The sequence below is a fragment of the Enhydra lutris genome, unplaced genomic scaffold (genome assembly GCF_002288905.1).
Source record: "Enhydra lutris kenyoni isolate GAN:26980312 unplaced genomic scaffold, ASM228890v2 scaffoldscaffold3, whole genome shotgun sequence".
In the NCBI taxonomy this organism is placed as follows: domain Eukaryota; kingdom Metazoa; phylum Chordata; class Mammalia; order Carnivora; family Mustelidae; genus Enhydra; species Enhydra lutris.
The window spans coordinates 46326057-46397499 of record NW_019154087.1 but is presented as its reverse complement, the minus strand read 5'-3'; the positions used below and the strand labels follow the sequence as shown (position 1 = coordinate 46397499).

Below are 71443 nucleotides of genomic sequence, written 5' to 3'. Positions count from 1 at the left end.
GAAATCAAAGGGGAGGCATAGAGAATGTGTAATGCAATGCCATCCCCATATGAACAACTTGATTTCTCTGAGTCTTTGAAGTTCATTTCTTTCTCCCTTTGGAGGCAAGGCCTATCTTGCCTAATATGGTAAGCTGGAGGGATCTGGGGTGGGTGGTGGAAGAAGAGGAGACCATGAGGTGGGAGTGAGACACAGCAAGCTTTATTCAGGCAACACATTGACTGGTTTGCATTCGAGAAGCAGGGAAGGGCGTCCAACACAGTATAGGACCATTTGGTTGCTATGACAGCCCAGAGGCTTCTGCCCTTCTTCCCAGAACAATAGGAAGGTTAGGGAGCTCTTGAGGGAGAGGATGAGGGAAGAGGGGACTTACAGGTCTAGGTGAGGCTACTCAGCAGCCTATCTGGGAGTTTCTGATCAGGGAACTCCAAAGGGCAGCCGCAAAGTAGACATCTTGAATAGCTAGGTTTATCTTAACTGTGATCAGCAGATGTTGGATGCAGTTTCTTGGCATAGGCAAAGCAGGCCAGTTCTAAATATGTTTTAAAATATGTTTATTTGGGCTGTATTTAAAACAACTGAATATTTTTTTGGAGAGAGAGAGAAAAAACACACAAGTGGGGCTTGGGGGAGGGGCAGAGCAAGAGGAAGAGAGAGACTCTTAAGCAGGCTCCACACCAGTGTGGAGCCCAATGCGGGGCACAAACTCACGACCCTGAGATCCTGACCTGAGCAGAAATCAAGAGTCAGATACTTGGGGCGCCTGGGTGGCTCAGTGGGTTAAGCCTCTGCCTTCAGCTCAGGTCATGATCCCAGGTTCCTAGGATCAAGCCCCGCATCAAGCCCCACATCGAGCCCCACATCGAGCCCCACATCGGGCTCTCTGTTCAGCAGGGAGCTTGCTTCCCCCTCTCTCTCTCTCTGCCTGCCGCTCTGCCTACTTGTGATCTCTCTCTCTCTCTCTCTGTCAAATAAATAAATAAAATAAGTCATTAAAAAAAAAAGATGCTTAACCGACTGAGCCACCTAGACGTCCCACAACTGAGTATGTTTTAAATATGAAAATTCAGCTTTGGAGCCCACAGGCTTTTGAGTTCATGGGTCCCACAGTCTGTTCGAAAGAAATCAGCAGCCTGGGGAGTGAGTATACCAGGTCCATCTTTGGCTTATTTATGGAACATGGTGAAACAAGGATGGTAGGAAGTAGAGCCAAGCACACATCTAGAATCCACAGCTCTGCCAGGCCCGGACTGACACCAAACAGTCTTCCAGGCACATTGCCTACCCAAATTCTGAGTTCAGTGTTCTGACCTGAGATCCCACTTTGAATGCTGGTGAGGGACATGGGCTGATGCCCAATTCCTACCTTACCATCCCTTCATCATCAGAAAAGCAGAAAAATCTAACATTCAGACCACAAATTACACACATACAAAAGGAACGGGTTGGGAGGATATCTTTACCTACAAGAATGTATGAGACAGTTTGAGTGAATAGATACACCCATACAAGCGTGTCTATTGCCGCCTGGTGGGGGACATAGTTCCACCGGCAGGTGGCTCTGTTGCCTTGCATATCGGAGAGGATCGCTCTTCCAACTTAAAGTGTTATTTCCAAGTTCCTTATATTCTGGCCACTAGCTCTAGTAAACAGTATGTAATCTGGGATATTTATAATGATGTATGCTGTATTAAGCCTATTCACTACTCAATCCAACAGATTTGCCCAAGGCCCTCAGGAAATTCAACACAATGAGGAAACTAATTTCACCAAATATGCTAATAAACAAAAGCAATTTACTAGACACTCCACCTGCTTCTGGCTCCATAGAACATGAAATCAGTGAAACGGCTGCTTCACTACTCATTTTGTATTACTGGACATGTTCTCCAACAGCCAAGATTCTCTTTCTTATATTGTTGATTATTCTTTACCTCAAAAGCATTCTGAGGCCCAGATAAACAGGTGAACTGAAGTGCGCGGGATTTCATTCTAGAGATGGGAAAGTCTGGCACGTCTGTAGGATTAGGGCGTGAGGCAGGGATAGCGAATTTCTTCCATTCTCTGTTCTGTTAGCCTGAAGTTCAGGCTCAACTTCTATCCTCAAGCCCTTTATTTTCACACCATATTTTCTTCTTGGAAACTCTTCATCGTCTCTCATTGACGCAGCATCGACTCTCATTCCCAAAGCTCTGTCTCCAGCATTCTGACGCCACCACCTAATAGAGGCCTCACTACTCTCAAACTTAAAATGCGGGAGATTGGACTCATGTCTCTCCCCTAAAGCAGGTCCTCCGTCTCATTTTCCTCCGTTTATGTCAGTAGTCACCATCTGTCCGTTCCTCAGAGTGACGATCTTTAGCCCTTTTCTTCCCATCTCTCCCTCCCACCTCAATCCTTCCCTGAGTCTTTTCTATTGTATTTTTGGAAAGTGCTTGAATCTCTCCAAGTTGTTTCTTGAACATCATCTCTGTGCAAGGACTCCCGAGATGTGTAAAGGCATTGGACTCGGTGCCAGCCTACCGTTCATTCTTCTGGCAGCACTGAAGCAATATTCATGAAGCAATACCTATCAATCAATCAAATTACCGAAGTCTAATTTTGAACTTAAATAGAAGAAACTCATACTTTTTTTTAATGATTCTTTTTGCATCAAGAAATTATTCCACTGGGGCTTTGGTAGAAAACACAACAAAGAGGAATTATATGAGCTTTGAGATTGCTGAGCAGACCTCAGACCGCCTTATGGAAAGCAAGTGTGATTACTCCTCAGTACAGGGGGTGACACTGTTCTCCTATGTTCCTGCACAGAGCAATGAGCTAGGGAAGCTTGTTAATAAAATGTACATTCACTGGGGTCCACATCTGGATACTCTGTTCAGTAGATCTGGAAAAGGGCTAGGAATCTGCACTTTTTAAAGAAAATACAACAAAAATTTGAGGAGCATTTTAAAGAAATCATCATGTAGAAGAAACTCTAGAGTACTTGATACAGAAATAAAATACTGTCCTGATATCATTAAATTGCTTTATACAAGTACTCTTCAATTAGTCACTTAATTCATGTTATTTGATTCCATCGTTCTCTTTCAATAGCTGACCATTTGCTAAAATTCTACCTTTAGAAGTTTGTATCTTCGGTTTCTAGTTTTATCTCAGGTTTAAATTTCCATCTTGGTAGAAGTAACACTTCAGTCTGGTTCAGTCATTGACACCTTACCACATATGTGTTTATCAGAGCCTGTTCTTGGGTGAACAGGAAATAGGTTGGGATACCTGAAAGGAGAAAGAAGGTACCACAACACACCCAACGAGGGTAAGGTGCAGAGCCGATACGACTCTTCACAGTGTGCAGAGATGGGGCGCTCTGAGGTAAACTGTGCTTGAGGCGTGGGGTGGGGTGGGAAACCAGACCCTGCAAGGGTTTCTGAACCATTGGCTATGACCCCTCTTATTGGTGCTAGCTTGGGGCATAGTTGGGCAAGCTGGGCTAAAGTGTGGGACCAGAACAAACAAGCCTAAAAGAAGGGGCAGGTAAAGGTCCTTTGGCTTTCTTTACCATGCACACTCTTGTATGCAGTAGACATTTTTCTTAAGTGAGTGTAAATGCTTGACAGAACTCCCACACACCATGCTTCATAAATTCCTGTCTTCCCACATCCTAGTATTTTATTTAACTTTGTTAAGGTTGTACTGCTGCTCAGAGCCCCCAAGCAGGTTCTAGGCCAGTGGGAGTAGCTCAGAGGTCTGTGTGTAGCCTTCTCTCCTTTTACTTCATAGATTGGATAAGGAGAAACGGTGACCAGTGGCCCCTGGAAATTCTTCCCTGTGTTTTGGCACTGGCATTTGTCCAACCTGTTTTAAGGCAGATCATTCTAACTTGGACTGGTTTTCAAGTGTTATATAGTTTTGCTTTTGTTTTCCAAAAATAAAACACATGTGAAGTCTCCTTTGGTCAAAAAGTCACAGAGAATGTCTTCTGCCTTATGCCACCTTAGATGGGGTCATAGAAGGACCACTGCGGTTTGTCCAGAGGACACCATTGCTATTTCTGAATGAGCCTGTGGTATCTGATTGCTTGGCTACACCTGCGAACACATTGCGCTCTGGGACAGATGCTTTTGAGGCTGGGGTTGTTTGTCTTTTCTTTTCCTGACTAATTTTCTAAACCCCTTAATATGCATATGCTATCCCTCATACTGCACTTTAATATTATGTATTAAACATGTATTTATTTGTATTTATTGAGGAAGTGCATTGTTTTAAGTGCTGCAGATAACAACAGATAAAAATCTGTACCTTCGTGGGACTTACATAAAATTTATTATAATTAATTTATTATTACATGACTTAATATTGTTTTAAAATTTTAAGGGATTGCGATACCTTAATCCAATTTAGAAGATCCGGCTGATAAGCTACATTGGGCATATTTTTGTGGATAAGCTTAAATACAAGGCTGAGAAGTTTGTATTTTCTTGGATGGGTGTAGGGAGACCTAGAAGGTCCTCGATGAAGACAATGACATGATCGGAGTTCCATCGCAGGATACAAGACGTGGCAGTAGGATGTCGATGGATTTTATCATGCTTCACAGGGTTCCTCTACTTTATTCTCACTCTGTCACATTCCTGGGCTGGGCAAATCTGTCACAACCCCAAATCAAAAAATTATGGATGTTAGCTATGAACCACTCACCCTGCAAATACCTAGGACCTGCCGGGGGAAATGGTGAGCCAGCCAGGAGCTTTGCAACCAGCTCCACCCTAATCCCAGCAAACCAGGCCCTATCTTAGAGGGCTTCCCTGGCCACCCTATCCCAGCTAGCCCTGGATCAGCCTCTCTTATTCCCTTGCTCTTCTTTGTTTTCCTTCACAGCCTTTGTCATCAATTGATATTATATAATATATTGTTTATTGCCTCTTTCTCTCCACTAGATTGTAAACTTCTTGAGAGCAGAGACTGTATTTTGTTCATTGTATTGAACAAGGAAGGCCTGGCAAATAGTCCATGCTCGATAAACATTTAGGATGAGCAGCCTGTGGAGGAACATGGCGGGACAGTGGCCATTAACTCTTTAACCAAATTTGGGGTGCATATTTGATTAAGCATTACTTTGAGAATTTTCCTAGGATGATTCTATCCAGTATCTGTGTCAGAGCCGGAGGCAGCTTACCATATCGGGAAGATAGGAAGAGTGCGAGGACAGGGCCTTCCATACCCATAATGAGATGGCGCAATCTTCAATATTCATGAAGTGCTGGTGGGGAAATTAACCTAAAAAAGCATACTGGGTGAGATTCAGAAGTATTGATATGAGAATATCAAGTAGCTTTCCAACCCAGAGGGAGGCATGATTAAGCAATTGGTCTCCTGGATCTTGGTAAATGGAATTTCCTCTGTGTTGTTTATAAAAGATGAAAACACAATGTTCTGAATTTTGACTGATTTTGTTTCGTTGTGGATGAGCTTGTCCTAGTTAGTCCTGAAGGCAGGTAATTTTTCAGTAACCTACTGGCACAGTAATTATCAACCAAGAATGAGGTCTTCCTTGCAAAACATTCAGTAAATATTTGGGCTTTTGCAAATGGTATCTTTGTTTATCAAGCAGAGGTCACTGTTCCACCACTCAAGGTAAAGCATACACAATAATCTAGGTTTAAAGAAGGGGAATGTATGTCATCTTCAGTGGAAGAAGCCAGGTCCTTCAAAATGTCAATACAAAGTTGCCCTTTATAGACAATGTATTCTCTATGGGTTTAACTTTGAATTGAAAGGACTATAGTGCAATCCAATTCAGGTAGTAAAATAACCCAAGTAGTTAGAATTTAAAACAAAGACACAAGTCTAATCAGTATTTTATTTGCTCTCGTTCGAGATTGAGGGTCAGAGCAAATGCAGGCATTAAACAAGGTCAAGATGAATCATTCTATTTCTCTGAGAGCATCTTCTATTCTTCCTACATCCCTTCCTTCTTTAGGAATCTATAATTTTTTTTCTACAAAGATAATTTATTTGACAAAATGACCAGAGTTCTCCTCAAACATAATGCTGTCCCTTTCACGATAGGCTGGTATCTCTATTCAGAGGCTTAAAAGTTCCTGTCTCTCTAGAGTGTATTTTTGTGAATGTTACTTGGCCCCTTTGTCATTTTTTTTTAAACCATACTCATTTGCTCTTGCTATATTCTGCTGATCATTTAGTAGGAAGAATTGTTTCATAGGGTGAGGGATCTCAAATGGTAGATTACATTAGGATAGAAAGGAACAAACCAGTAATAGAGACCAATTTGACACTTCAATTTAACATTGATTTGTCTCAATTCAGGGCAGTCTCAGAACATTTCTTAAAGTCTAGCAGTATTAAAAACAGCTTCTTCTTGGCCATATTAGGCTTTGACCACAATTCTGATTGGGATAATCCTTCTTTTTCTAAATTGCTTAATTTTCTAAAATCTCATCTATAGCACTTTTGAACACCCCTGCCCCTAGGTCAGATGTCCTAATTGATGCTTGTGATGTAGCTTGATGGAGTTATGAAGCTCAAAACCCAACCTGTGGCTGCCACCCAGCTCCCAGTGAGAACTCCATATTGCGTGTTCCATGTTGTTTTTCTGACTTTGATTTACATAGTGAAACTAAAAGCACATTGTTCAGAACCTATCAAGAAAACATTTTCATTTTCACTTTCCCTGGGCTATTTTTATGAACAAAGCAAATGTACTAACTGATAAGGTTCTTTCCCTTAATGGGATATTTTTACTGTTTGGCTGGATTGATTTTCAACATGTCAACAGGTCATTTTCTTTCTGCCTACTTTAAGGAAATCCAGTTCTGAGGAGTGAGGCTATAAATTTAGCTTGTACCTAAAAATAGTTTATTTATTATAAAAATAGAAATATCATTGTTAGCACTGATTTGAGTTTTCTTGGACCGCCTAATGGATGTATCTTCCTTTAATCTACAGAGAGAATTCAATTCATCAAGTTTTATTGAGCTTGAATCTTGTAGCCACCATTGAAAAAAAGGCTTCCATCTAAAATTGGGCTGAAAATTCAAGCATCATAAAACAATAAAAATCCAGGTTTAAGAAAGACTATAGAAGACCATCTAGCCAACTTTGTCTCTCAGAGAAGAGAGGCAGATTAGATAGATAAGATAGAGGTAAATACATGTTCATACCATATGGTGTATCCTTAGATATATGTGCACACACATTATTTTTTTTAATCCATAAACTTCACTAGGAACCCATTCCATCAGTGCATAACTTTGATTCTCATAATAATATCTTGTACCCTAATATCACCTTCAGTTCTTCTTAAGAAGAAGGGATTCTTCTTAGAAGAATCATGATTCTACTTAGAGTCATGGTTAAGAGCTCAAGTGTTGGGCTCATAGGTTTGAATTTCTGTTCTGGCACAGTGACCTTGTGTAGGCCATCACAACTTCTCAAAGACTCTCTTTGCTCATTTAGAAGGTGCAGATAATATCTACATCCTCAGCTTGTTATGAGGATCAAATGAGAGACTATCCAAAATGGCAAAACCACAGCATGACATCAAGCGTAAAGAAGATGGTTAATATCTGTGGCTCTCTTTTTTTATTTATTTTTATTCCTGAAGGTCTATATCATTTGTCACCAGGTCAAAAAGTCTTAAATTAACTCTACGTAATCAAATTCAAATTCAGCAAACTATTTTGGAGCAGAAATGAACAAAACAGACAAGGGTTTCATAGAGAAAATTATCAGTATATGAAGATCATTAGCAGTAGATGTTGTACTTTCAAATCAGAACACAAACAGTTGGGGGATAGGCAGTTTGGGAGATTATTATTTCAACAAACAGACCCATTGACCTCCAAACTAAATGAAATGATAGTTTTGGCTTAAACACTACATAAGCTATTTTCTCAGAAAACGGACGTAGATGAAATCTGACCTAACAAATACTCTTCTTTCCTGGAATTCATTAATCATTTATAATTTATCAGAGAAAAAAATGGCCCAAATTTGGAAGAGAACAACTAGTTAAAATTTTACAAACTTAAGAGATACCAGATGGAATGCAGGGCCAATGTAGGCCACTAAATCGCTGTTGCTCATTTTCTCCCAAAGAGCATCTTATCTAATAAAATTTTGATTGAGAATGTGGCAAAAAGCAAGTCTTTCCTTTAAAAGTATGATTATGCATTTCAGATCCAAGGCAAGTCAGTAAAAGCCAGACATACAAATACTATACTTCTAAAGTTGGATGTGATACAAGGCACCTGGGTCACTCAGTTGGTTAAGCGTCTGACTCTTGATTTCAGCTCAGGTCTTGATCTCAGGGTCATGAGTTCAAGCCCCACATTAGGCTCCACACCCAGTGTGGAGCCCTACTTAAGAAAAAATGGATATGATAGAATGTCTAATTTCCTCAATTTAAGTGTCTATCAACCTTGTGCATGTGAGATTTTATGTGTGTGTGTGTGTGTATAGATATAACATTTAACACAAAGTTATGAATTGTTACCTTGAATTCAACAAAGCCACATTTTATGGTCTTTAGCGAAGAGAACCATGGTGACTACATGCTCTGTTGGACTCTCTGTATGAACTGTCTTACTGATAGGAAGTACACCTTCTCATAAGGCATGCAGTCCAGTCCATTAGCATTTCATCTTTGAATGGTGGAATTAATTTTGGTGAAATTTCCATCTAAATTAGACAACCAGATGCATTGTTCCTCAGGGAGCATTACAGAATCAAAATGCAGTTAGTTATAATAGATCATTTATTAAAGAAAACTTTCTATAGCCTAAACAACAAAGCTTGTTCCCCATGAGCCAAATCTACCAATAATGGTCAATCTTAGAATTTTATGAAATGAAGTACTTATTTTTACAAGTTCCAATTTCACTTGAAAACATTTGGTAATTCATAAACTCGGAGATGTTAAGTGACTTGCACAGAGTAACATACCTCTTGAGTTGTAGAAATGGGATTTAAACCCCAGCAGATGGACTCCGGAGTTCTTAACAACTACCTATGTTTATTCTCCTCAATCAGGCTACCCTCTCCTTAGAAGGCAATTCTTTTATCATCTTTTATATTTAAATTTTTAAGACTCAAGAAATAGTTATTAATACAACGAATAAATCATTGTGAATGATTGTTAATTACATGTTTTAATTGTATGTACTTTGGGGAAGTAATATGTGCACAGATTCAAAATTCTAAAGATACCGAATATACAGAAAAAAAGAAGACATTTTCCCCAACTTTGTCTTTCCTGCTTCTACCCCACACCTCTGTAGACTCTAGTGTGTAATCTTGAAACGATATTTAGTGTATATGCTAACATGTATGTGTATAGATTGTGTTGTTTTCTGTATTCTGCCTTTTGTGTATAGCTTTTTGTTTTGTTTGGCTAGGAAGTTTTTTTATGTAGTCAAAATTCAACAATCTTTTCTGGGGTTTTGTGTCATATTTAAATAGACCTTCCATACTCAATTATTATGAATGACTTCTCTCATTTTTCTAGTATTTTTATATTTAAATAATTATTTAATCTGGGATAAAAAAAGATTTTATTATTTACTTGAGAGAGAGAGAGAGCACAAGTGGGGTGAGGGGCAGAGGGAGAAGTGGACTCCCTGCTGAGCAGGGAGCCCAATGTGGGGCTCAGTCCCCAGACCCCAGGATCATGACCTGAGCCAAAGAAGGCAGACACTTAACCAACTGAGCCACCCAGGCACCCACTAATCTGAAATTTGTTTTTGGCTTAAGAAGCTAGGTACGCATGACACTTGATTTTTTTCCCAGATAGATTCCCAATTGTACTAACAGTAGGCTAATGCCATAATTGAAAAATTATAAAGGCTCACTCTCACTTAGCCCAGTTCAATTCAATGTCATCAAATCATTACTGAGTGTTAAACATTGCTATGATCAGTGCAGTACACATGAAATTAAGATAACAATCTAATACGGGGCGCCTGGGTGGCTCAGTGTAATAAGTCGGCCACAGCATGTATATACACAACAGAAAATTGCTCTAAGTGCTATGAAAGAGGGGGCCTCCAGAATTGGGTTATGTAGGATTTTGACAGCCTGGGATGCAGGAGTCTGTATGAAGTCAATCTAGGCAGACAGTGACATATAATAGGAAGAACACTATGTAAGAGGTAGGACTGGATGGTGCATCCTACCGGGAGGTTATACAATTCAGTCTGGCTGGACTAGAGGGTATAGGAAATAGAATCAGGAGAGAAAATGCAGCAAAAGTAGGAAGGACATTTCTTATGTTTACATGCCCTATGATGGGAGATAAGGTTGTCATTAAAGGTATTTGAGCAGGTGAATGTCAGGATCTGAGCTACATTTATAGGAAGAGGCATCTGTCAACAGTGTGATGAATGGTTTGGAACCGGAAGTAACTGGAATGTTGGAAGGGAGTCAGTTAACAAGCATTCTACACAAGCAGTGTAGACAAGAATTAAGGGGGCCTCCTCTAGGGTGTTGACCATGAAAATAGAAAGTGGGAAGAAAGTAGCAGTGACAGTGGGAAAGAATTTTAGTAGCAAGTTTTGACAACTAATTAGATGAGTAGATAAGGAGGGTGAAGAAGATGGGCTGGGGGTACGGTGATGTAATTGGCAATTATCAGTAAGCCAGAGAGGACAGCCATTAAGAGGGAAAGAAAAGGCAACACACTTGATTTTGTTATATTCACTTTGTTATGATGATTATGGATTATTTACCAAGTAGGAACACTGGCCTCTATTTTAAGTCAAAATGAAAACTCCTTTGTAAGGATTAAACAGCGAAGTGTTAGTATTTCTTCTAATCTAGATGTATTTCTCCCATTAATATATTTAATTAAAATTTGCAGTAAGCTTGGTTTCAGAGGGCCAAATGAGGGATGATAAAAAACAGGGTATTAATAATAGCGGTAATGCACAATTATAAATTATCAATAGGAGAGGAAGATAAACATGTTTTCCCAATATACAAGGAAACTCTAGGGGCAGCGCAAAAAGGGACAGCCCCTCCTTAATACCTCATTTTGCCCTTTTCCTCCAGCTATGCTTCTAGTCACACATACGGGATGTGGCATTTCCTAACCCCTATATCCAGATTTTCCTCTGAGGGAACAAGATGGATCCTTGGGGGAAACAGAGTAAGTTCCGGTTCCCCTCTGTAGCGGATGTGACGCCGCACCAGCTAGTTCTTCCAGCAAAGGGAAGAGCGGAGCTTCATCGCCCCCCCGCAAATGGAGAGCCTGGGTTGGTGGTCAGCGTACGGGGGGAAGCTGGTCAAAAGGTACAAACTTCCAGTTATAAAACACGTCCTGGGGCTATAATGCACTGCATGGTGATATACCATGGTGAAATAACCCTGCACTGCATATTTGAAAGTGGTTGAGAGAGTAGATTTTGAAAACTCTCCATACAAGGAGGGGAAAAAGTATTTTGTAACTAGTGCGAATATTAACTAAACTTATGATGGTGATCGTTTTGCAATATATACAAATGTCAAATCAGCAAGTTTCCCCTGAAATGAATGTAATGTTATCTATCAATTACATCGCAACTGAAACAACAACAACAACAACAACAACAAAAACCAAGAACAAAGTAAATGGTCGACACAGAGGGGCAGAAATATATTACAGTCACTCATTCATTACTGGGAATATTGCCCAATTGGGACCTGCTGCTTCCACCAGGCAGGCAAAGTCTCCTTCTGCCACAGCCACAGGTTAAAAATAGGTTTAACACCTCCTCCCTTGGCCAAGAAAAGACTTGCGCTGAGTTAGATCATGGTACCAGGCTTCGTCTTCAGGTTGGGGCGGGTTTGTTCTCCTCGAGGTCAGTCCTCCGTGTTTGCTCTCAGCCCCTACTGGAAGTGGTTGCAACACTCAGCCCTCTCGCCCCTCCCCTCGCCCAGCAAGAGCTAAGGCTTCACCAATCTTTGCAGGTGAATGTGTGTTTCGGGGGAGAAAGTTTGAGCTGAGCCAAAAAGGAGGAGTTTACACCCTGTGTGCCAAAGCTGCGAACCTGACTGAGCGTGGGGTGGGAGCCAGGATGAGGAAAAAGACGGGAAAGACCTCCCCGCCTTGCTGGAAAGACAGCCCCTTGATTAGCCCCAGCCACTGGCTGTGCTGGCCATCCTTGGAGCTTACATAAAGGGACAAGGGGAACTCCAGAGGCCACAGCGCTGACAGGACAGGGCTCGGAGCACCGGGCACCCAGACACCATGACTTGGTCCTTGAACCCCCAGGGTTTAATTCTCTACTTCTATTCTCTTGTACTGCTCCCTACTACTTGCCTGGCAGTAAGTGCGCTGTTTGAGAACATGGTTGTGTTATGCAGACAGCTGAAAAAAAGTTAAGAAAAGCTGTGCTACACTAGTGACATCTCTTTGTTTTTCTCCTCCAGTACATTGCTACCAGAGACAACTGCTGCATCTTAGATGAAAGATTTGTAAGTAGTTTTCATGTTTCTCACTGTGTGTGAAGTGGGGAGGGTCAGAGGGAGAGAAGGGATTCTCTCATAAATATCATTTGGCATTTTAAACTTTTTTTTTAAACATCATCTAGGTTTTACCTGTTTTTATTAGTAGACTTTATGCAAACTTTTTTTAAAATCAAGATTTCTAGTCACTCTCTTGTTGTATTCTCAGGGTAGTTATTGCCCAACTACCTGTGGAATTGCAGATTTCCTGTCCACTTACCAAACCGGTGTAGACAATGATCTACGGAGTTTGGAAGACCACTTCACAGGAATTGAAAACAAAACAACAGAAGCCAAAGAACTGATCAAGTCAATCCAAGTCACCTATAATCCCAATGAGCCACCAAAGCCAAGTGAGAAACGAAATACAGCTGAGACAATGCTTTGTGCTGTTCTTTCGCTGCGTATCAGTGCTTCCATTTGCTTACATCTTCTTCTGTCTCTGATCCCATGTTACAGACAGGATTGTGAGTGCTACTAAGGATTCCAAGAAAATGATGGAAGAAATTATAAAATACGAGGCATTGGTTGGATCACATGAATCAAATATTCGGTAAGCATTTTTGTTTTCATGTAATCTCCATAGTGGGCTTAGTTGTTATTCAGTATTCCAAGCTTCAGTGGAAGTAACCTTTTTATTTTTCCCCGCTTATGAAATCCAACTGGCATTATGCCTGACCATCCTGAACACAGTAGAAGTGGGAGTTTTTAGTGTGCTATGAACTGCACCGAGTTATAACTGATTTTTAATGATCATATGGGAGAAAGGTGTTCTATATGTCTCCAAATGCTGTTCTGACCAGAATTATCAAAACAGTCAACCATCACCCATTTTGGACTTACAACATAAATTTAAACTGATGGGAATTTGGTTGTTGAAAATGAAATTCTTTTACTAAAAATGCCAACAAATAAGTGGCAGGGAAATTAGTAAGCAGAGGTAGAGGGAGGATCTTGGCTACAATCCTATATTACACTGGAGGCAGAGCAGCAAAAAAAGTGTTTTAAGAAACCAAGCGTAACAAACATTGTAAGGCAAGTGTCAGTCATAGCACATTGAACCTGCAGTCGTGTATTCTCTTCTCTTCACTTAAAAGTAAAATGTCTCTGTTAATACCTTCCTAGGACTCACAGACTTTCTGAGCATAGGGTCTCAGATACAGTTTAGTTTCTTACTCAATTTTACCCCCTCGGTTGTTCTCAAAGTAGCATAGGAAATTGAGTTAAATGGTGGCTGAAGTGACCCAGAAGGGATCTAGCTTCTTTTTGGTATCAGAGGCCATTAGTTTTGTGGTTATTATTAGCACTATAATTTGCATTATTATTGTCCATCATTGAAGTTCAAGGACACTATTGTGCAGAAACTTTTTAAGGCTTGGGAGAGAAAAAAGTGGTCAAGTAGTTTGTCTGTCCTTCTTTACTTCAAAGAAAGATACAACAGTCCATGCGTTTTAAGTAGTTTTCTGTCATTTCTGAGTATGTACAGGCAACCCTGTGAGAAATCATAAAAACAGATTTGTACTTCCCTCAGACTCTTTCCAAAGCTATGTAAATGGAAACATTAAAAAGAAAGAGAAAGTGTCTTTTCTATTTTATGTAAAATAATGCCCCAGATATGTGTCCCATGTAAGTCACAGACTAAAGTCCATAAATCGACCCTCAGTAGATCCTCAGTGAGAAGGAACAGCTTCGGCCCCTGTGAGTTAATGAGCAGAACCTTTCCTTCCCTATGAATGTTCTGTCCTAAGAAATACCAGGTGGTCTTCCTATTAACCAGGTTCTTCACTCAGTAAGTTGTTCTCTGCTGCCCTTTTTGCAGGAGAGTTTAAAACCTGGATGACCATGGCACCTGAGTTAGTTAAGCAGCCCACTCTTGATCTCTGTTCAGGCCTTGATCTCATGGTCGTGAGTTCAAACTCCATGTTGGGCTCCATGCTGGGCATGGAGTCTACTTTAAAAAAAAAAAAATCAGGATGATTTCTTAAGATGACATCGTTCACTGACAAGGACTCTCTTATTTTCTTTCCCCCAAAGCTTAGAACTTCAATTCAGTAACATAATTTTATAATTTTTCCAAGAATGAATTTATCAGGAGGTACTTCTTGAGAACATAAAGTATTTTGTAAAGAAAATACAGAATTACTGCTCTGAAAGGAATAACTCCATTATCTTATTCTTCTGTTTGTAGATTTTTACAGGAAATATATAATTCAAATAACCAAAAGATCAATAACCTGAAACAGAAGGTAGCCCAGCTTGAAGCAAAGTGTCAGGAACCTTGTAGAGACACAGTACAAATACATGATACAACTGGGAAAGGTAAGTGAAATGTTTATATTGGGATGATTCTTATCACAGCAAATATACAAAGCAAAGGAGAATGTATAAGAATGTATAGGACTAATCTGGAAAGTGTTTATAGGAATATATAGGAATAATTTGGAAAATGGTTAGCCAGTAAGTCTAAAGTGTTCACTTGCTTAGAATTTTCTTGAGCAGCTAAAACTAGTTGGAAAGGAATGATGATGTGAGAAGTAAGAAAATGTTTTGGGGGGACGTGAATAGTTTGCAACACTGTGAAAAGCTCATCGTGAAGACTGGAACAGTCTAACAGGGATTTCAAAGCACAGTAAAACATTCTTCTCCTTCTCCTTCTTCTCCTCCTTCTCTGCCTTCTTCAGATTGTCAAGACATTGCCAATAAGGGAGCCAAGGAGAGTGGGCTTTACTTTATCAAACCTCTGAAAGCTAACCAGCAGTTCTTAGTCTACTGTGAAATTGATGGATCTGGAAATGGATGGACAGTGCTGCAGAAGGTACCCCCCTCCCCGTGCATATATAATAACACTCAGATCAACATCTGCCATATGCCAGATACTTTTGCAAGCACTTTGTGAACATGAACTCAGTTAGTTCTCACAATGTCTCCACTTTCCAATGAGGTACAATCATTACCTCTAGAGAGGAGGAAACTTAGTCACAAGAGGGTCAACAACTTGCCCAAGTTCACATAATAAGTAACACAGTTAGGACTGGACTCCAGGCAGTCTGGTTCCAGTCTGTGCTTTTGACTCAATAGTGTATTGGCACTGATGTTGTAGATTCACGAGAGCATATCATCACAGTAGCAGAATGACAAAGAACCGAAAGAGACCTCTTGCATCAGGTAGCTCAAGATCTAAGGTTGCCCATCACAAGAAGATAAAGTCCCTGAGAGGATACAGTTGGGCTATTCCAAGACAAGCATCCTCTTTTGCCTCTGCCAGAGCCAGACACCCATTGCAGATTCTCTAACCATGTTGATCTTTGATCACTGTTACAACTAATCCTGCAGGGGGCGCTCAGAGAGAGTGAGTGACAGAAGTGCTGTTTCACATACACAGATTGAATAATGGGCTGACCTTTCCACCGTCAGTAAAAAAATCAGCAATATCAAGTTGGGGTTCTGAAGTCCTCTAAGTGCCTTTTTAAAACTACCACTGATTTAGAATTTTCTATGTACCAGACACTCCTTTCAGTATTTCTCTTAATTCTCTGGTGTAATCCTGCAACAATAAGAAATAGGCACCATTATTCTAATTTTACTGATGAGGAAACTAAGGTAGCTTGCCCAAGTTCACTTTGTAAATAGTGGAATCATACTGTCCAGATTTTCAACAAGGTATTTATAGCATCTTCTTTATGTGCACTGATAATCCACTCTTTCCTTTTGTCCATGCGATTGTGTACTTAGAGGCTTGATGGCAGTCTGGATTTCAAGAAAAATTGGATTCAATACAAAGAAGGATTTGGACATCTGTCTCCAACTGGAAACACAGAATTTTGGCTGGGAAATGAGAAGATTCATTTGATAAGCACACAGTCGGTCATACCATACGCATTAAGAATCCAGTTGGAGGACTGGGATGGCAGAACCAGGTACTATTTAGAAAGGACTTCATTTTTTTGTTGTAGATGCTGTCTGGAATGTGCACTTTCCAGTTTTCAATAGTCCAAGAAAAAGACAGTCTGACAAATGCAAGAGCACATCCGACTGTTTTCCCCAGGAGTCCGTTTGGATCTTGGGCAATTCAAAGAGATAGTCCCCATCCAGGATGGAGAATGTTTTGGTGTAATCTACTTACCCTGGAAACATACAGAATAATAGCTAATATTTACTGAGAACTTAATAAGTACCAGGCATTGAGCATGAAATTATAACTTAATCTAATCCAGATAACTATTTCATGAGGAAGGTACTATTATTAATGTCATTTTAGAGATTAACCTTCCCAAGGTCACGTTGCTGGTAAATGGTAAAACTTGGTAAAACTTGGTAAAACTTGGATTTAAACTCACATAGTTGACCCTACAGCCTATCCTTTTAATGGTATTCTGGTTGAAAAGTGAATCCAGACTTTTCTAATTTCCTGGTGTTTTAATGACAATTCATTCAGTCAATCCAATGAGCTACCCTAAAATTAAATCAGCTAGCTCCTTTGGTGAGATAAAGTCTCCTCTATGCTCATAGTAACCTGGGAGATTTGAGCATAGCATTCCTCGTTAAAATGCAGAAAAAAATTTAATAATTTTGATATATTTATGAAATAATGAAATATATTGTCTCCAAACCTGTATTTTTATTTTTTTTTTAAATCAGGAAGTACCATAGTCAGCAGACCTTCCTCTATGAGTACACCTTCCAATTTCCAAGTACTGGAGATTAGGGAGGAAGCAAAATATTTTCTGAAAATTTCTATTCATACACCAAAGCCCATTCTTTCCTGCACTCCATAGAATTCTGGCCTTTACTCACAACTTTTCCCAGGGAAGAATCGCTCTCTGATCCTACAACTTATATTTTGTGGGCCACACAGGGACCATTTCTTCAGTGTGATGCTGTAGGAAGCCCTCCTTCTTGTCACTATTACACTGCTTTGGGAAAGAAAAATCCCTTTCAGACCTCATCCTTCAAGGTACCACGAGAGGCTAATAGAGCTGTAGCTCCTTCAAGTTTGGGGCATTAATTAATGATCACTCAGTGCCCTTTGCTGTGGTTTATGATAACTGCTTGCAATGCTAAATGCTTAGGGAAAGGTGGAAAATACGAAATAGTCAGATTCATCCACACACCTGGATTTGATATTAGGATTCTATAGGCAAAAAGTATAGGCTGATCTTAGTTTTCACTGGGATGCCCTAAAAACTTCTAGACCAATTCTTCTAGATGCTTCTATACCGATTGTGGTGTTTTTGTTTGTTTGTTTGTTTGTTTGTTTTTAAGATTTTTTTTAAAGATTTTATTTATTTATTTGACAGACAGATCACAAGCAGGCAGAGAAGCAGGCAGATAGAGAAGGAACCAGGCTCCCTACTAAGCAGAGAGCCCGATGCGGGGTTTGATCCCAGGACCCTGGGATCATGACCTGAGCCGAAGGCAAAAGCTTTAACCCACTGAGCCACCCAGGCACCCCTGATTGTGGTGTTGATGAGCTCTGAACTGGCTCACACATCCATCACCTCTTGCCAGATTTGCATAAAATTTGATTCAGTGAGCACATTTCAGACTTAAGAAGCAAAGTTAAAACTTCCAAACAATTTTCCTATGGAAAAGGGAACTTCTGAGATCCCTAATGAGGGTCAAGATATGGTGTCTCTATTCTCTTCTTTATAGTACTGCAGACTATGCCATGTTCAAGGTGGGACCTGAAGCTGACAAATACCGCCTGACATATGCTTACTTTATTGGTGGAGATGCCGGAGATGCCTTTGATGGCTATGATTTTGGCGATGACCCTAGTGATAAATTTTTCACATCCCACAATGGCATGCAGTTCAGTACTTGGGACAACGACAATGATAAGTACGACGGAAACTGTGCCGAACAAGATGGATCTGGTTGGTGGATGAACAAGTGTCATGCTGGCCACCTCAACGGAGTTTATTACCAAGGTATGGCTTTCTTCCTTACATAAGTGAATTAGTATATAGTCTAAAGGTAAAAAATAATATTAGAAAGTGAGAAATAATTAGTAAAGAAGTTGGGGGCTTACTACATAGTTTTTCATTTTAAATCAAAATTGGATAATACTAAACTTCCACAGAAATTGGCCTCTCTAGAAGAGATCTACCATGTTGGGTTATGATATCTCTTCTAGACATCTAGAAATATGTGTGATCTGGGTGGACTAACATTATCATATTTGTGCTTGTTAACACCAAGCCTGGTGCAGCTTCCCATGAGCTACGTGATAGATATAACCAGCGGGCAGTGAGCAGGTGTCTGAAGGAACAGAGTGAAGAGCAGGCAAGTAATGATAAGGGCATGGTTCCATGGAAGCTTGAAAGAAAAGGAGTCCAGCCTGAAAAGTGTAGGCACTTATTTTAGAATGGGGGTAACAAACTGTAGTTTGCTCTAAGGCAAGAATATTTCCAAACACTAAACTTAATGACAAACGATTATTACTACCCAACAATTATGTGTTGGGGAAGCTCTACTGATTCTGAAAGATCCATTAAGATAAGCAATCTTACCTCCTCAGGGTACGGTGCTAGCCAATAGATGATTCATAATCCTCTTAAAAGCTATTTAAATTTACCTTTTATTTTCACAGTATTTTTTTTTTAAGGAAACCTAACATATTTTTGCACCTACAAACCATGTAATTAAAAGATACCCTCAGGGGGCACCTGGGTGGCTCAGTGGGTTAAAGCCTCTGCCTTCGGCTCAGGTCATGGTCCTAGCGTCCTGGGATCGAGCCCCACATCGGGCTCTGTGCTCTGCAGGGAGCCTGCTTCCACCTCTCTCTATCTGTCTGCTTCTCTGCCTACTTGTGATCTCTGTCTGTCAAATAAATAAATAAAATCTTTAAAAAAAAAAAAAAAAAAAAAAAGATACCCTCAGGGTAGGCGTTTGATCTACATGACTCAGAATAGCATTGTTGATAGGCTGTGGTACACTCCAGTATTGGACTCAGACAATCCTTTACAAAATCACATAAGATCTGATGCCCAAGGACAAGGAGAAGGCAAATCAATGTGGTCTTCACTGTATAATGGAGATGTAAAGTAACTTTCCAGAACTGTTTTCTAAAGTCCTAATACTTTTCAGTGAGATTGTGTTTTTAGATGACTTGAGGTCATCTGGTCAGCAATTGTGACTTCTGCCATTCTAACTTGCTGGTGGAAAGATGGTCCATAATAGCTGATTCCAGGATGGCTAAGCTCAGGAAGAGAGACTGATTGGGGCAATTTGGGTTTCTAGCCCTGTTATTAGGGAATACATTTAGTATGGATGTGACCACGAAGTACAATATAGATATAAGAGGTTGATTCGTAATAAATGTATTTCAATTGTAAATCACGATTTTAGGAATCATTAGGGATTTTTCAGATAGTAGGTACCTATAAATTTGATGTAAGTGACAGCGTATTTTGTAATAAGTCATTCTTTATAAACTTTCTGAGGCAAGGAAATTCAATAGCAATTATATGTATATCTACAATTTGTTTTAGGTGGCACTTACTCAAAAACATCTACTCCTAATGGTTATGATAATGGCATTATTTGGGCTACTTGGCAATCCCGGTGGTATTCCATGAAGAAAACCACCATGAAGATAATCCCATTCAACAGATTAGCCATTGGAGAAGGACAGCAGCACCACCTAGGGGGATCTAAACAGGTTGGACCAGAACACCATGTTGAAATAGAATATGACTAAATCACTTTACCCTGAGAATTAAACTGTTAATTTCTGTTAGTCCACAAAGTTTCAGAAACTTTTCTGAAAGTTTTATTTTCTCTTACTATAATTATTAATTTTAAGTCTTTTATTAAGAGTATTTAGCTTTAGATGGAAACTAAAACTCACTTTGGATTATATTCCCAAATAACTGAACTCAGAGTTGTTTAAAATTTGTTTATTTAAGAAGATAACGTTTTAGCTTATTTCTTAAATATATAATAATAAAACTGTTGCCATATTTTGCATTTCATTAACATGTCATTTTGTCTTGGAGATTTGTTTGTATTATTTCTTATATATTTTACTTTATACTAATAAAATCAAAGTAAATTCTAGCATTTCAAATGCCTAAGTATTTTTTCCATGTTTATTGCCCCCATATCACTCATGTTTAATTCTTCTTTTTAAGCAGAGAGAATTATATCTTTTTATTTTTGTTTTGGTCATAGGCTGGAGACATCTAAAAGACCATTTCAAAAGTGATCTTTTTTTAAAGGACTTTATCTGAACAGAGAAATATAGTATTTTTCATTTGGGACAATGGACTTACAAAGCCTCACTTCATTTTAAGAGTAAAAAGAACCCATATTGAAAACTTCACTAACAGTTTTATACTGGTGATAATTTATCTACATTCCATTTCAATAAACATTTTGTTTCCTAAAACTAGAAACATGGTATGTTTTATTGATCATTAAAAACTTTCATTTTCCTTCAAATCAGTAATTGCAGTTGGGCAATCATCAGTAGTTGCTGAGTTCTTAGTTTATGATGAACCTTATTCTTGACTCTGAGGGAATTATGAAGAAAATGGAAATCATGGCCTTTGTCTTCTAGAGGTATAAGACAAATACAGGAAAATACAGTTTAGGCCTTAGAGACAAAATTTGGTATAAGAACATAAGCATAAGACACAATCACATAACCAAGGTTCATGGTACCCAAAGTAAAACTGGAACTAGAAGGTTGTCTGAGGATTCTGTCAGAAAAACCTTTTAGCTCCAGACCCCTGTAGCCAGATGTGGGCATTCTGAGAGGATTGCACACAATTCAGAACAGTAAGCTTTAGGGAATAATCTGTTCTGTCTCTCACTGGTAACTAATGAAGTGAGTGGAATGGAACCATAACTTCATTCTGAATCCAGGGATATTGAGATCTGAGCAGCCAGAGATAGGAATTGGCAACTTTCTGTAAGGAATAGCAAAGTCTATGTAGTTGGCAGAAAGTGAACCATGTAAAGTAACTGACTGATTTCATGAGAGGAGGATCTCGTTGTTTTATAGTCATCAGCTTTGGCTTTGGATTATCTTCCTCTCCACAGTTTTTTTTTTCCCCATACTAAATGTATTCCCTAAAGATTATCTTCCTTTCCACAGTTTTTAATTCTCTCACCTCCTTGTTGTCATGAGTCCTGATTTTAAAATACCCTAATAAGGAGTTAAAAGCATTAAATCAACTTCTAGGTATACAACCAAATACCTGTGAGGGCCTGAGATGAACACTGATTCACTGTGTGTAACACTCATTCATTTATATATGCATGGAGAACTCATTCAACTAACACTTACTGAAGGCCTTCATTGTACTAGCCACCATGCTGGTTAGTGGGGATATTGTACATAGTACTATCCTCCTTCCTCCCAAACCTGTTCTATTCTATCCAGTTCTCATGTTCCAAACAACCTAGCCACTCATCTTCCAGTCTTCCTTATTCTTCCTTCCCCATATCATCAAGCCTGCCAAACCCAGCTGCTAAATATTTATTATATTCTTCTTCTCTATTATCCACTGCCACCATTTTTGGGGGGACATACAGCATCTCCTGTCAGGATAATGGTGGTCATCTCCTTCCTGTCCTCCACCTTGCCTTCAACCTTGCCTGCTCCCACCTCGTCATACTTCAAACCATTTTTAAACTCAGAATGCATACAGTCTCCCTTTGTGAATCTATAAAATCCTCTGGGTGAGCAATCTGGTCAGGTAAGAAGAGTTGCATTAGTATTCACAACTTTTTTTGGAGATAATATCACTTCAGTGATTTATCCCAAGAAAATTATTTTGAAAAAGAAAATATCTATGTACAGAAATCTAATGTAACCATATGTCTAGTAAGTAACAGTGGAAGAATGGACAAACAAGATGATTAGTACAACAGAATCGAATGCAGTGATTACCTAATGAGTATAATATCTCTATATGAACATGGAAACATTTAGAAAATAATAAGTGAAATTTTAGGATGAAAAACAACTCTACAGTGATAATTATGTAAAAAGTATCTATGAATATACATTTTGAGCAAAATGCAATCTTGACATGTATACATTCTTTGTACACATTCATTTTCCCCAACAAATCTAATGTAAAATTTAATACTAAACCACAAAATTAATATAAAGAAATCCAAAAATTGCTGATTTTTCCCATGATCATTTGTCCAGTGCTTCTTCTAAAATATCAATTACAAAATTTTTTCAAAAACATTTTGGAGCTCCCTGTTTTTATGAGTGTCCTGAATACATATTTGGTCTACATGTTGGATAATCCAGCATTGATTGTTAGAGGGAGACTGACTGGCAGAGAGGAGAGTCTGACTTTTTCTTTATATACCTCTGTATTGTTTGATTTGCTATAATGAGTACATATTAAATTTGAAGTTAATTTTAAAACTCAGTGAGATAGAGAAAAACAGATAAACTACAAAATCCTATTTGTTTAGTTACTACTATTCAGTGGTAAATATCAAAGGACTACAGTTTAAGAAATAAAGCATAAATAAATAATAAATAAATAAATACTTCCAGACCCAGTTGGATCATGTCTCCACAAACAAAACAGAAATAGAAAGGATTATCTTGATAAACTGTAAAAAAAATCTATTTTTAAGTGAAACAAAGAGTTTGAGTTTTCATAGAGACAGATTATTTTTCTTCACAACTCAAGCCATAGGTAACTCACTCAACCCTTTCCTAGATATACAAGACCTAAGGTCACTGCAAAATAGTGAATAAATAGAATAGAAATAGATAGAAGCCTAAGTGCAAAGCAGATGTGCATGGTCCCACAGTTTGAAAAACCTACAGAGGAGAGCTTCCAAAGAGGAAGGTCCTTGTACAGGCATACTGATGCCATAACTTCAGGTAATGCAAACACAAGGCAGAGTTATTTAATCAACTAGCTGGAGTAATCATTTACTGAACAAATATAAAGATTTTAAAACATATCTCTGAAAGGCTGTTGCTTTTTTTTCCCCCAATTCCCTTTATGTTTAATAGTCATAAAGATTATGTTTCAGATTTGTGGGTGGGTTGAAAGTGAGTGAGAAATGAAGAATATAAGTATAGACAACACACTTGAGGACATTACAAGAGCTAAAATTTTTTGACTCACTCTAACCAATGTAAACTAGCCAAGGTATTTATGGTTGATATCTTCGGTTTATTCAGTTGATAAGCATGAAAAACAAAGTACACACTTAACCCTGGAGAAAATGTATTTCCCTGATAATTTTCTTTTTTTAAGATCTTATTTATTTGAGAGAGAGAAAGAGGGAGAGAGAGAGAGGGAGAGAGACAGCACAAGTTGGGGGAGGGGCAGAGGTCAAAGGAGAAGCAGGCTTCCCCTAGAGCAAGGAACCCCTTACCCCAACACAGGGTTCCATACTAGGACCCTGGGATCTGGACCTGAGCCGAAGGCAGATGCTTAGCCATCAACTGGCCCCTCAGGTGCCCCTCCCTGATGATTTTTTAACATTTTGATATAACTCCAAGAGTGCAGAAAAAGAGTTAAAGTCAGTAAAAGGAGATAAAGTAGATGGATAATACTAAGTTGCTGATAAAGAGACTAAGAATATGAGAAAGATTATTTTATACATCTGTGTGTGTGTGTGTGTGTGTGTGTGTGTTGTCATGTGTGTCTCCCTCAGAAGCAGAGGTTGAGTTAATCAGAATCCTGGTAGCACCATTCTCATTCATCTGTGCTGGGTTACTCTCTTGACTGACTGATTCTCTTTTATTGAAATTTCCTTTTCTTCTTTCTATCTCCTTAATAAAAATCATTTCAAAAGATTTGATGTGTTTATTTGTATGCATTCTTATAAATCATAAATTGATCTATTGTGTTATGTATTTTTAAATAATATAAAAGTCATTGTATTATAAATGAGTATTATCTGGCTGGTTCCCAAATTCTTTGTTACTGGTCTGTGTTAAGATAGGTAGAAAAATTGAGGATTAGCATGTAGAAACATTTTTTCCTATATTGTCTTTGCTTGAATTATATTGATTGAAATGTTTTTATGTCTTCAGAATCTAATAATAAATATTAGGGCCTACATTTGATACATCCTTATTTTTTTTTAATTTTACTTTTTTAGTGATTATTTTTACTTCATTTTATGATCTATAGGTCTGTAATTGTTTAGAAATTTAACAAAAGTGGTTCTTTACCACAAATAGTTTGAGAAACATTGCTAAGGTCTTCAATGTACTTACTATCTTTTTCATTCAACACTGTGTTAAGATCTGCCCACAATCTGAGTACGTTATAACTTCCTTGATTTTCTTTTGAGTTCAAGGGTTAGAAAGTGAATATTACTTTAAAAAAAGAAAGTGAATATTACTTGGTTTCAAAGCTTATGATTTTTAAAACTATTTTTAATTAGTATCTAAATTTATTGCATTGTGATTAGAGAAGATAATCTTGATATTGGTCCTTTTGTTTTCTTTCTCTCTCTTTTTTTAAAGATTTTATTGTTGAGTAATCTCTACATGCAACATAGGGCTTGAACTTACAACCCCAAGATCAAGAGTTGCATGCTCTTCCAACTGAGCCAGCCAGGTGACCCTTGATATTGGTTCTTGAGAGAGAGATTTCACAAGATATTCTAGGACAGAGGAATTATCAGAATTAATCGATCTCATAAAAGTGTACATAAATCATAATCACTCACCAACAATGGTCTATATACCAGAAGACAATTAATATTTTTCCCTTAAGAAGGAAAACAAAGAAACTCAAGATAGACAGTGATAAACACAAGATTTGTTCCAAATGGCCCTGTAGTCATGGCACCTTACAAGCACTGATAGTAGGCTTGACCACTGACTTGTGGAACACTCCTCGGTATCAGGTTTGAAAGACTTTTGGGAAGGCTAGCTGGCATGATTTCAAGCTCTTGCTTATTTCTCTTTAATTGGGAAAAATCTGAAGGTACAAACGAGATAAATTCTGGATCATGACATTTAATTGGGTTTACAACTGGGTCAAAAATGTGTTTCCCAAATCCAAAATCCAGTATTCTTGGCCCTCACTCTCATTTCCTAGGTCCTTAGCCAGATTTTCCTTTCTTGGCAACTTCAAACGCACAAAACGACCACAGGTAGATGAGAAACCTCCCTAAATAAATCTAAATGCTGACTTCCCCTGAATAAACACAGTAGGACAGATTCCACTCTGTGATGAAAGTGGCCTCTTTCAAATGCTTGGGGGCAAATAGTTAAAGTGTGACTTAAAAAAAATCTGACCTAACTTTAAGATTAGACCTTGGACTGGCAATGTTTTCCTTCCAATTTGCTCTCCTTACATCACAAAGCTGTGGTAAGAGTCAAATGAGAAAACATATGAAACTGCTTTGGAAATAAAAACAAAAATAAATTGTTTTTTTGCTGTTAAGATTGGCATTGCTGCATGGGATCTGAAACCAATGTCAGTTAAGTTTGGCAATATAATTTTAAAACTTTAATAATTTTTGCCTTTATGTTTTAATAACATTTTTATTTTATAATTTTTTGTGGGGGGGAACAGGGAAGTTATAAAGATACTACAGGGACGCCTGGGTGGTTCAGTTGGTTAAGCAGCTGCCTTCAGCTCAGGTCATGATCCCAGCATCCTGGGATCGAGTCCCACATCGGGCTCCTTGCTCATCAGGGAGCCTGCTTCTCCCTCTGCCTCTGCCTGCCATTCTGTCTGCCTGTGCTTGCTCTCTCTCCCTCTCTCTCTCTCTGACAAATAAATAAATAAATAAAATCTTTAAAAAAAAAAAAAAGATACTACAAAAAATTCCCTATACCTGTCATCCAGTTTCCTCTCCTGCTAACACCTTATACCACCATGGTTTATTTGTCAAGACCAAGGAACCAACTCTAGTAGTTACTGTTCCCTCACCGCCATACTTTATTCCCTTTCACCAGTGTAAAACCAATGTCTTTTTTCTGTTCCAGGATCCTACCCAGGATACAATATTACATTTAGTTGCCACATCTTCTTCGTCAACTTTTGTTTTTGTTTTTTTTTTAAGATTTTATTTATTTATTTGACAGAGATCACAAGTAGGCAGAGAGGCAGGCAGAGAGAGAGAGAAGGGGAAGCAGGCTCCCCGCTGCCCAGAGAGCCCGATGTGGGGCTCGATCCCAGGACCCTGGGATCACGACTTGAGTTGAAGGCAGAGGCTTTAACCCACTGAGCCACCCAGGCGCCCCCTTCGTCAACTTTTGTAATAGTTTATTAGTCTGTCCTCATTTTTCATGACACTGACAGTTTAAAGGCATATATTCTGGTACATTGGTCAAATATTTTGTAATATATCCTCCAACTGGGGCTTCTCTCCTGCTATTCTCAGTAATTTTTTTGTTTACTTAAGCAAAATTTTACCCAAATGCATTCTTTAAACTGCCTTGGTTTTATTATGGAATGACCCATTTAAAAGAGGCCCAGGTGCGCCTGGGTGACTCAGTTGGTTAAGTGTCTGACTGGGTTTCAACTCAGAGTCATGAGATTGAGCCTCAATTCAGGCTCTATGCTCAGCGGAGAGTCTGCTTGAGATTCTCTCCCTCTGCCCCTCCCTCACTTGCACCAGTTCTCTCAAAAAAAAAAAAAAAAAAAAAAAAAAGGAAAAGAAAAGAAAGAAAATTTTTTTTAAAAAGTTCCAATAAGAATCACAAAGAATTAACTTTATTTTGATAATTAAATTCACTTACACTTTTAATATACTTTCTTGCTCTGAAAAGTCTAAGTTACTTAAAAATGCTCTTTCTCCAGATCTCAATATACCATTATTAAATTAGTACCAACTGATATATCTTGTTTGCTAATCTTTAATAGAACCACAGTGAAACCAGCAGAGAAGAGAGCCAGATTTAATGGACTTAAGGTATATGATGTTAGAATGAATCCACATTGTTGATATTAACACATCAATTGATTACTCATCTATATAATGGTTTTACTTTTCAAAACTAACATTTATACTTCAATGCATGTTCAGAACAAACAATTTGATCAATTTAGTAAAGCACATTGTAAAAAAATTAATTTATCTTGAAAATGAATTATTTAATTGATAACATGGTTAGAAAAATGACAAGAAGTAAAGCAGTGGGAAAAACTCAGGGACCTCATTGAGCTCATCTTTCTCCTTCTTCCCCCGTTTCTTCTTCTCTCTCTGTTTCTCTAACACATACACACATACACACATGTCACATACACACATACTCAGAACTACTTAGTGGAAACTTGATTAAAAGTGCTGAAGTTGAGGCACCTGGATAGCTCAGTTGGTAGAGCATCCAGCTCTTGATCTCGGGGTCGTTGTGTTCAAGCCCCATGTTGGGCATGGAGCCTATTTAAGAAAAAAAAAAAGAAAAAATGCTTAAGCAGAAGACCATGAAAATAATGCATCAGGACAAAGAGAGAGAACTATCAATATATTATTGGAACATTACAGAATTTGATTTTAAAATTACTGAAAATTATTCTATTAAATGGCTATTAATTTGGAGACCGTTCAATTACAACAAAGTAGATTTCTTTCCTGCATAAAGAAATTAAGGAGAAATGCAGTGTGACAGAAACAAACAAGATCAAGAAAAGCCCCCCACTCAGTTTTGTAAATCCAGCTCAGAATCATTTCTGTATGTTTAAAGAAAGTCCCATCTTTTCTCTGGAACTGTAACTTCCAGGGAAACCACCTGGAACCATCAGGGTACTAATGAGTTCTGAATGTAAATGTCCCATTAGTCACTCTTACATATATCATCAACAACTCATTCACCTTTCACAGTCAACAGCTTGGTTAAAAACCAACTTTTGCAACACCATTGAAATACAGGAGACCAACAGAGAAAGTCAGATACACAAAGCTAAGTAGCCTTGCCATTGTTTTCCAGTGAACCCCTTATAGATCAGTCTCTGCTGTAAAACCTGAGACAGAGGCCCCAAGAGATACCATAAGTCTCTAAATTTTCAGAATTTAGGCGTTTCCAATTTTAGAAATTAATTTTAGTACTTTCTAATTGTGCATTTAATATTGTTTTGATGAAATATGGCCTGTCAAAGCACCCTTATCTTCTTATTAGGACAATAACAAAATTACAGATTCATATAGAGCTATGCTAGAAGACATAGTGAATATTTTCCAGAAATATCTTTAATAATTACAATTATAGAATTTCTGTTCTTTTTATATACATTATATACCATTTCGGTCCTGCCAGATAATACGGCATAGCAACCAGATAATTTTAATTTGTTAGATATTTTAATTTGTGGAATATTTTATTAATTTCAAAAGGACAAATAAATGAAACATCCTTCTCATTATAGCTAAAAATAAATTAGGATATGGTAATCTCTGGGAAAAATAAAATACTCTACAGATGTCATGGTTTGTTTTTTTTTAAGGATTTTATTTATTTACTGACAGAGAGAGAGAGAGAGAGAGAGAGATCACAAGTAGGCAGAGAGACAGGCAGAGAGAGAGGGGAAGCAGGCTCACTGCTGAGCAGAGAGCCTGATGCGGGACTCGATCCCAGAACCCTGAGATCATGACCTGAGCCGAAGGCAGAGGCTTAACCCACTGAGCCACCCAGGCACCCCAGAGGTTGTGGTTTAAGAAACTGGAGATTTCTCAGACTTTTCCCCCCATTTTTGTATTTGTAAAAGTATCCTTACTATCATGTGCTTTTAAAAAATGATACAGCTTGTATTATTTGTCACCTGTTCATTTGCATGGCTTCCTGGCTAAATAAAACCTGCTTCTCCATAGGTTATAATACAGGTTGCTCATAGGGTTAGGGGGCCCAGCCTGGGCAGTGCTCCATCCTACAGTGTCGGGCCAAAAGAAAGCCCCACAAAAAGTGTCTGGTTATGGAATTCTGGCACTGGAGAGATAGCATGGGAACTTTCAATTTTGTGGCACTGGGACATTCTAGGAACAGTAAAAGTGACCATTTCTGGGTCTCCTCAGAGTGTATATCATGGAACAGCAAGGCCAACAGCTAAAGGTGGTACCTTGGAAATGCCTTGATGTGGCACCAGAGCTGAGGCAGTCAGATGAATGTTTTCTGTTCAAACTGTTTTCCGTTAACTTACTTTCAATTAGATTACGTTCAACTGAATCACCTGAAGCCCCCTGGGTTACTCTCTGGAAACATCTTCCATATACTGTGTTCACTTCCTGAGAGGAAACTTCCTGTGAGCAGACAAAATCATCTGAAGAAGTCAAGCCTCAAGTTTCTATGCATGCCTGGCATTTTGCCAGTTTAGTAGACACTGTTGATTGAGTATCACTCAACTCCCCATGGAATCACTGCCTTCCCAAACCTGGATGGACTCTAGGGCTCTCTCTGAGTTTTGCAACTGCCTCTAGAAATCCAAGAAAGCAACATCAGGAGTGAGCTTGATCAAAGAGCCTTCCAGAAAGCAAGCAGTGAAGGAGGGTGCTGCTTTGTACGCAGCTTTCATCCATTTATAGCAAGCTTTCCATCCCTACAATGCCTGAGGAGGCAGTTGGTCAACTCCACATTCATGTTTTCTTGCTCAGTGAGGGCCCGTGCCTTTTGGGACAACATAAAGACCAATAAAATGCGTCAGTTCTCAAGTCTGTGATCTAGTGAAGCAGATGGACAACACTCCTACAATGGTAAATGCCATGAGTGGTACCTGGTCTAAAGAAGTATGGAAGGACAAGAGATGGCTTTTAATTGGAGGGATGGAATGAGGTATGATGTAAAGTGTCTAGCAAAGTGCCTGGTACTGGGAAAACACTCAATAAATATTAGCTATTACTATTATCAGAATTGACTTCATGTAGGAAGAAGAATTTGAGTCAAGGTAGGTTCGCCAGGCAAATTATAAGATGCCCAGTTAAATATGTATTTTGGATAAACAACAAATATTTTTTAGTCTAAGTATGTCCCATATATTGCATGGGACATACTTAGACTAAAATATATTTGTTGTTTATCCAAAATGCAAATTTAACTGGGCACCCTGGTTTTTTGTTTGCTAGATCTAGACAAGGAAAATTTTCATATGAAGATGAAGAGCAGGGAAGGTAAACTGGCATGTCCAAAGGCACAGACACCAAAAAGAAATGGTATTTTTCATGGCACTTTCTGTTCTCTAATAAATGTTAACATCTACTGAGTACTTACTATGTGGCAATCACTGATCTGAGGGCTTTACAAGGATTAACTCATTTATTCTTCATAAAAACATGTAATTTGTCCAAAAGCCAGATTTGGGAAGTGGTGTACCTGAGATTATGAACCTAAAATGCTTGGCTCCAGGGGCTACTGTCTTAACAATTTGGGGTAGAGGAAAAGAATCTGTTCAGGTAACGTCAAGAAAGACTTCAGGGTCAGCCTATCACCACAGTCATTTTTTTAAAGAGTTATTTCTTTATTTAAGAGTTTAGGGGCTCCTGGGTGGCTCAGTGGGTTAAGCCTCTGCTTCGGCTCAGGTCATGATCTCAGGGTCCTGGGATCGAGTCCCATATGGGGCTCTCTGCTCAGCAGGGAGCCTGCTTCCCCCTCTCTCTCTGCCTGTCTCTCTGCCTACTTGTGATCTCTTTCTGTCAAATAAATAAATAAAATCTTTTAAAAAAATTTAAAAAAAGAGTTTATTTATTTATTTATTTATTTAGAGGGAGAGTGAGCAGACAGGGGGAAAAGGTAGACAGAGAGGGAGAAGTAGACTCCCCGCTGAGTGGGGGACCCTTCACCCCCACACAGAAGAAGCAGGACTCCATCCCAGGACAAGTGGTGGTCTTGAGCAACTTGAGCGGACTTGAGTGGAAATCAAGAGTGCAACACTCAGCCTACTGAGCCACCCAGGTGCCCCCACCACAGTCATTTTTTTAAAAGTCCTGTGCTCCAACCATAATTCCTATATGAAGTGCAATATCAATGATAATTTGATAAATTCGTTTGCAGTGGGCTGCTGCCAGCCTGCCTCAGCCTCTCTCCATATTGTCCCAAGTACTCAAGCAGAGGTCTGTCTTCCTGTGTTTTGCCTTTTCTAAAGTCATCCTGTTCCTGAAATGTGAGATCATCCTGGAATTGCTGCTGCCTTTGCAACAGCTTATCAAAAGCAAACAAGCTTGGGGGAATTGAGCAAGAACTTCTGGGACACCAACCTGAAAAAGAAGCAAGGGTTGGAGAGCACAGATTGACTGTCTGCACAGGACAAAGATAATGATTAATCAAACCTCCTTGCAAATTTAAATAGGCTAGGCACTAGGAGTGGAGGCAGTCTTGCTCTCTTTGAGCTGGAGTGCTCAAGAGCCAGCTCCAGCCTTCGAAAAGATGTCTGTGAAGATCTTTTGCCTGGTCCTGAGTGTGGTGGGCACGGTCTGGGTATGGTCGCCTTTATTTTCTCTTCTTGCTTTGTCTCTAGTGTTGAGTGAATCTTACCTATGTCCTCACACACTGTGAGGTTTATAAGCTCTAGGCCCCGGAGGCAAGTTCCTAGATGAGCCTGACACAGCACAAGTTACGAGGGACACTTAGCTGGACAAAAGTATAGAAATTCACAGGGAAAGCTTTGGCATCTGTGTTTCAGCCTTAGAACATTGTTTGTTTTACAGGAAGAACTCTCTGCCATCTTTGTTCCAATAAAGCCTCGGAGTAGTTCATGCTAGTTAACGGAACAAAACATTCTTTTGCTAAGAATTTTAAAAAACTCATTATTAATTTATTGCTAGTTGTCCATAATACACAGAACAGTGGCTTAATGTAGTTTTTCTGAATGGTTGTTTTTTTGTGTGTGTGTGTGTGTGTGTTTTTAAAGAAAAACAAATTAGTTGTCTTTAAAACATATAGCATAATATATTTTATTACATATTACATAGTCAGGAGAGATTAATTGAGAAGGCAATATTCTTTTTGGGAAGTAATCTTTTTTTTAAAGATTTTTTTATTTATTTGAGAGAGAGAGAGTGAGATAGAGCATGAGAGGGGAGAAGGTCAGAGGGAGAAGCAGACTCCCCACGAGACGAAGCTGGGAGCCAAATGCGGGACTGGATCCTAGGACTCTGGGATCATCACCTGAGCCGAAGGCAGTTGCTTAACCAACTGAGCCACCCAGGCAACCAGGAAGTAATCTTTTAAAATAATTACTAAATATTGCAACAGTTTCTAAAGTCTGACTCCAGAGGCCTATGGAAAGGAGACGGACTTCATTCAACAGGCCTTTGAAACACTTAGATCTTATAAAACATGACACATATGTTTAAGAAACTCAGTTACTTTCAGGCTATGAATTATTCCAATTTATTTCTTTCCCTTCACCACTCATAAGCCCTACTACTAGAGCAAAAAAACTAAAGAGGGTTTCTAACTTACTTTTCTTCTTTAGAATAAACTAATAAGTAAAAAAAGTTTTATGGAAAATAAGACTAACATTATTTGCTAACTATTTGGATAATGCATAAGTTTTCAGTAAATATTTAGCTTTTGTCTGTTTTTATTGTTGTGCCATTTTATTCTGAAATATGTTATAATTCATAATTTCATTTCATATTTCATATTATTTCATAATTCATATTTTATTTCTTAAAGAGATTGTACTTATCCTTTTAAATAAACTGCCCTTGAAGATTGTTATTATCATTAGGGTACTTTTTTTTAAGAGACAGCAAATATTAGCTAATTATAAGAATAAACTATCCAAGGAAGCTCCTGGAGGCTCAGTTCGTAAAGCACGCGACTCCTGATCTTGAGGTTGTGAGTTTGAGCCCCATACTGGGCACAGAGATTACTTAAAAAAATAATAATAATAAACTATCTGAGATTAAAATAGTCATAGCAAAATCTCTGTAAGTTAGTAGTACAAAATAAAAATAGCTAAAACTTAAAACCCATCTCGATTTATTAGGATACAAAGTCTTGTTGGAAGACTATTTTTTATGTCCTATTTCACTTCCTAGGTCACAATAGAAATTTTTTTTTTTTTTAAGATTTTATTTATTTATTTGACAGACAGAGATCACAAGCAGGCAGAGAGGCACGCAGAAAAAGAGAGGGAAGCAGGCTATCCGCTGAGCAGAGAGCCCGATGCGGGGCTTGATCCCAGGACTCTGGGATCATGACCTGAGCCGAAGGCAGAGGCTTTAACCCACTGAGCCACCCAGGCGCCCCACAATAGAAATTTTTTAAATAATCTGTATTTCTAACTAGAAGGTGTTCAAAAAAAGTTGTCAGTCATGGATCATTATTTTGCTGTCTACTCTTTTGCATTGTAAATAAAGGAAATTATTATGTGAGTGAATAACCTCAAAAGCATTTCCCAGTCTGATCTGGCCACATTTGTGCCCTTGATGTACTTGCTCAAATTATGGACCCATCAGATCAGATTAGAAACTTGAAGGAGGGAGAAATTAAGCTAACATAGTATAGGTTTTCTCCTACTGAAACAGAAATTACAAGAGAAAGAACTCTGACTTTTGCAATTACCTTTCTATCTCCAGACATTACTGAAAATGAAAAGGTAAATTTTAAAATGTGTATACCTTATCTCCTTTAACTTGTACAACTCCATAAAATACCTATTAGGATTTTCAGTCAAAATGTCAGAAAGCTGAAGCTTGCAGAGGCCCCAAAGCTGGGGATCTTAATCTCTGTGAGAGCTCTCCCTTTCCTTGGGGTTTGCAGGTATGCCTGTATCTTCTTATCCACCTAATGTTGTTCTGTTTTTTGTGTTAAAATGAATCCATAAAGACCATCCATGTCAAGGAAAGTGAATTTATAGCCGAAGGAGCAGTTGCACGTGGCCCAAGAATTGTGGAAAGACAGCAATCTACCTGCAAGGAGACAGACTGGCCCTTCTGCGCTGATGAAGACTGGGTGAGCAGCGGGAGGAGGGGCAGAGGGAATGGGAGAATCCTTCCCCGTGGTGCTAGAATTGTGCCAGGGCTGACCCAGTAGGTCACAAAAACTCTTCCAATAGGAATAATCTAATAACTCATTACATGTCAAAATCAAGAAGACAAATGGAAAGCAACCCCACCCTGAGAGCACTATTTAAATTACCTCCCAAACTCTGGGTCATTAGTGAGATTAATAGTTTGGATTTTAGTTGCATGTTCAGATAAATCCCAGAAACCTGAGTGTTATAGCCTCAAGATTTGGTGGGGCTTAATTTATGGTTAAGTGGACCCGTGTTACAAAATTTCTCTATGACTTCTAACTGGTCCTCTCAAACTACTCTTAAGTCAATAGATGATCTGAGGATATTGGAGGAGGGAGGGACAGTGGGGGCTGCATGGAAACCTTCAAAATTGTACTATATCCAAGATACTGACTTTTAATATACTTTTCCTCTTCACTTCCAGAACTACAAATGCCCTTCTGGCTGCAGGATGAAAGGGTTAATTGATGAAGTCAATCAAGATTTTACAAACAGAATAAATAAGCTCAGAAATTCACTATTTGATTATCAGAAGAACAATAAGGACTCCAGTTCATTGACAGGGAATATAATGGAACTTGTGAGAGGGGATTTTGCCAGCGCTAACAGTAAGCATTACATATTTGGTACTTTGACTTTATAGCGCACAACAACACAACAACAAAGGCCCTAAATAAATATGCTGTCTTCTTATGGCAACTTCCAATTTTGTTCCACAGTACTTAAGATAGAAACACATGCCTTTAGGATGTCCCTGAATTTTAAGGAGGGGATTGCTTTTTATAAAAGTAACATTAAAAAGTTTGGCTTAGAATTGTTTAATGTCACAAAGTAAGTCAGAATTTTGTATTGAAGACTAGAATTTAAGTGTGTTCTTCTTTTAAGAGTGTATACTGAAAAGAAGATGAGCATAACCTTTTGAGGAGGTAGTGTTTCTGTCTTACAGAGGAGGGAGGAAACAGAGATCAAGAGACTTACCCAAAGACACACAGCTATTCACGTGATGGATTAAGAGTTCCTTCCACAGACTCCACCAAGCTGTTTCTGTTTTGTTTTGTTCTGTTTTTCCATTTAAAATATAGAGCTATGTTCTCTATTTCTCATAGGACTATGACTAAGCCTCATTAGGACTAGGAAACATCGGATTTACTCTGGGCATGGGAAGCACGTTTAGGGAGGCCCTATTTCCTGAAGCCTGCTTTGACTCTTTATATCTTTAGGAGACACTTAACTAATGTAAAGTCAACAGTACAACAGTAATAGCAAGTGAGTGATCCTGTTGACAAAAACAAAAAACAAAACAAAAAACCCCACAAAAAACACCTTAGGAATAATTTCAAAAATATACGTAGGAAAGAAAACTTCTCTGTATGAAAATTCAAGAATATGGTTAAGTATGTTAACACATTGTTTAAATTATGTTTAAGTCCCTTGGTTAAGGAAATGATGAAATAATTGAAATGTGATCGAATTTAATCTCCTGATTATAACTTTAAAATTCCAAAGACATTTCTTCTGCATTTATTTAGATTACTAATAGCTAGTAGAGCATCTTAATTGACAGCTATGGGTGACTAAAGGACACGACATTGTCCAAACATCAAATGCCTAATAGATTTGGAACTCATAAATAAAATGTCCAGAGAACAAATTGCTACTAAAAGGAAACAGATGTTTATAAGTAAATTTCTTTCTTTTGCTGGCTATGAAAGCAAGTCACTTAGCAGCTCCTTCACTCTCGCTTTTTTCAGATAATGATAATACATATAGCCAAGTGACAGAAGATCTGAGAAGCAAAATTGAGATCCTGAGGCGCAAAGTCATAGAACAAGTACAGCAAATCCGCCTTCTACAGAAAAATGTCAGGGATCAGCTGGTAGATATGAAACGACTGGAGGTAAGTGAGTGTTTGACTTTGACACCAGATTTCCTTGTTTTTGAATAGCAGGAAAAGGAAGGCAACAGTCATTCACTAAAGACATACTATATGTAGAGCAAAATGTTATATCCATTATCCACCTACAGAGTAGGTATTTTTTACCCCCACTCTACAAATGAAGAAGAAAAGTTCAATGATATTAAGCAAACTTTCCAAGGATACATAGTTAGTAAATTTCAAAAGCAAATATTAAGTTCCTGCTTGTCTTGTTCAAGCTCTGACACCACTGTGCCTCTGGATCTTCAATCTCAGTCTCACTAAGAGTCGATTCATCAGTGTTTCCTTTTGGAGGGAATAGCATCTTACTGATTTGTTTTAAGACTAAGATGAATTCAAATAGCTCCTACTTCTTCTCCAGGCTAACCTTACAATACCTCACATCTCTTCCACTGAGGGTATGACATAAATGAAAAATAGAGTACTGGGAGCACCTGGGTGGCTCAGTGGGTTAGAGCCTCTGCCTTAGGCTCGGGTCGTGGTCCTAGGGTCCTGGGATCGAGCCCGAGTCGGGGGTCTCTGCTCTGCGGGGAGCCTGCTTCCCCCTATCTCTCTGCCTGCCTCTCTGCCTGCTTGTGATCTCTGTCAAATAAATAAATAAATACATCTTTAGAAAAATAGAGTATTGGTTGGTAGGTCTCCACCTCAAAGAAATGAATCTAGTTTCCAAAAAATAAATTAACTGCTTAGAAATGAACAGGCATGATTTCTTTATATCAACCTCTTTTCTTTCTCTTTCCCCCGCCTCTCTTAGGTGGACATTGATATTAAGATCCGATCTTGTCAAGGGTCATGCAGTAGGGCTTTGGAACGTAGGACAGATCTAAAGTACTATGAAGATCAACAGAAGCAACTTGAACAAGTCATTGCCAAAGACTTACTTCCACCTAAAAACAGACAACAATTACCACAGCTGAAAATGAGCAGAGCTCCAAATACGCTTCCTGGGGACTTCAAGAGCCAGCTTAAGAATGCCCCTCCAGAGTGGAGGGCACTCATGGAAATGCAACAGATGAAAATAACATTCGAGGGGTCTGGTAGAGATGGGAATACCCGAGGAGACACTGCATCTCATGGAACAGGATCAGTGCCTGAAAACCCCAGGAACCCTGGGAGCTCCACACCAGGAAGTTCTGGCACTTGGAACCCTGGGAGCTCCACACCAGGAAGTTCTGGCACTTGGAACCCTGGGAGCTCTGGACCCGGAAGTTCTGGCACTTGGAACCCTGGCAGCTCCACACCGGAAAGTTCTGGCGCTTGGAACCCTGGCAGCTCCACACCGGAAAGTTCTGGCACTTGGAACCCGGGGAGCACCGGGCCTGGCAGTGATGGCAGTTGGAGCTCTGGGAGCATTGGGACGACCAGCAGCAGCTCTTGGAGCTCTGGGAGCTCTGTGAGCACTGGCTCATGGAATGCTGGGAGCACTGGTACTGGCAGTACTGGTCCTTGGAGCCCTGGAAGTTCTGAGTCCGGAAGCTTTAGGCCAGATAGTGTAGGGCATGGGAACTCCAGGCCTACCAACCCAGACTGGGGCAAATTTGAAGAGGTGTCAGGAAGTGTAACTCCAGGGACAAAGAAAGAATTCCACACAGGTAAACTGGTCACTTCTAAAGGAGATAAAGAGCTTCTTATTGGTAGTGAGAGGGTCACCTCTGGAAGCGGGACCACCACTCGTCGTTCATGCTCTAAAACTGTTACTAAGACTGTTATAGGTCCTGATGGTCGCAAAGAAGTGACCAAAGAAGTGGTAAACTCTGAAGATGGTTCTGACTGTGGTGATTTACCCCATTCTTTTGCTGGTAGCCTAGATGATCTCCATTCTAGGCACCCTGATCTGGAGAGTTTCTTTGGCACTTCCTCAACTAGAAACATATTTCCAGGTGGGCTTTCACCCTCACACAGAGAGTTTGATAGTAGGACCCATGCTTTGGGCTCAGAATCGGACATATTCACATACTTCAGGGTACCTGAGTTCCCTTCCAGTGGTAAAACTTCAAGTCACAGCAAACAATTTTCAAGCAGTAGTACAACTTTCAACAGAGGAGACTCCACATTTGAAAGCAAGAGCTATAAAGTGGCAGGTGAGACCGGAACTGAAGAGGAACATGAAACCCTCAAGGGAGGATATACCACCAAAAGAGGCCATGCTAAAGTTCGCTCTGCCAGAGGTATCCACACTTCACCTTTGGGGAAGCCTTCCCTCATCCCCTAGACTAAGTTCACTATTCTTGCAATGCCTCCCCTAGCGCCTTGAACTTCTTTCCTAGCCCTCTATTACACTTTCCAGAAATTATACCATTTTTTGTGTGTGTTTGGGCACTAGACTGTAAGTTCCATGAGGGCGGGGACTTTGTCTCTCATGTTCATCTCTGTATTCCTAAATGCCTAACAGTGCAGAGAATCATCACTCAATAAACACGTGTTAAATGAATGAATGAATCCCTCTGAAACTCGATTTAAAGTTTGTTTAACCAAATTCTTTCACCACTCAAAATGTGTGCTCTTGGAATTGCCATCCAACTTATTAATCATATTTTTAGTGTGTGTCTCAGTTGACATTTAGATCAGGTTAAAAACAAGTTACATTAGCTCTAAGTGATGCTTAGATATCTTTGCTGGTTACTTGCTGTTGTCAGTACACGGCAAGTAAAATTTCAAATCCATTGAGTAAAATCCCCTCTGTGATTTGTAGGTATAAATGTCACTCACATAAGTTTCAACCCAGTGTAAGTGCACTCTTTCCCCATGGAGGGAGGGAAGGAAGGAAGGATGGATGAAAGGAAAAAAGGAAAAGGAAGCCAGTATCTGCCTTCCTTTTACCTGGGCCATGCCTATCTTTGTAAAGTTAAATGAGAATAACTTCTTCCAACCAGCTTAATTTTTTTTTTAGACTGTGATGATGTCCTCCAAACACATCCTTCAGGTGCCCAAAGTGGTATTTTCAATATCAAGCTACCGGGATCCAGTAAGATTTTTTCTGTTTATTGTGATCAAGAGACCAGTTTGGGAGGATGGCTTTTGATCCAGCAAAGAATGGATGGATCAGTGAATTTTAACCGGACCTGGCAAGACTACAAGAAAGGTTTCGGCAGCCTGGATGACAAGGGGGAAGGAGAATTCTGGCTAGGCAATGAATACCTCCACTTACTAACTCTGAGGGGCTCTGTCCTTCGGGTTGAATTAGAGGACTGGGCTGGAAACCAGGCTTATGCAGAATATCACTTGAGGGTAGGCTCTGAGGCAGAAGGCTATACCCTGCAGGTCTCTTCCTATGAGGGCACAGCAGGTGATGCTCTGATTGAGGGCTCTGCAGAGGAAGGAGCAGAGTATACGTCACACGCGGACATGCAGTTCAGCACCTATGACAGGGACAGAGACCCGTGGGAAGAGAACTGCGCGGAAGTCTACGGAGGAGGCTGGTGGTACAACAGCTGTCAAGCGGCCAATCTCAATGGCGTCTACTATCCTGGGGGCTCCTATGATCCAAGGAACAATAGTCCTTATGAGATTGAGAATGGAGTGGTCTGGGTCCCCTTCAGGGGTGCGGATTATTCCCTCAGGGCTGTTCGCATGAAAATCCGGCCCCTGGTGACCCAATAGAACTGGAAGGAGAGGAATCTGCTTTCTTTGTTTAGTGAAATAGAGGGAAAAATGAGGAAGATAAAGATGTTAAGATTCTTTACAATCTACTAAGAAATTCATGGGTGCTATTTTATTATTCTTTGTACTGTATCTAGATGTAACTGAGACATATTACTGCTTTAAAAAATAAAATTATGTTAGTTTTTTTCTGAAAGTAGCTCTCTGGGTTTTCAAATTTCTATAAGGCTACACCGAGGAACACTCAGTACAACCAGGAAGAAGGAGTCCAACTGATGTTCCTCTCTATAACCCTTATGGGTGTTGTTTTGAACACTTCTCTCCCCACACCACTCAAAGTCATAAAGCCATTGTAAAGTAAAAAGTTTTTCACCCATTTTGTTTGAATGGGTTGAAGCCAATTTTTTTAGAGATTTTTTTTAAAGATTTTATTTATTTATTTGACAGAGAGAGATCACAAGTAGATGGAGAGGCAGGCAGAGAGAGAGAGAGAGAGGGAAGCAGGCTCCCTGCAGAGCAGAGAGCCCGATGAGGAACTCGATCCCTGGACCCTGAGATCATGACCTGAGCTGAAGGCAGCGGCCTAACCCACTGAGTCACACAGGCGCCCTTTTGTTTAGAGATTTTATTTATTTATTTGACACACACACACACACACACACACACACACAGAGAAAGAAACAGTAAGAGAGAGAACACAAGCAGGAGAAGTGGGGGAAGGAGAAGCAGGCTTCCCTGAGTAGGGAGCCCGATGCAGGACTCTGGGATCATGACCTGAGCCTAATGCAGATGCTTAATGACTAAGCCACCCAGGTACCCCTGAAGCAAGTATTTTAAGTTACAGATCACTGAATTGAACGATGGCTAGCCTTCGTAGAGGAACTTAACAAATTACAAAGTACATCCATCTCTTCTGCTAGCAAGCAAATCCAGGAAGGCAGGAAGAGCATTCTTTCCTAATAGAAAGAGAAATCTGTTCCTTAAGTTTTTCAGTGAAGACCACAATGCACAATTAATTTTTTCCCCAGTTTGATGAATTTCCTTCAAAAACACATGGCAGGAAAAAATGCATTTAAAATCCTTTAAATATTTTCAAGTATTCAAAAAACACAGCTAGTATGTATTGAATTCACAAATTCAATATATTTACATTGATCAATATTTTATTTGATGTATGTTGCATCTCTGACGCTGGCTCCTGCCCCTAATTTTTAACTCATATTTCTTGTTAGTGAGAACTACCTGCTATTGACACTTGAAAACGTATTAAAATAGATTAAAATAGTCCAACCACACTGGGCTCCTGGTACATTGTTCTCATTTTCATGGTCTTCACCCCAGTTTAACTGCATCCTTTATCCTAGAGAAGAAAAAAAGAAGGAAGCAAGCAGGCCGTCTAGGGATAGAGGCCAGAGCTGGCGGGGCAGAGAAGAAGATGGACTTGCAAATGAGTCACATAGGAAGCCCCAGCATTCTTGCATTTCCTTATGTGCAACTGAAAATCCTTGATAGGTTTGCCTGGGTGGCTCAATAGATTAAGCCTCTGCCTTCAGCTCAGGTCCTATTCCTGGGGTCCTGCTCGGCAGGGAGCCTGCTTCTCCCTCTGCCTGCTGCTCCCCTTGCTTGTACTCTCTTTCTCTCATAAATAAATAAATAAATAAATAAATCAAATCTTTTAAAAAAATTAAAATCCTTGAAACAAATACATCTCCAAATCTTTGAATAGCTGGATAAGAACTTCAGAATTAACAGAAGTTTCATTTATTTCAGGCCTGGGAATTAATTCCATGTTATCTCTATGCCTGCCCCATTTACTACTCACATATTTGCCTCCACAGAATTTGAGTTGGGAGTAGGAATATTTTACTTTCCAGAGTGTCACACCATTAGGGACAGAGTTGGATCCCCAAATGAAAGTGACTTGGAATGTGAAAGGCCATTCATTTCTCATTTATGTTGAAGGCTTTGAGTTTCTTGGCAAAGAATGGGTAACCTCTTTTCATTTAATAAACAGAAGCCAATATTAACAGGATCGTGATCATTGGAGATATAGTTTAGTCGCAAGAAGAGACACCAAACATCTCTTTTTTTCCATTTTACCTTTAACCTGTTGCTTTATTTCCCTTATTCCTGAAATTAAATATTAATTTAGCTTCTCTGACTCTCATTCCTGATGGAAGCCCACTTTAATTTGAGTTTCATTTGGTTACTACTGTCTTGAAATTTCTCTTTTTTAAGTCAACAAGAACTTCATAGTTCTAAATTTCATTCAGGCCTCCTCCTGCTTGACTTCTTTTAAAATCTGCTGCTTTGGTTCCCACCCTACCTCTTCAATCTGCATTTTTTTCTTGGTTTTTAGTAGACTATTCTCATTTGTCTCACCTTTTTTGGTCTTTTTAACTGGCAGTGCCTTCTTAAACGGCTCCTTAAGTGTAGGGGTTTCTCATTATAGTAACATTAGTACTCATTTTTATCAGTTGGGATGAGGTTTAATGCATGTGCCTTAAATAAGATAGAAACTTATTTCTTGTTCATAAGAAGTCTATAGTAATATGTCCTCTTAGTGTCTTCCAGAAACCAGCATCCTAGTAAAAGGCTTTCATCTTCAGGTTTACCTCATGTTCTATCAAACACCATGGCCTGTGGCAATCTGGAAGATGGAGGAAAGACAGAAGGGAAATGCAGTATCTTCTCCCTTTTAAGGAACTTTCTGAAATGTTCCATATAGCATTTTTACTTATGTGTCATCAGCCACAGCTTAGTCACATGGACATACCTAGTTTCAGAAGAGGTTGTGACACTTTGGCAATACAAGATTAATACAATTCTGTACTAATTAAAATTAGGATTCTATTAATAAGGAGAAGCAGAATGCATGTTGAGGTAGGCAATTAGCAGTCTTAGCCAGACCATCCTTTCTCACTCTATAAGTGAGTATATTTTCTCCTTGGTTGATTTGACAATCACTGTAGCTTCAATGACCATCAATAGGTTGGTGATAGCCTAATCTAAAACTTTGGCCCCGACCTTCGTATCAATGTTTTCAATTCATACTGAACACATCCATTTAGGTCTCTCTCATTAGCCTAAGACTGAGTTAATTACCTTCTCATCAAAACCTATTGCATCTTCTATGTTTCTTATCCCAGTCAGAGGCATCATTAGCCTCTAGTTTCCTAATCTAGAAAATTTGGGGTCCTTCTCAGCTTCTACTTTTTTCTTTAATTCTCATGTCCAATCTATCTCTAAACCCTCTTCTACACTAAAAATGGCCATTCTTGGGGCACCTGGGTGGCTCAGTGGGTTAAGCATCTGTCTTCAGTTCAGGTCATGATCCCAGGGTCCTGGGATCAAGTCCTGCATCAGGCTCTCTGCTCAGCAGGGGACACTGCTTCTCCTTCTGCCCGCTGTTCTCTTTCTCTCTGTTTGTGTCAAATAAATAAAATCTTTTTTTTAAAAATGGCCATTCTGGGGTGCCTGGGTGGCTCAGTGGGTTAAAGCCTCTGCCTTTGGCTCAGGTCATGATCTCAGGGTCCTGGGATTGAGCCCCGCATTGGGACTTCTGCTAGGCAGGGAGCCTGCTTCCTCCTCAGCCTCTGCCTGTCTCTCTGCCTATTTGTGATCTCTGTCTGTCAAATAAATAAATTTAAAAAAATAAAATAAAAATGGTCATTCTTATAGCACTTTTATGTTCTTATGATATCTTGAGTTAATTTTTTCCAGTTTCGGCTCTTTAACAGTTTCTTAGTCTCCCCCTTTACAACCATTCTTTCGCACATTTATTCTCCAGAAAGTTACCTTTTAAAAGATTAAGCAATGATGTCTTTCTCCTACTTAAGGCCTATTTGACATTGAATTAAAACTTTGTAGCTTTGCACATAATCTCTTTCACAAATTGGTCCCTTTCTAATGTTTACAGTCATTCGCTGCTTTTGGATTGCACTGGATTTTCACTAGTATCAGAAATCCAGAGCCTTTAATGAGTTTGTGCTTTTACCTGTACTGCCTAGAAGAGTCCCCTTTGTCCTTGACGATACGACTCCATGGTGTTCCTTCTGTAAACCCTTCCCTAATTCCCACCATAGGACATAGCACCAGGAATTTTTCTCTGGGCTTTCAGAGTTCTTGTTTCTATCCCCAAAATAACAGTGGATCCCTATCTCTAACATAGTTGTTTATGTCATTGGGTGTATTCCTTTAGGCCAGAACTCAGTTACATGGTATTTCCTGCCCTACATAAGAATGTCTTACCTACCGCAGAATTCTACAGGTAAGTTTTAGAAGTTTCTTCAAATATTTTTATTTTTTCTTTTATTTATTTAACCTATAATTTATTTTAACATGTTACAGAGAAGGCCTACTTTTATTTTCTTGTGGATGGATATCCAGTTATGCTGGGAACAGCTATTAAAGTATTCTTTGCCAGTGGAATTAAAATGCCAATTTTGTTGAATAAAACAGATCTATACATATGCTCTCTCCTGTGCTTATATCACTTTGTTCATCTTTAAAGTATAGCTTTTCAGTGGACTATTCTCCCTCTTACCCTCCATTTTTTTTTCTTTTTTTTTTAAGACAAAAAAAATTTTCCTTTCAGTTTTTACTTCCTTTGTTTGTTCTAGGGGCTTTGGAAAGGTCTTTCTTAATTTTGAATTAGTTAGTTTTTTGGGGGTTTAGCATGAGTCATCTTTCTTTTTTCTATAACATTGACCTAATGGGGAATTAGTGAGTCATCTTTTAATTATTAATTTCCAAGTATTTCATTATATAATGTCCTTTTTTAAAAACTTATTTCATGCTTTTGGAAATGAATTTTACCTTGTCAAATATTGATAGTGTCATCACTTCCAATTTCTTTTTCTTTGCGCTTACCTATATATCTTTACATTCACTTTGTTTAGAAGCCTTTCCTGAAATAATAGGTGAATTTTGAAATACATTTTATTTTAAATCTATTTTTTGTTTTATTGTAGTTTCTCCTTTCTTTAACTCTTTTCTTGTAGTTCTTTCACTTTTAAACTATACTTCTTTCTTAATTTAGGAGATGTTCTTATAAATAATGAACTTTTTAAAAATGACTTTTATTGTATATTTATCTTTAAAATTTTTTTGTTTCTTCTTTCCTTAACTTCTGCTGACTTCCTCATGATGCTTTTCTCCATCTAATGCCATGCCCTCTTATTCTTCAAGTTTTAATTGAGTTAGACATTTCAGCATAACCCCTCGGTGAATGAACGAATAGGTAAAATGGACATGAATCTGAAAGTTTTGCCACAAAAGCACATGGTTTTTAAACATTTCTGCCAGGGAAGCCTGGGTGCCTTAGCCGTGAAGCGTCTGCCTTCAGCTCAGGTTATGATCCCAGGGTGCTGGGATCAAGTCCTGCATTGGGCTCCCTGCTCAGTGGGAAGCCTGCTTCTCCCTCTCCCACTCACCCTGCTTGTGTTCCCCCTCTCACATCTCTGTCAAACAAATAAATAAAATCTTTAATAAATAAATAAATATTTCTTATTTCTGCCAGAGAGGAAAATGATGAATTTGGGATTTCGATCCTGGATAAGAAATAAAATAAATGTCCAACTGCATTTTAATTTGACATCGAGATGGATGGGTCTTCATCATTTAGCCCATAACTGTCCTTGATGCTGTCCTTCAGGGTGCCATGGTACATGAAGAAAACATGAGGAACCTAATTGCTCTTTTCTTAACTGAAATTACTGTATTTTATTTCTACCACTTCACACATGGTCTAACACAAAGTGATGACCCAATAAGATGTTTGTGAATTAAGGAGTTTAAGTGTTTAGTGGAACTTTAAAGGTCATCTAGTTCAACCTCCTCCTACTAAATGCATAAATCCCTTCTATATCTGTTGATGTCATGTTCGATTTTTATTAAAAGAGATTATTCACATTTTGATTCATGTGCTCTGTTTACATGTTTACTTTCAGTTTCTGGAAACCCTTTAGAATAAAGTATTACATTTCCAGGAAAAATTATTAGAATACTTTTGATCCATGAGTACTAGAGTTTCTTTAATAAAGATGAGAACATTTTACAGGTCGATTTTTCTAGTGAGAAAATAGTTTAGGAAGGTTAAATAATGCAATGATAAGGAGCACATCTGGGAATGAAGCTCACAGATCTTATATTCTTAGAGGCTAAGCCCTGTAAGTTCCACACATCATTTATTATGAGTTCTAGGATGATGATACCGTAGTTTTAGATGAATGGAAGAGTACAGTTGACTCCTGAACAATCCTGATTTGGACTAAGCTGGTCTACTTATATGCAGATCTTTTACAGTACTGTAAATGTATTTTCTTTTTGTTATTATATTCTTGGTAATATTTTCTTCAGCTTATTTTATTGTAAAAATACAGCATATAACACATATATCAAATATGTGCTAATTGATTGTTTATGCTGTCAGTAAGGTTTTTGGTGAGCGGTAGGCTGTTAGTAATTAAGTTTTTAGGGAGTCAGAAGTTAAACTTGGATTTTTCTATTGTGTGGGGGTCTGGACTACTAACCTCTGCATTGTTCAAGAGTCAACTGTATTACACATACCATTTCATTTTAATTATTTTCCCAGTGTTATTGTTGACCTGATTATACTCTGTCATGGGTTCTCCTTAGAACCAATAAAACACATTTCCAGTTTAGTTAGCAGACACTAGGGACGTACCTGGTGACTCAGAACAAGGCCCATCCAGGGAACTTCACTAACTTCAAATCGTATCTGGAAAAGTCTGAAAGAATAAGTATATGCAGAAGGCGAAAATCATAAACTAAATATTTTTTATACTTGAGTCAAGTAGTATAACATTTACTCTTTGCTGAAATAGCTTGAGAAGTAGCAAAACCTAGATTTTTGTAGCGATAAATATTATAAATATAAAGCTCATCTGTAGGTAACAAAATTTACACAGAAACCCCTTTGGGGATATCATATTTTATCTATTTGTTCATATGGGGTATTTTTGTTCATATGTTTGTTAATCTATATCCTGTTTTTAATTGAATTTCAAGTGCTCTGTAAATCTTATTTATGGAGAACAATCCTTCATTAACTGGGGATGGGGATGGCAAGGGCCTTAAACATTACAGAAGGGAATAATATGGTGAGGAATTTGCACCTGGAGAAGAGATTCAAATTAATTCTTATACAAAAGCTGGACATTATGTCCTCCATTCCCACATAGTAAAAGCAACTCTTCATCACCATGGAGGCAAGAAAAGATAACACGCCAGGTTTGAGCTAAGACATACTCATTTACTAAACGATGGTAAGCCTATTCTTCACCTCTTTGCCGAAGGTGGCTTTGTGCTGGTTGCAACATAGGACTCTGAAAAATATTTGCTAAATTCACCTTTGATTCTGTCTACAATAGGTCTATGACCTCAAGATCAGAGACCTACATAAGCTCTTACAAAACTGCTTAAAAGTATCTCCTTTTGCAAGATAAAGCAAAGGTAGCAAATAATTGGTGAATCTAGGTGAAGGACATAGAGGTATTCATTAAACTGTTCTGGCAATTTCTCGGTTAGACTGGAACTTTTCAAAATAAAAAATTTGAGGGGAAATGACTATAATTCAGTCAAAAAACAAAACAAAAAACTTACTGCCTATCGGCCACAGCTTGGTTGGGAGGAGAGAAAAGGGTATAATGGTTAATACTGGCTCCAGTATAAGCATATGTATAAGCATTTGTATAAGCATATGTATAAGCATTTGTATAAGCATATGACTCTTTGAGTCTAATCACTTAGGAAATAAAATATTTGAATAAATAGAGGGTAATATCACGTTCCTTATTGCTATCCTACATATGTAAAGAATGGTTAAGAATTCATATAAAAGATTATTTATGCTAATAAAAAAGTAGCAGTAGGGAGAGGACATGAAAAGTAACTCTCAAAAGAAGGTAGACAAATGGTCATTTAAAAATCTCTTACTTGCACCAGTAATTAAGATGTGACAGTTAGGGGCGCCTGGGTGGCTCAGTGGGTTAAGCCGCTGCCTTCGGCTCAGGTCATGATCTCAGAGTCCTGGGATCGAGCCCCGCATCGGGCTCTCTGCTCTCTCGGGGAGCCTGCTTCCTCCTCTCTCTCTGCCTGCCTCTCTGCCTGCTTGTGATCTCTCTGTCAAACAAATAAATAAAATCTTAAAAAAAAAAAAAGTTAAAAAAAAAAAGATGTGACAGTTAAAGCAGCTGTCAAAATTTTAATTACAACATTTAGCATTAGTGAGGGAGAAGATAAATAAAAACAAACAGCTATAATTCTGTCTGTCAAAGGTAAATTGATACCATTTTTTCTGGAGAGTTACTTGGCAATATATATATTTTAAAAACCTTCAGAACGCCAATCACTTTGTCTCCTGCAGATATTCTGCTTCTAAAAATTTACTCTAGAAAGAGTAGATAACGATATATATTATACATAATATAGATTTTATATATATATATATATACACACAAAAAAGGTTATGTAGAAGGATACTAACTTCGGTATGATCTTTATTAGAAAAATACCAGAAAAATCTAAATTTTAAAAAGTGACAGGGACTTGCTTAAAAATTAGAGTACATTCACATGATGGAAAATTATATAGTCATTAAAAAGAATATTATGAAAATAACATTAAAGAAAAATATTAAGTAACATGGAAACATTTCCATGACACCATGTAAAAAATTCAAGTGCTAACACATGTACAGAATCACAAGAAAAACATAAATGGGGATGGGAGCTGCTCTCCTGTTAGTGTTGAAATTATAAGCTTTTCTATATTTTTCTCAAAATGTCTGCAAATAATGTGTAACACTTTAATTACTTAAAACCACAATTAATGTTGTTAAAATGAACAGATATTATTCCATTTGCTAGTTTGGCTGTAATTATGCACCATGTTGTCTCTTAGTGCTGAGTTGAGCAACAGTGGAAGGCCAAGCAGGTACTATCAAGCCACATGTGGGGAGGGATGAGATACAGAAATCAATTTCAGCTCAATGGAAAAATGGTAGGTAGCATTTTTAAGGTGTTTCTACATGGGAAAACACTAAAAGTCCAACCTTGAGAACCACATGAGCTCAGAGATAACAGAGTAGAAATAATAGTTCCAGCTCTTGGAGACCGTGTTGTTTAAACCCAGGTTAAGTTTTAAACATAAGAGGTTGGTCCCTATGAAATCAGAGCCATTTCAAAGATGAGCACTTGCCCTCAATCTTGCCTTATGGTCACCATTTGAGTGAAAGAAAGGCTATATGAGAACAACGGGAGTCTCAGCCAAATGCAAATGTAGCTTGTATTAGTCATTCTAAAACCTAGCTTCTAGTACCTGGTGAATCACAACAAGACCAATCCAGGGAACTTCACTATCTTCAAATCGGATCAGAATCTTTTGGGAACAGATCAGAGTTTCTTGGGGACATCTATTTAAAAATGCGGATTCTGAGGCTTTTCCCATGTAGAGCCTCTGATGTAATAAATCTGGGTTGATACTGAGATATCTGTATTGGAAATAAACTGTGCAGGTTTAGACAGTCAACATGCATGTTGTCTGGTGTGCAATGGTTAAACCACAATGTCAGCTAAGCTACTGCAGTTGGTGGTATGTCACATACCCTACATTTCTGTCCCATGTGGAAAATTCTGTGTTCAGTTTAAAAGACAATTCTTTAGTCACATTGGTTAACTGGTTTCCTTAGTTCCTAAATGCAGAGGAACTGGAAGAATACGTCCCAAGTACATATATCCTTTCTAGTTTTTTTTTTTACACAGTCTTAATCATATAATAAAATATATTGTGATTTTCATGCCATAGTGTGGGATTAATAGTTTCCAAGTAATCTTTTTATTATCTTCATAAAAGTCATGAGTTAAGGTTTTTTGAAATTGTTTTATGTATCCTAATTCAGGGACACTACCTTTATATTATATTCAAAATTATGGTGCTTGAATGGGCCAAATCAGATATGTAGGATTTCTTACCAAATGATAATTTAAGAAGGCTTGCTTCTTTCTAGACAGACTTAGATTACACACCATCTAGGAATGGTCTCTGTGTTTCTGCAATTTGCACATTAACCATCAGATTGACTACTTTAACATTTTTTTGTTGTTGTTATCTGTGGCTTTATTTTAAGCTCATTAGATCTTCTATGAGTCCCTAAGGGGTTGAGCAAAGGTCTGAGGGATACTGCCCTTGGATTGGGTTCCTGCTCTCTTCCCATCCTTGATTCCATGGGCTTTTGCTATAGTCAGTCTTTTTTCTTTCTCTTTTTCAAAAGATTTTATTTTATTTTAGAAAGAGCAAAAGCAAGAGAAATCACAGAGGGAGAGGAAGAAGCAGACTCACCGCTGAGCGGAGAGCCCCGATCTGGGGCTCCATCCCAGCACCCTAAGATTATGACCTGAGCCAAATGCAGAGGCTTAACCATCTGAGCCACCCCAGGTGCCTCTGATATACTCAGTCTTGCTGCATATGTTCTACTTACAGGTATTTTGTGTGTTAAGTTTCTGTGTGTGACTTTATTGGAAAATGGGTTCTACACAAAAGAAGGGGGGGTGTTTCTAAGATGTTGATAATCACTGGATTTAGTCATCCAATATTTATCAACTTATGAAAAACACATTTACTGACCAGCTGATAATTCTGGAATCAAAGATGAGTAAGAGCTCATCATTAGTAAAGGAGAAAGGTATGTAAAACAGAGAAATTGCTTTTAAACTGAGGCTTAAAAATGGACAGTAATTTGTCAGATAGTGTTGGGGGAAAGATGTTATTAACAATGGAATCATCATATAAAAGGGCCTAACCTTCTCCAGAATGGTGGAAAATTTACTGTGACAAGAATGTAGATGTGTAGTGAAGGGGGCAGGAGACATTGTTGGGACCAACTAGCAAATCATTTCACTCCCAGTTAAGGAAGTTGGATTTTAGGATTTAGGTAACAAAAGCTCCCATTAAACAGGAAGATAACTCGGTCAGAATGTCCAATTTTTAGGACCATATATGTGATGGCAGATTAACAGAGTATAGGTAAGGGTGAGACAGAAATTATGGCAGGGAAACCAGGTAAAAATTGAAGTTGGATTTAATGAGGAATTAAGAGAGTGACAGCATTTCTATGATAGAAATTAATAACCTCTGCTCAGATGCAAGGGTAAGAGGATGAGTTTTGAGACACTAAGTTTCTATGAAAATCAGTGGCAATGATGCTACATTAGGGAAGGAGAGTCTGGGGGTATAGGGTTGCCCATGGCAGTAGGAGTGAAATGATGGGAGAACAGAAGAGAAAGGAAATATTGAATTGATATACACATTACTTGGGGCGAAGTAGGAAGAACAGAAAACCCACTTTTACTTTAGTTTTGGTGTTATCATGGAAAAGACAAAAATCCAATTGAAGTCAATAGGCTTAACTTCCAGGGGCAATAGGCAACTGCTGTTTCCTACGCCACTCTTCCTCTCAAAAAAACAAATGATGAAGACTGGACCCTCATTGTCCTACTGAGATTTCTGATCCCAAAGTCTAGCTAAATGGCAGAGTAGTGGTTTTCCCATGGTGCAGAGTGAGATTTTGAATCTTCATATGTCCAGTGCCATTTTATTAGCTACTTAAAGTTGTGATTATTCCTCTTTTCTCACAAGTTTAAAGCTTAACTCATTGGTCATATGGATTACAAAATAAGAATATGTTAATTTATTGTAATACAGACTGGTTTAATTAATAAAACTTTTTGAAAGGTTTGTGTGTGTGTGACAGATCTTACATAAATAAACAACCTTTAAAGCGGACTTTTGAACAAGGACAGAAAATTCCTCTTTTGAGGAATTAATTAATTTGAAACTTTCTAAAATCAACTGAAACTGAAATTATGAAACTGTCCACAATTATAGTTTCAGTTAGTTCTCAATGAGATAATACAAATGAATAATACAAAAGAAACTCATGTGCCATTTTTAATATCATTTAGCCTAAACTTTTCCAAAAGTCACAATCACAACCTTTTGATAGTTTTAGAGGGATATAATGTGTGAAAGAATATTCCAATGACATAATATACAAAAATGTGTTACATAGAGAAGAATAAAAATTTATGTTTTGGGGGTTATTGCCGTGGGAAGAAGGGTCTGATCTTCATAGACATCTTCTTCATTGAATACCAGGACCCCTTCCAATTCATCCATACCACTCCATCATCTGTGCCATGTTTTGCCATGTCCCAGCTGTAATGTCCACCCCAGTAGTATCTGCCATTTGGATTGGCTGCATGACATCTATTATACCACCATCCACCACCATCTTCTTTAGAACACTGTTTTCTGGGATCTGCAGTTATCCTGAAAGGAAATGTTTGGGGTTGTTAGAACTGCAGTACTGTTGAGTTTATTCTTTGCAAAATACCCACAGAAGAGTGCTGTGCACAGTATTCTTTCACTCTGGTTTTCTAAGTAAAATCAAATTAAAACACAAAAGGCCTTCTCTGCCCTAAAGCAAGAAAGAGAGAGAACTGGGCCTGGTGACAAGTTCATCTGCATTTGTTTCTTTAAACCGACATGTCACATTTTAGCTCCCTTAGTATTAGAGAACCCTGGAAAACAAAATTAAGGTCCCAATATACACATTAGAATATACAGCTAGAGAAACTTATCTAAATGCTCACTACTCTGAAGGTTAACTGTGCTCTAGTTCCACGTCCATCTTTTATCGTTGTATAACTTTGAATAAGTTACTTTGTCTCTTTAAACTTCATCTGTCAAGTAAGGATAATAATGACAACCTTATAGAAGAAATGGTTTAGAGTAACACATGAAGAGCTTAGTATGATGGCTAAGGCCCAGGAAGCACCTAAGAAATGATAGTTATCAATAACATGAGCTCCCATTAAGGATCCCAATCACAACATTCGTGGTGGCTTTTAAAGCAGGGGAAAAGACATCATACATACCAGCCATCATTGTCCCTGTCGTACGTGCTGAAGTACATGCTGTTGTGAATGGTCATAGTTTGATTCTCTCCAACCAGTTGAGAAGCTCCTTCTATGAGTGCATTGCCAGCTGTTCCCTTATATTTGCTCACGGAGAGTTGGTATTTGTTGGCCTCATTCTGTACAGTGAATCCTCCATAAAGGGCCTTCACCTTGTCGCCTTTCCAGTCTTCCATTTCGATCAAAAGTTCCGTGGGTCCTATGTTGGTAAGCTGGCTAATTTTATCATTTCCAAGCCAATACTCCCCTAAAGGAAAAATAAAATAAAACCTCATCAAAAGTAGCACCTTTGGAAATTAAAAACAGTCTTCCTTCCCTTATCTTTCATTTTTACAATCTTTTTATAAACTCTTCTTAGCCTCCTAAAAACAGACACCCAGCACTACGGTTTTTAAATGGAAATAAAAATTTTCAACATGATGATTTATTTTGTATTCCCAGTTTTTACCTGGTAGACCACAGTATTTTTTCCCATCAGCATTGGTTGCAATATTTCCAAATCCTTTTTTATACGGATCCCATTTCCTGCCAAAGTCAACACTACCATCTTGACGGTTCTGAATTACTGTCCATCCTTTGGTTGAAAGAAAAAAAAAAAGGCACATATTAACCAATAACAAATAATCTCACTTTGGAAAGAATGTATGAATTTCTCACCTATTTAATTTATTTTATGCTCTAAGTAATTTATTTGGTGCTTCAAAATGGATACAATAAGGAAATAAATATGAAAGGAAAACTTAAAATCTTTAGAGACCTCAAGTGCTTTATCTTACCCCAAACTGTGAATCACAGATATTTTATAACCGTTAAAATATCAGGTTAAGTTCCAAGTTAAATGGCTCATTGTTGGTATGTTAAAGCTGGGTCTTATTTCTTGGCATTCTATGGTATCAAAATAATTACAGCATAATAGGCGAACAACTATCAAATACTTACCTCCACTCTCTGTGGTCATATCACAGTATACTCTGTATGGTGTGATAGAACTGAGAGGCTGAATGAGATACATTTCGGATGTTTCACCTCCCTTCCTGATAATTTCCTCACATTCTGCAAACATAAGATAACATATATTCAGGGAACTACAACATAACTCCTTGGTCTTTAGTCATCAATTTTATAACACAGGTTACTGAGGAATGTTTTATTCTAGACATTTGAGAATAAATTATAGAAACTGAATCATCTTTTTACTGAAAATCAGACTCAGTTTTGAGTTCTATTTCCCGAGGGGATGAAACAAGCCCTTCTTCACCTTTTATGTCCTAGGATATATATAACCTGCCAGAACACAAGGGATGGAGAAACTCCTATACCCCTCCTCCCCGCCGTGCTTCTGCCACCTAGCCAAGCAAAAATGTGCATTAGCCAGGTAGAGCTATCATCATCATTACATTATATCCTATTCATCAAAAACTGGCAAATACATTAGGCTAAGTCAGAACACAGCAGGCTAGGAATATCTTCATGATGTGCTCTTTTGTCATTAGGGTTGGTTGGGGAAGAGTCACTAAGCTTTTTGAAGTTCTCTTACTTTTAGAGACTATTTGTTCTAGAACCCTCTAGAAATATGTTTATTAACTACTTACCTTTGCCAGACACCACAGGAATATTGCAACTGACTGTGCATGGGGTGCGGCAGTATTCCATCTGAGCGGAGACATCTGATTCTAATTTTTGTATTTTGCTTCTCAAGTTTTCCAGGATTGAACGGAGCACACGAAGGTTAGTTGGGATATTGCTATTCACAGTTTCATCTATATATAATTGGTGCTTTTCCAGCTCTGAGGAGTACTCATTTATTGCATTTTCATTATCTGGAAGAATTAAATTATGAAGGAATGGTAAGCATTTTCTCCAATTAAAAAACTACAAGTATTCAACCATACAGTTGTGACTTTGATTTTCTGAGAATAAGTTAATAGACACAGAGCTACTGTCAGGCAATCATAATATGTAGTTGTACGAGAGAAAATCATTTCACCCTTGACATCTACAAGTTAACATAAAGTCTAGCTACTATACTAGTAATTTACCTTAGGTATAAGCCAAAATTATGCCTAATAATAAATACAAAATGTTCTTTATTTCTCTGGTGAGGAAAAGAGGAGAAAGCAGTGTTTAGGCCTTCCATATCAGAAGTTCAACATCGTATGGATTGGATACACTTGATTTACTTACTCATCTCATAAGAGTACAGTAAAGCCTTGAAATTTACAAGAAGAGTGTCATGATACCTTTAAAAATGTCCAAATTAGGATAAGCTACTCACTGAGATGTCTATGCCACGCTTACTCACTAGCTGATTCCTAACCACCCAGCCAATAGCACTCAACATTCAGATTTCAAGATTCAGAGATTTGGTAGTGATATTTGCAACACAATTGAGTACATCATAGATTATCCTCTTATATTCAAAACCAGAAGTATTAAATCTATAAATGCTAAATTTGACTCTAAATATTGTCTTCTGATTCACAAATTTCTTACAGAATGAAAACAAGGACTCATGGTAAATATTTCATTGAAAATGATTCTAGTTGAGAAGAAGTGCTGAATAGTGCTTATATGGCAAACTGCAGGTAAAGGTGGCTAAGTGAGAGCCTTAGGGTAATCAGGCTCATATTGAAAGCAGTAGGATGCTATTTAGGTTAATCTAGAAATGCTGATCTTCTGAGAATCACACATTCCCATGGCAGTTCAAGACATTCTAATTTTATAGTAGTAGCAAACATAAAACACAGGATATCTACCTAGTATTTGTTTCTGCCTGTTTTTCCACATCTCTTTTAGCAGAGTTATATACTGGAAGGTGCTAGAAGAGGACTGGGACACAGACTCCACATTGTTATTTAACTCTTCTATACTTTTTCTGATTGGCCTTTCCTGTTTTACCAAAGTATCTTGCAACTGACATCCTGTAGGACACAACACTCCCTGCAAACAAAGAAGATAGCAGGCATTAGATAAAGGATTCAGATTATGGGTATTTGTGAAAATAGTACAACAGTGAAAATTCAATATTATCATTAGCCAATGTAAAAACTTGTAATTTGATTTTCTGTATGTAAGTCCAGAAATTCTAGAGTCCTCAACATATTCCTATGAAGATTAAAATTAGTCCTTACCATAGAATAAATATAACTGGACTATGAAAATTTTACTACCTGAATAACCGAGGAGGGCAAAATACAAAATTAAGAACAATTTTTATAATCTTGGGCTCAGACTAAAGGAGACCAGGAAGGAACTCTTAACCCAAGCCCCAACAAGTTTTGTAGTTATTTCCAAAAAAAAGGAAGCAAAATAATGATGACGATGTGATTCAAGGAAACATTAGGAAGATAGGCAAACATAAGGAAGATAGGCATTCTCTGCATGAGAGACCCATCATCACGAGAAACATCAGTGCACCCACCAGGTCTGGGTCAGCATGAAGACAGCCCCCAGCATCAGGGGCCTTTCTTTCTACTTTCTTTTGGCCTGCTGCTTTTTTGATTGGACGAGGCTGATAGCCACCTCCACTGATGGGAGGTGGAGCAGGTCTCAAGCTGGGAGCCTCTTCCCTCTTCTTGTCACGTGGCCGGTGACCACGCGCATCCACAGTGGCCTTCAGGGAACCAGGCAGAAATAAAACGTAAAGTGTTATCAGAGATTTTACATGTAAATATTCCAATACACTCAATTTACAATTTAGGTTATCACACGATTAATGGTTTCCTTAAGGTCCATCAAATGGCTAGTCATTGTTGGTATATCAATAGGCTGCTTAGGTCTTTCAGTAACAACAGAAAGAAAAACTGCATGAAAAGCTATAGTCCCAAAGGGAGTTGTTTTGTTTTTTTGTCTTTGTTTTGTTTTGTTTTTACAAAGAGCTTTAAAATAAAACTGCACCAGATTGTGAATAGTAAGGACCTTAGATTCCTGATACCTATACAATGGAATACATCAAATAGTAAGGCATCTACACTATCAGGATGAATAAATATTCTCAAGCCGCCCAGACTACTAAATTCCTGTAACCATTGTTCATTATTTTCCCACTTTCAGTTTTTATGAATTGATTATTTTGCCTAACTCCTATATAACAATATTTGAGAGGCAATACAGATTTATTCAAAGTGAAATTTACTTGGGATTTATTTGTAATAAGACAATCTTTGACTCTAGCATGTTTGAAGAGGAATAAGGTACTCTGGAGCCAGGCTGCTTGGGTTCAAATCTTGACCCTACCACTTACTAGTTACAAGATCATGTACAAGTTCTGATATCTGTGCTCCAGTTTCCTTATCTGTAAAATAGGGATAATAACTGTATCTGCAGTATAAAATGATTGTAAGGGCTAAACGACTTTGCATGTGATGCCCCCGAAGAGCACCTGGTATATAGTAAATACTCACTATTTCTATTACAATAAAACATAATAGATACTACAGTTCAAAAGGCTTCTCTGTTACTAATTCCAATCTTATTCTTTTTTTTTAGATTTTTATTTATTTATTTGACAGACAGAGATCACAAATAGAGAGGCAGGCAGAGAGAGAAGGGGAAGAAGGCTCCCTGCTGAGCAGAGAGCCTGATGTGAGGTTTGATGTGGGGCTCAATCCCAGGACCCTGAGATTAAGACCTGAGCAGAAGACAGAGGCTTAACCCACTGAGCCACCCAGGCGCCCCTCCAATCTTATTCTTATTTTATACCCATAAAATTATTTCTTAAACCATTCTCCTGAAATTTCCTACATGATTTCTTTATCAGACAGCATAATTTTCTCCTATCTAAAATAATTCTCAAGGTATGTGGTTAAAATTATTTGTTAAATTTAAAAGTACTATATTAAAAGATACTGAAGTAGAAAATATGCAGTGCAATACAAAAATGTTGGCTGGGATTAACTGCATTGTCATTTGGCCTTGGTCAGCAATCACACTTTTTAAAAATTACACTAGTTACAAATTAACAAATAACTAGATGTGAAGCAGAGGCTAAACTCTCCAGCCATTCTGAGAGCCCAGAAGTCATACAATGACTCTATTTTGAATTTTAATATCATGTATTCATTATGTTATAATAATATTTAACATTTAGTGAGAATGTACATACAAGTCTTTCAATCCAGGCAATTTGGCTCCTGATCTCCCCACTTAACCACTATAGTATTGGGGTATGTGTGAGGATTTGGGGAAAAAAAATATATATATATATTTTATGTGGTCCTGGTCTATTCTACCAGAAATTTTATGAAATGTGGCTTGCCTCTTATTGCAAATCAAATTATAATAGAAGAAAATATTTTCTTTCTATTTCATAGTGCCATTAGAGAGGTAGTATTGATGGTCTAGCTTTACCAGAGAAAGGTAAATTATATTTAAAGAAATTCTATGGATATTTAGGTTCATGAAGATCACTTAGGGAAATTAAAAAAAAATAGAAAATCTATTTGGGAGCTAAACTAGTAAACTAACTCTGTAAGGATTAGCTGGTAAGTAGAAATGTAAAGTGCTTAGCCAAGTGTTTACAAAAGTTTACTCTTACACATTCTTTACATTCTTCTTACCTAATGCAATTAGCCAGACAATCATCTTTTTATCTGTATGGTTTGATAATTAAAACAACTTAGGTTCCCTTCAAATTCAACAAATGATCTGAACAAATCACTTCCTTTAAGTATTATTATATACTCTAATTTCTATGTGACAGACTATGTTACAGACAAGAAATCTAATCATGATTCATTTGAGAATAAAATTAAAATCCTCTAAGTATTTATCTCCCTAAATGCATTTCTGTATTTTTGTTATCTTCAAACCAAGACAAATAAATCAGCAAAGATAGTAGTTGAGGTAAAACTGTTCCACAAATGAATAAATTATACTGAGCTATGTGTTTCATAACTATTAATAATAACAATAAATACTACTTATGATTTAGATTTTCTCACTTGAAGAAACCCAATTATTTCATTTTCTATCACTGTACTTGATCTATTCTGCTTTTAGATTGGTTTAGAATTTTCATTCATAAGTCACCAGTAATTTCAGGAGCTATATATTACTCTTCTTCCCCAAAGAGTAATCCATCACAGCTTTTTTTCTCTTAAAATACTGCTTTTTCATTATTTTATAGTCTGCAAAATTCTCAGATTTGTCCTTATAATTGTAATAACATATTGCTAGAATTAAATAAAAATCGCAGTACTTAGGATAACAAGTGAGAAAAACAATCTTACCGCAGCTCCTTCATCCTGGGAAAACAAAGGTAAGAAACAAGAAAATAAGAAATTATTATTTTGTTTTTATGCAAGAAATACTACGTAACATCTTTAAATAAAATGGGTCCCTGAGATTAACAATTCAATTTCATAACTAAAATCAAGGTTAACATCATTAAAATATTCATATGATTACATTGTTGTATTTTACATTAATAATATTAGTAATAATATAATAAGTTTAAAATAATCACCAAATCATCATAAAGTTGATCTTGTGACTTAACAATAACAACACACAACAGTAGCAATAATAGATTCTTCATGATTTTAAATTTTTGGATGTTCCAAGAGACCATCCTTTGCTTATGGACTTCACTGAGAGATCTTCAATCCTATATATAGCTGAGTCCTTTGTTACATATCACTTTAGAAATGGTACCTTCCTTAGTTAATATTTAATCTTTTGGTTCACTTGTTGGCTGAACCATTTCATCACTTAAGCAACATATTCCCAGCAAGACTTATTTAGTTGTCATACAACTATTCTGTGTTGGCTGAATTTAGAAACACCACAGTTCTTAATTGGACAATATGAGGGAAAACTAGGACATTCCTCAAAGAAATGTGTATCACTTTTCCAGTAAATTAGTGTAGATGCTGCTCAGGCTCACAGGGAATGTGTGAAGAAATAAACATTTCTCATCTAAGCACAAAATTCTGGACCTACTCACAAAGAATCCACTAAAACCATGCATTCACAAAAAGTATAGCACAAAAGTTTATGCTTTGAGGCAATCATATAATTAAACTTTAGGAGGCCAATATATTAAGAATAATGTTATATCACCATGTATTTATCTTTTCTTTTAGACCTTAATCCAAACAGGAAATTTACAACTCATGCCTTATACTCTGATAGACAAATATCAAAAGAAAAATGTCAACTTCTCATTTCTTTCCACAGTTTGTCCTTCCATAATATAAGTGTTCAAAAAATTCCAAATACTGTTAAAATAAGACAGCACAGATTCCTAAATCAAAATCATTATTATTGTGATTGGACACATAATTAACATTTTATTTTCATATTACATTATATATATTTTATAGTATATTATATTGTTTATAAAGACAATGTTATTTCACTATTAGTGAAGCCTTCATACATCTATTTCAAATAGGGGGGAAATTGGAAGGGGAGGTGAACGAGAGACTATGGACTCTGAAAAACAATCTGAAGGGTTTGAAGAGGTGGGGGGGTGGGAGGTTGGGGGAACCAGGTGGTGGGTATTAGAGAGGGCACGGATTGCAATGGAGCACTGGGTGTGGTACAAAAACAATGAATACTGTTATGCTGAAAATAAATTAAAAAAAATAGAGGCTCAGACACTACTTGGTCCATTTCTTATCATTATTTCCTGTAAACCACAAAATCCCTGCCTCATCTTTTAATCTATTTGTTGCAATCAGGATTACCAACTCCTACAAGAATCAATGGGGAACTCAAAGTCAACAACACAAATCCCAGAAAGTGTGCTGCTTTATAGCATTTTCTGTGTGGGCATGTGCATGTGTGTGTGGTTTAGTACAGAAAGTAAAACATTCTCGTGACATTTAAAAAATAATTCTTTGCAAGATACCAGGTTATCCAGGTTTAAATCAGGAGAGTATTTTTTAAATGAAATAGTGTTGATATACAATATTATATTAGTTTCAGGTGTACAACATAGTGATTCTACAATTATATGTATGTTAGGAAATGTTCACTGAGGAAACCACTTGTCAGCATACATGGTCATTACAATATTATCGACTCTATTCCCTACACTGTACTTTGCATCCTCATGGTTTAGTTTATAATGCAAATTTGTACATCTTAATCCCTTCTCCTATAAATCATGCTTGGAAGCAGACTCTTGATAATGGTATGAGACCCACTAAATTACTTTCTTCTCTGAGCAGCAGAGATTGAATCCCCAAATTCTTTTAACTCAAATTTAGAGAAGCAAAGTATTGAGTTTAAATTAAGTAAAATACCTCACTGGATTTTTTCAAATATGTATACCTTTTATCAGTACTGAGTAAATGTCGTATTTTAAGACTAGCTTAGTTTTAATTTTTCTTAGAAGAATACACATCTGACCATAAAAGCAAATATATGTGCATATTAATTAAAAGAAAGATGCAAGAACATTTATCTTCGAAATGTAACTAAGAGAAAGCTCATTTTAGTAATCTGTATAGGGTCTTGTGTTAATGATGTCAGATTCTTGCTGATTTGAAAAGACTATCTGAGGGGCTGCCTGGGTGGCTCAGTGGGTTAAGCCTCTGCCTTCAGCTCAGGTCATGATCTCAGGGTCCTGGGATTGAGTCCCACATCGGGCTCTCTGAGAGGCAGGGAGCCTGCTTCCTCCTCTCTCTCTACTTGTGATCTCTCTCTCTCTCTGTCAAATAAATAAAATCTTGAGAAAAAAAAAAAAAAACAAGTTCATGTTGAAAAGACTATCTGATAAGAAGACTAAAACATTTTTTTTTTCTTTTAAGGTAACATCATCAGACTACTACTTCATTTTCAAGCACTGAAACTAACAATAGAACCATTATTTAACTTTCAGAAGTTTGTTGATTTTCAAGTTTCTTCTTGTATTTAGAAGAATCTTGTACAACATTAAAATGAAAAGGCCTTTAAATTCTCACCTTTTTCTACTCTAACTGGCATTCCTACCATCATCAATAGGAAGGTGGAGGATGGAAACTACTAGAATGTTATGTTCCATAGGAACAGAGACTTAATGTTCATTTCACAAATAGTTCTTGAAAGCCTCCTATGTGATCAGTAGTATGCTAGACTCTGGGGACACATTTGAGAGCAAGACTGACATAGCAGGCATTCAATAAAAAATTGGAGAATGAATGAGTGAACTACGTTTCCCTGAAACATGCCTCATAAGCCAATTCCTGATAATCATTTATTGCACTTAATTCTTAAAACCACTAAGTTCCTGGATGATGAAACTGAGGCTCTGAGAGGTTAAGCAAACCAGCCAAGGCATTCAGGTAGTAAACACAGGAACCAGGACTCGACCCAGGACTGTCTGAGCCTATAGTCCATGCTCTCTGCCCATTATGCCATACTGCCCCACAAAATATAAACATAAAGAATTTACCAGTAGTTTTTTGGTTTTTTTGTTTGTTGTTGTTATTTTGGCCAGCCCATGTCTTAGGGCTATACTGTCTCAGAGCAGCTCACTCATTCTTAGCCTTTATTTACACCTTGATATATGGGTGTGGGTGTGACTATTCTTGTTCATGGGAAAGGCATGACTAATCCAGTGATAATAACTGCGAGGTTTTTAAATTCCAGTTCTTGTTAGATATTTTTTCCTACTGAGTTACATACAGCTACACTAACATTCTAAAGTACCTGATATTACAAAGTAAACTACCATTATTTTCAAAGAGAAAAAAATATATTTGCAGATATTCTGATTATAAAAATACTTAAATTTTTAAAAATGTTGATTTTAAAAATGTTGAATAACATCAACATTTGTGGAGGAGGAAGGGAGTACTATTTGTTCAGTTATATTTTCAGGTCAATAGTGCAGTGTTCTTTCCATCCTGATACTGTTACATAAGTCAAGGGCAGTAAATCAGTGACAGAGATTACAGATGATCTGTCCTGCCCAGCAGCTCTCTGGCATGAGGAGCAGCCATGTGGGCACTGATTGTCAATGCACTTGTTGATACCTCTACAATTCATGTCAGGCCTGGTCTATAGAACACAAGGCAATTTGTGTTCATCGAATACTTATAAAGCACTTACTATGTGGGAAGTAGTACACTAGGAGCCCAAGATATTTTGGTGAACAAGATACACATGTGCCCTCTAATCATGAAGCTTTATGTCTACAGTGGAAGACAGAAAATGAGAATTACTTGTAATAACATGCAATGAGCCTAAGTCATGGAAAGGTGAGGCTTTGGGAATAGTAACTTAGGGACCTAACCCTCCTTCAGAGGGAAAGGGGACTTGAAAGGACAAGGCTTTTGGGCTTGGAACTTCTTGAAACTTATTCAGTTATTCTTTGAATAACTGTATGGTTTATGTGACATACTTGGCACATGGTAGGTATTTTATAAATATCTGTGGAACAATTTTACAAATGTATGAAAGAGTAAATGATTAAATGAATAAAATAATTCTCTTTGTCTACACAGCCATAGCATTTGAGAAACTATACTAAATCATTGTTGGTCTCTATTTTTCTTGTTTTATTCTGAGCTACATTTTGAGAACCACTATCCAAAAGGAAATTAATACTCAAGAGCTGCAGGCTAACTTGGACCAGAGCTTTGGTGGGCAAGCCTGAGACCAATATTGCAATGACACTTGTAATTGGTTAGTCATTTGCAATGGGAAAGCATATTGCAGGGAAGAAAAGTGGGGGCCCACATTGTATCTTGTACAGAGTCTCCCTCTATTGACTTGAAATTTATCAGTTTGCTTTCCTGAAGGTTAAGCTGGTATACGGCATGGCAATAGGGGTAAAACCAGCACATTTTCTTCACCCCATGCCAATCATAAGAGCCAGAGAAAAGACAGAGATGCTCTTCTGCTCCTGTCACATTGATACTCAAAACCACAAGGCTATAATGGATGCCCTTCAGAGTGCTGATCCCTTCGCCTGGAACAACTCTTGAAACATAGGGATCCAGTGGTCCTATTAGCATAGTGATACCTTGACCCTCTAGCTAGACACTTGAGCTGTGGTAGACTCCTTCTCTAAACTAGCCCTATCAGCTTCTCTCCCCCAATTTAATGTTTTCAAAGGAAATAAGCAAAGAATTGGGTTGACTGACCCGATGTCACATTTGTTGCAGCATTCCAGAGAGAGAGCCTACCAACCTTGGCATCAGAAGTAATCAAAACCTCTAAACTTGACCATTTGATTATTCTGTCAAATTTGTGAGACCCCTGATGTCCTTCTAATAGTACCCATTCCCCTGTTATCTTTTGGTAAGTTCAGCTGAAATGGCTTCTGGAGTTTGCTGAATTAAAATTAAATTAAAATCAAATTTTTAGGAATCAAACTACTTTTTAATCATACATTTCACATTAGAAGGAAAAGCTGTGTTCAAAAAATGCAATAAATCACTAGAGGTTTTTATACTTAAAGTATATAATACCAGCAGTAAAATCTGTAGAAAATAAAAATTTAAATTTTACTTTGGAATGTTTTAGTAACATTCATTTAAAAAATCTTTCATTATTTAATAACTATTTCTTGAATTAAAAGTATTTTCCCTAAAATGTCCTTGGGATTAGATTAATGGCATAGAAGACATTTATAATTTTGACTTTTCCAATGCAAGAATAACTGTCCATTTTCCTTGATTCAAATCTTTTTCGGGTGGTTTGTCCCTTAAATATTTTTCAGGTCTTGCACATTTTCATTTATTGGTGTTATAAATAAGATTATTTCCCCCATTACATTTTAACTGTATAGATGAAAGCTATTGATTTTTTTACTACTACTTTGTACTCTGCTCTCAGTGAATTCTCTCATTGTTTCCAACAGCTTTTCCAGTTGATTTCTTGTTTGTTTGTTTAGGTATAAGATCATACCATTTGCAAATACAGATCGTTTTACTTCATTATTTCCCATATTACACATACATTTCCTTTTTTGTCTAACTATGTGACTAATATTTTCAGGAAAAAAATAAGTGTGGATAATAATAGCGATAGCAGAAATTTTTGTTTTGTGATGAAGGTAATTTTTTAAAGTTTATCCATAAAAATAATGCTAGTTTTGGATAGTTTACTTTTAAAAGAAAGCTTTAAAATGCCTAAATTATAGTAAGAAAATATTGAAACAACCAAAATGTGTTATCTTCTTCATTATGGATGTCAAGAAGTTTTTCTGCCAACTATACCCATTTTTGAAAAAAGAATATATTTTTACAAATAAATCAGTACCTTTTAGTTTAATGTCAGAACTATATAAACTAGATAAAATTTTGTACTAACTTACCTAAATATAGTGGAGAATAATTCATTTTCATAAAACTTACAATGATCAGAAAGACTGTCCTCATACAAGCAATTCTCTGCCTTTCATACAGAAAAGGTTAAGATTAAATTGTTGAAATAGTGCATCTTTTCAGGAGCAAGCACGTAATATACACATACAATGATACACAGTATCTGTTACCTGCAACCCCACATCAAAATTAAGGTCTCAGTGCCTTCCATCCCCACATTTAAGTGTCTAAAACTTAACACCTTACTTATTCAATCATTCAACAAACACTGAAAGTCTTACCAGTTGCAAGTTATCCAAATACTGGGTGTGTGATAATGAGTATCACACCATATTCACCCATATGTCTATTGGGGAACACAGATAATTAAGTAAATATTACCATCAAACATGTTAACATATGAACTCAGCTGAGAAATCTGGAAATTTCACATTGCTATTTTTTTTCCGCTATAAGGAAAAACACTCACATTTTTGCAAAATAGAAACACAAGAAAAGATAAAATATGAGTCGTGATCATATTCAATTTGGCACTTGTTTTTGTGACATTGGATGGGACTTCACACAATAGGAACAAACTGTGATAAGCAACATTTCTCTTCTCTTTCTGTCACACATATACACCCCTTGCTAAGATATTTATAACTGACAGTGCAGCTTAATTAGGTACCAGGCCTTTCCAGGCATTGATCAGAATAGCTCCCTCACTGTTTCTGGTGACCCCAGAAGCTTTCCTCTTAACTCTGTTACTAGAAATCACTTGCTAAAACTCCCTCAGCATTTGGGCCCATTCTCAGTATTGTAATAAACAAAGACTGAACTCCTGGAAGAAACATCCAAGTATTCTTTTTAACTGGTTCTGACCTTATAAATTAAACAAGAAATGATAACATCCACCTTTTCTCCCTTTTGAATTAGTGAAGAACTACAAATCTGAAATTATGGGGAAAAGGACCTATTGTGTCAAACAAGTCTAAAGAATATTGTATGTAAAGAGAGTAGTGTCTACAGAGATTATATATTCAAACTTCTAAACTGAGAGAAACAAGAAGAAATAATATCCACCTTTTTATGAGTATAAAATCAGAAAACATTTCCGATAAAAAATCTGATGAAAGGTGAAAAGGACACTGAAATCTATACTCATGTGACCTCCTTTCACTATTTCAGGGCAAAGGACAAAAGTATCTGAAGAGAATGAAGGGATCTCATATACTGGTGAGTTAGAAAACTAGATTAAGTAATAAAGAGAAGAGCGTCCTTAAAATTTGCACTATTGGTTTTGCAGAGACTTCATATTTACATTAATAAATTATTCACCATAAGAGAAAAGCCTTACGAGGGTAAATCCTCCTGTCATTATAAAGAGCAGCAGTGACCCCTACTGCTCAAATAAGGCATCCCTGGGTGTCCACCAGGATAGAGATCCTATCTAGACCTTTCCTGGGTCCTAGATCTTTTCATGAATCCAAAGAAATTTATGGTTTGTTTTGAAAACAACACAAAACCCAGGTTCTGATATAAATATAAAATTTGCATTCAACATAGGTAATTCATAGATCCATGAACTACATAAGTGGGTCACTGAGCTCTATTTGTCTATATAAAACTTTAAGGTGGTTAATATAATTCTATAGATTCAACAGAGCTTTTTAAAAGAAGGATAATCTAGTGCAATTTACCTTAGCTATTATAATTTATTATGAGTCTGGGTTTATGAAACTTTTCCAGGATGATTAACATGTTAATAAGCCCAACTAGGCATTTATTATATTGCCATAGATATATCAGAATACTGTATACATTTCTATAATTTTATTGCCTTTTAAAATCATATTTTTTTTACTTCATAGGACAATTTTATTTTTAATTCGTTCCCACTATTCTGGCTCATTTTTTTTATATATAGATAATTTTTTAACCTATTTACCATAACCGTGAGATGTCTAGTACATCAAATTCCATAATAACCTTCTAACCTGAACTTTTTGATACATACACCTGTGTTTTTCTTTTGCATTTCTATAAAATCATATTTTTTTGTATAGTTATTACTACCTATGGGAAAGATACAGCTTACCAAGTATATATTTTTACAATTACGGAATTTCTTTGCAAGTTCTACCACCAGTGGCCACTGTTACAGAAGATTAATTCATAGACCAAACTCACACTCAAATTCAAAGATGATTGTATTTTCAAGTAGAAACATGACCTTAATGTTTGATTAATTAAAAATCAATGAATTTCTAATGAGATTATCAATTCATATTGCTATACTTTTGGTAAGATATTTTTCCCCTTTCAAAGAATGTGCTGTATGCTCTGGGTAGAAGATCAGTGGAACTGATTAGGTTAAGGAACAAGCAAGGCCAGTGAAATGTTTATCAAGTTTACAAGTGTCCATCTCCATCAATCTTTCTTTTTACATAGAAAAGTAATGGGGCAGGATTGACAGAAAACTGCATTTTACCTGAGTAAAAAAAACAATTTAAAATACCGACACTTAGGCACCAAGATATATATAAATAAAAATGGCTCAAGTCTGCAGTCGCGTCTTTCTTCCACCAGCTTTGAAAAGCTGTACCCTGTCATTGTTGACGCCACATTAATTACCAGACACCTATGAGACGGCCAAAAATTATGCAGTTTTGAGATATTAAAAAAAAAATATATGAAGCGTAAAATAAATTTGGGGGTTTGCTATATAATGCTAAAACAAAAATCTATGCAAACTTTCTCAAACTTTGCAATATTCGATAATATTCCCTCAACAAGTGTTAACTGGACAGGCCAAGTGGAATTGCTTTTAGGAGCTAAGGCTACAAAGGCGTCAAAATGCTTCCAGACAAGTTTGGCAAAGTAGCGGAATCAGGCGACGTAAATCACAGAGGTGAGCCCCAAAAGGACCATTTAAATTTTAGGGAGGACCGCGATTCGCTCGCTCCAGACCCTCCCTAGAACTGATTACTTAGGTTCGCTGAAAAAAAAAAAAAAGAGAGAGAGAGATTAAACTTCGGGAAATACAGCGCAAACAACCATATCGCTAAACCAAACTATTTAAGTCTTACAATAAGGCAGAAAACGTTATTTCAAGACTTCTACGGAGATGCGAGTGAGACCCTTAAGTTACGAGGTACTAAAATCCCCCTACCTCGGGGCCAAGGCCACGCCCCCGAACAAAAAGGCCCGCTTCTCGATCCCAGAAGGCCGTCGGGCGACCAGTACGCGTGCGCGGATTGCGTCACATCCGGCGCCAGGGCGGTCGATTCCGGAAGGGACTGCACAGTTGTGGCAGCGGTTTCTGTGTTGCGGATAAGCGTTTGTCTCTTGGAGCGGCGTGTTGTACGGCAGCATCATGGTCGAGGTAGAGTGGCACTTGGGCACTGAGGGGTCGTTCGCATCTGGAATGTGTTTCTTTGGCGGCTGACGTGGGAGAACGAGGGTGTTTGGCGTTTGGGGAGAGTAGAGCCTGCGAAGGGAGGCTCTCTGGCCGAGGCCGGGTAGTCTCTTCTTAAGCTTTTCTGGGATAGAGAGAGGCCGGATGGGAGCACTAGCTGGAAGTTACTCCCGGGCGAGAAGCCTGAGAGAATTTCTCAGTTCTTATTTGACCCTTGAAGTCGTCAGTGCTTCTGGATGCGTTGAATTCACCGTCTGCAGAATAGCGCCAATGGTTGTGTGTCCTAAAAGACTGGCAGCCCTCTCTGGTGTTAACTTTGTGCCTTCCTTCAGCTCTTCCCCAGGACAACCTGCCATTTTGAAGTTTTGCATCAGCTGTTCTGTTAGCCAGCCTTGTCCATCTTATCTCAGAAATATTTCTTGATTCTTGTCCATATCCACTGTCTTCACCTTAATTCAGACCAACATCATCTTTTGTCTGGACAAGTGCATTAGCTCCCTTCTGGTGTTGTTGCTTCCATTTTAGTTACACTCTCCCCCCTCCGCAGATTGATCTGTTTAAAAATGTAAGTTGATCATGGTTGTTTTTTTTTTTTTCTGCTTAAAATTCTTTTTTGGCCCCATGTTATTAGAGCAAAAGTGTAGACTATTGCAGAGATTAAAAAAAAAATTCTTAATCTGATGTGCACTTTGTCTACCTTTGGAACCTCATTTCAGCATCACAGTCCACCTTCCTACGGTGCATACACAGTTCTCTTGGAGCTCCTGCTTCATTGTTCTGTGTACATGGCATTTTCTCTCTGCCTGGATTGTTCTTGCCCCTACTATGCACAAGGCTACCTCTCTTCTTAACTAATACCTCAGAGAGATCTTTCATAACTATCCTAAGTTCTTTCTCTGCCCCAGCCCCTTGCTTGTTTCCTTCATAGCACTTATTAAAATGTGTTGCCTGTTTTTGTTTTCTCTTGAGCACTGGGACCATGGCTGCCTTTTCATCATTCTTTTGCTAACTTCTAGCACAGTACCTGCCAGACATAGTGGGAGCTCAGTAAATATTTACTGAATATATGACTAAGCTCAGGCATCCCTTATTGGTATACCTGGGGCTCTGGCCAATGAGGAGTTTCCTCTACTTCTCTGAACTTGACTCCTATAGCTTGCTACAAATAGCTGTAGTGAGTGGTACAGAGCTTTTTACATATTTAAACATGTAAAGTGTATAACTAATCTGACTTTAATTTAGGTTATGATATGTGTAATTTGTGGCTAGGTATGTGATTCTGTTCTTTCTTTCTAGGAGGTACAGAAACATTCTGTGCACACACTTGTGTTCAGGTCATTGAAGAGAACGCATGACATGTTTGTAGCTGATAATGGAAAACCTGTGCCTTTGGATGAAGAGAGGTAGATATTGTTCCTTTTCAGTTGCTAGAATATTTAAACTTCTGATGTTGGGGGAAGAGAGCAGGGAGAGGGGGACTTTTAAAGATTAGTGAGTGGTACTAACATAGGATATCTATTCAATAATGAATGGTGTTTGGGCATGATTTAAGCTGATTTAACTTTTTTTTGGCCTTGTCTTTCACAGTAAAAAACCCATTAATTAATTGCATTTATAAATACCCAGTAATTAGGACAGTCCCTTTTAGGTGTTATATTTTATAATCAATCACTTTGTATGTGCTTTCAGCTTCCCGCTGCTCTCAGAGCCTTGCTGAGCTGAAATTGTACCTGGCCAGTACCTCTACTCCCATCTTTTCTCGTTAGTATGATGAAGATTTTTGAGTGGTGGCATATTTTTGGTTCTACATCTCCAGCTCCAGTCTGGGATTGCATTATGTGCAGTGTTCCTCCTTTGTCCTTTACCCTTCTTTTAAACTATATTTAATTCCTAAGACAAGCATTTATATTTAATTTATAAAGTGAGCTACTCTTAAAATTAATATAGTAAGTGCATTTCTTTTAAAAAATATTGGACTAATTAAGTACTTTGATTAGTTCTAATTAATCTTTTTAGATACATCCAGTAAAGATTATGATAGAAGCTTTTACTATAGTTTTATATTTATACATTTGAAGGAAAGTATTTTGACTTTGAGGTTTTTACAAGGATATATTAGTTTCTATATATTTTTAAGTCAGACCCTTGATAATTTATCATCAAAGGTTTTATATTTATTGGTTAACAAAATAAAATGTTACTTAGACTTAATGGATGCTATGTGGTGGATTGTGAACAAAAGTGTGGAAATGCACTTCAAGCTTTTTAAAATACTATTTAATTTTAAAAACTTCATAGAATTTTTTTCTACATGATTAGGCAAACCTAGCTGTTTAAGTACTTGTGTTTCTTGGCTGAGTATATTTCCATGGGTTAATATATTTAAAGAACTCAGGGATACATTCTTATGTTCATAATTTTTAAATAGTCACAAACGGAAAATGGCAATCAAGCTGCGTAATGAGTATGGTCCTGTGTTGCATATGCCTACTTCAAAAGAAAATTTTAAAGAGAAATGTCCTCAGAATGCATCGGATTCATATGGTCATAAACAGTATCCTGCCAATCAAGGTGAGTGTGCGTTATCAAAAATATCAGGACTTTTATTTTAAAAATGGAAAAATGAAATGTTTTAGTGCCTGTCCCAAAAAGACTGATTAGAGCCGTATCCTATTGAACAACTATATTGGTATTATAATGGAAGTCTTGATTTCCTCATTGGAGTAGTGAGTGAGATTATTGGTTTGGTGGATTTTTTCTTATAGGAAATAAAAAAGTGGTAGAATAATAATAACAGAGATTCTTAGGATATAGAGAAGGTCGCAGTGGAG

At 37.7% G+C, this 71443-nt stretch overlaps 4 protein-coding genes across 7 annotated transcripts in view; 3 read left to right on the top strand and 1 right to left on the bottom strand.

Moving 5' to 3' along the window:
• The first annotated feature begins 12117 nt into the window (after window positions 1-12117).
• On the top strand, window positions 12118-20907 carry LOC111153669 (fibrinogen gamma chain). Of its 2 annotated transcripts, XM_022512829.1 has the most exons (10): window positions 12118-12322; window positions 12427-12471; window positions 12671-12854; window positions 12961-13054; window positions 14690-14820; window positions 15183-15316; window positions 16234-16418; window positions 18154-18431; window positions 19995-20164; window positions 20677-20907. In XM_022512829.1, the coding sequence occupies exons 1-10, from the start codon at window positions 12245-12247 to the stop codon at window positions 20689-20691; spliced, it is 1314 nt and encodes a 437-aa protein (XP_022368537.1). In that variant the 5' UTR covers window positions 12118-12244; the 3' UTR covers window positions 20692-20907. The 2 variants fall into 2 exon arrangements, with proteins under 2 accessions (XP_022368537.1, XP_022368528.1); XM_022512820.1 differs by lacking the exon at window positions 20677-20907 and having other exon boundaries at window positions 19995-20562.
• Window positions 20908-31767: 10860 nt separating this feature from the next.
• LOC111154842 (fibrinogen alpha chain) lies at window positions 31768-40143 on the top strand. Its single transcript, XM_022514773.1, has 6 exons — window positions 31768-31864; window positions 34226-34351; window positions 34840-35023; window positions 36167-36312; window positions 37106-38519; window positions 39242-40143. The coding sequence occupies exons 1-6, from the start codon at window positions 31814-31816 to the stop codon at window positions 39949-39951; spliced, it is 2631 nt and encodes an 876-aa protein (XP_022370481.1). The 5' UTR covers window positions 31768-31813; the 3' UTR covers window positions 39952-40143.
• Window positions 40144-51908: 11765 nt separating this feature from the next.
• Window positions 51909-59537, bottom strand: LOC111157895 (fibrinogen beta chain). Its single transcript, XM_022519608.1, has 8 exons — window positions 59416-59537; window positions 56371-56562; window positions 55706-55889; window positions 54542-54769; window positions 53889-54002; window positions 53398-53523; window positions 52911-53196; window positions 51909-52302 (listed from the first exon to the last, which is right to left on the bottom strand). Exons 1-8 carry the CDS (start codon window positions 59518-59520, stop codon window positions 52071-52073), a joined length of 1467 nt encoding a protein of 488 aa, XP_022375316.1. The 5' UTR covers window positions 59521-59537; the 3' UTR covers window positions 51909-52070.
• Window positions 59538-68471: 8934 nt separating this feature from the next.
• Window positions 68472-71443, top strand: part of LOC111154062 (pleiotropic regulator 1) — a 16872-nt gene continuing 13900 nt past the window's right edge. For 2 of the 3 annotated variants that reach the window (XM_022513425.1, XM_022513420.1), the window contains exons 1-3: window positions 68472-68579; window positions 69909-70015; window positions 71041-71183. In XM_022513425.1, the coding sequence (XP_022369133.1) occupies window positions 68571-68579; window positions 69909-70015; window positions 71041-71183 (259 nt within the window). In that variant the 5' untranslated portion in view covers window positions 68472-68570. Of the gene's footprint in view, window positions 68580-69908; window positions 70016-70301; window positions 70374-71040; window positions 71184-71443 lie in introns of all 3 variants that reach the window. The other variant, XM_022513432.1, reaches the window with a different exon arrangement.

What these genes read in the sequence shown, in the direction of transcription:
- LOC111153669 (XM_022512820.1), top strand. Translation starts at nt 12,245, where the DNA reads ATGACTTGGTCCTTGAACCCCCAGGGTTTAATTCTCTACTTCTATTCT. An exon ending in ACATGATACAACTGGGAAAG is followed by an intron (nt 14,821 to 15,182) that starts GTAAGTGAAATG and finishes TGCCTTCTTCAG; the next exon opens with ATTGTCAAGACATTGCCAAT. An exon ending in GACTGGGATGGCAGAACCAG is followed by an intron (nt 16,419 to 18,153) that starts GTACTATTTAGA and finishes TCTTCTTTATAG; the next exon opens with TACTGCAGACTATGCCATGT.
- LOC111154842 (XM_022514773.1), top strand. Translation starts at nt 31,814, where the DNA reads ATGTCTGTGAAGATCTTTTGCCTGGTCCTGAGTGTGGTGGGCACGGTC. An exon ending in GTGTGGTGGGCACGGTCTGG is followed by an intron (nt 31,865 to 34,225) that starts GTATGGTCGCCT and finishes GAATCCATAAAG; the next exon opens with ACCATCCATGTCAAGGAAAG. An exon ending in TCTGCGCTGATGAAGACTGG is followed by an intron (nt 34,352 to 34,839) that starts GTGAGCAGCGGG and finishes CTTCACTTCCAG; the next exon opens with AACTACAAATGCCCTTCTGG.
- LOC111157895 (XM_022519608.1), bottom strand. Translation starts at nt 59,520, where the DNA reads ATGGTCTCTTGGAACATCCAAAAATTTAAAATCATGAAGAATCTATTA. An exon ending in TTCATGCTGACCCAGACCTG is followed by an intron (nt 55,890 to 56,370) that starts GTGGGTGCACTG and finishes CTTTGTTTGCAG; the next exon opens with GGAGTGTTGTGTCCTACAGG. An exon ending in GACAGGGACAATGATGGCTG is followed by an intron (nt 52,303 to 52,910) that starts GTATGTATGATG and finishes ATTTCCTTTCAG; the next exon opens with GATAACTGCAGATCCCAGAA.